The sequence below is a fragment of the Ambystoma mexicanum genome, chromosome 3p (assembly GCF_040938575.1).
Source record: "Ambystoma mexicanum isolate Mex_15411 chromosome 3p, UKY_AmexF1_1, whole genome shotgun sequence".
Lineage (NCBI taxonomy): Eukaryota > Metazoa > Chordata > Amphibia > Caudata > Ambystomatidae > Ambystoma > Ambystoma mexicanum.
In genome coordinates, this window is record NC_090925.1 from 470,193,451 (window position 1) to 470,265,539 (window position 72,089).

Here is a 72,089-nt window from a genome sequence, read left to right on the forward strand (position 1 = left end):
AACACACAAAGTAAATGTCACATAGGTACGCGTGTATGGAATTGTTTGGTGTGGGGAACCCAAAGTAGCTCCTGGTAGGAATTGGTAGCAAGCTACCCATGCTCTCCTGGATTTCAAGCAGGAGTGAAATACACCCAGGTGCCAGTAATTTCAAACCCTGGCGTGCCTGGTGTTAATTGCTTCTTATCCTGCCTGGTATGATCATTGACTATAATTGTGATGAGTTATTTCATTTATGTGAGAGAGTTGCATGCAAGAGTGTGAATTGATTTTATAGTATTTAACAAGATAATTAAAAGTATAAGGTATGTGTAAATACTTCACATGTTATGTGCAACCAGGCCAAGCATGTGAAGTTGTGGAACACATTTGGAGCAGGATGGTCAAGGTAAGGGGAGCTCCTTCTGCCTAGGGCAGGAAAAATGCTTGCACTGCCCTGTGCTTCTGAAGGTTTCCTGTCTGAATTTGCATATAGTCCTTATACGTTTAGTTTAGTTGAGTTGGCCTACAGATGCCCCTGGTGGCTCTTTTGCAAACTGCCTGTTCTATGCCTTTTTAGCATGTGACACATAGACTTGCTGCCAAGAGGGTTTGGGGACAGCACGTTGGATAATGCCTACAGAGATTTGGATAGACTACAGTGGCAGGGAGAAGCTCTGTGAAGTCCTTCCGATGCCTGCATCTCTGGCGGGTGGGTGGTGGGATCTGAACCCCAGGGTCACCCAAGTCTCATCACTAGTCTCAAATATGCCACTTTGTCAGAGGCCCCATGCTTGCATTGTAGCAAAAATTTGTGTGCACCTTTTCAACCACTTTTTCACTGAAGGTGCAGAAAACGAGAATTGGAGATGAGCCTAAACTTGCAGTGAAGCATATCTGACAGTTTTCTAAAGTTCATGAAACAAATGTGAGCTCATTGCATGGAAGTTAGTATTGTGAAGATAGGGCTTTGTGAAGTTTTACTTATAAAACCAGTAATTTACTTGTTTGCAAAATGTTCCTGTTGCCATTAACATTACATACCGCGTGACTTCAACATGTTACACATGCATCAATAAAAAACAATGCGCCTCATTACACGGATGGTTACACGGTTTTTAACGCCTGCTTTTTGCAGGCGTTAAAAACCAACCCGCAAAGGGACCAGGGAGCTAATTACGGTACCGCAATTTGCGGTACCGTAATTAGCGCCTTCCCCATTCCCATAGAGCCCTATGGGGCAAAAATGGGAATGGGGAAGGGCAATGGTGGAAGGGGGAATTACCGCCCCCCCCCAACCTTGGAATAGGGCGGTAATTCCCCTTTCCACCAAGGCGGTGCCGGTATTTTACCGGCATGAACCATGGCGCTAATAGCGCCATGGTTCACCGCCATCCGTGTAATGAGGCCCACTGTTTATGTGTATTCACTATAAGAACAGAATGGTTTGCAATTTTGCTTTACTGGAACAACACTGATTCCATTTTTGTAAGCACTGGAAAAACACCAGAATGTAAAAAAAATAAGAAAAAATATCAGTAAGGCGGGATGAAAACCCTCTGAAGATATCGCTTTCCTTCCTTGGGTCAGGATGAGGCAAAGTGGAGGGGAGGAAGAGCTCAACTAAGATGTGTTACCCTTTGTCAAACCTCCATTTGGCTCAGAAAGCCCTACTTCCATAAGAGCAAGATTGCCCCAGTTACGAGACGAAAACGAATGGTCCGGAGGGCCCAGGTCACAATGGGAGGAATCAGCCGTGGGAGTACCGATTGTGGTGCAGCACGTGTGGTATTAAAGTAGACTCTTCCGCCATCTCAGAATGCTTGAATGTATGCTTCAGCAGTTATTCCTACCTTACATTATCAAGAGGCGTGTCAATGGCTTTTTGAGGCTACATCTAATAGTGAAAGTCCCACACCCTTCTTGGGACTTGAATGTGGTGAGCTTGGTCATCTCCAAAACATCTTTTGAAGTGCTGGTATTATCGGATATTAGTCTAGAAATCATGGAAATGGCCCTTTCCTGTGGCAGTTAACTCTACACATTGAGTCCACGACTTACAGGCACTATGTTCTACAGAACCTTTATTGAATTTCCTCAACAATGTGGTAATGCACACACACCACCACTTTATGCCCATAGTGGTTTTGTCATTCCGTATTAATCTGGAATTTTCCCTTGCCCACCTTCTTTCTGGAACCCCAGTTATACAAATAAAGTAAACTACACAACCTGTACATGTCCAGAACATATTAAGGCCTGTGGGCCTCATTATGAGTGTGCCAGTCCAGTAAAGCGGCCGATAATACCGGATCCAGTATTTCTTTTACAAACCGGCACACTCCGAGTTTGGCAGTAGGGGCAGTGAACTACCGGCAGGTCTGACCTGCCTGGAGTACAGGCCCTTACCGGCAAAGAGACCCAATCACCCTATGGGACTCAATGGAATGGGAACTTACCGCCACCCATAGTATCCCGGTAACACCAGGATATCGGGTACCAGTAACAGTAAGGCGAGTTACCGGCAATCTCGAAATGAGGCGTCTTCGGATTATCATTTTCTTAGCTACAGAGATCATTACCTCAGGCTTAAGGCCTCCGTTGCCAAGTGGATGGTGGCCTGCATCCTGGAATCCTTTAAGTGGAGTAAGCTGCCAACCCATGGCGTGCTTTCTTTTTTTGGGAAGGGCTAAAGTGGAGTTCATGGCCTACCACAGGCATGCCCCCTTGGAAGTTATTCACAAAATGGCGGCGTGGGACACTATTCACACATTCTGGCAACAGTATTAGCTTGATACCGGCCCTCTTTCACCCGGCAGTCCTTAGACATCTGTTTATATGATATGATATAATAAGTTATGGCATTTATAATGCGCCTATACACAAGTGTTTCAAGGCGTGACAAGGCAAGAGAGGGGGAACAAGGGGAAGACAGACAACGATCCTACTAGGCCAGGTGTCATTCAGATCGCGCAAGTGCATGGGAAGGGGAAGGAGGAGGAGCAGTGTGGGGGGGAGGGGGATGAGGACAGTGCAGTACATGGGATAAGAACAATAAATAAATAAACAATAAATAGAAGGACGGCCAGCAGGTGGCAAGTGAAAGGGTAAGTGCAGACATCCGGTGGTAAGTGCAGGAAGTGGGACCGTAGGGAGTGCCGGGGTTGCTAGGAAGGCAGTGCAGGAGTGCGACTGGCGGGAGAGTGGAGCTGGACCTGAGATGAGAGAGCGGCCCCGTAACCAGTGGAGTTTCCGTGTCAGCCAGGAAAGCAGCAAGGGAGAGGAGGAGAAAAAGCGGACGTGAAGAGAAAGGTTTTGAGGTTTTTACGGAACCGAAGATGGTTCTCCTCAAGTTTTAGGGAGGCAGGTAGCGCCTGACCCTGAGGGAATTGGAAGCAGATGAGCGAAGAGCTCGAGAAGGAAGGTATTTAGGAAGAGAGAGTTGAAGGTACTGAGGCCCCAAGCTGCAGAAGGCCTTGTGGACGATGCAGAGGGTTTTGAACTTAATCCTTGCAGCCACTGGGAACCAGTGCAGCGATTTCAGTCCTGGAGAGATATGATCCCTGGGCTTGAGGCCAAGGACAAGTCTCGCAGTTCTGTTCTGGATAAGTTGCAGAGGGCGGAGAGTAGAAGCAGGCAGATTTAGAAAGAGGCTGTTGCAATAGTCCAGCATGGAAAGAACCAGAGCTCTGGAGACAGTGAGCTTCTGGGGGAAGGAGAAGAAAGGAAGAATACCTCTGAGAAGGTGCAGCTGGTAGTATGACTTCTTAGAGATGTCAGAGATGTGAGGAGAGAAGGAGAGTGTAGAGTCAAAGATGACCCCAAGATTTTTAACCTTGCAGGTGGGAGCAGGAAGGGGGCCAGGAGAGGCCAGCTAGAGAGATACTGGAAAGGAGGGAGCGGGTGTGCCGATGAGGAGAATCTCAGTCTTACTGGCATTAAGGCAGAGGTCATTGGCAGCACACCACTCCCGGATAGCAGACAGACATTCAGAGATGAGGGAAGTAGAGGAGGAGGCCGAGGGTAGCCTGAAGATGAGATGAGTGTCATCCGCGTAGCTCTGAAAGTTGGGGCAGAGAGCAGCTATGCGGTGGGCCAGTAGTGCCAGGTATTGGTTGAACAGCCAGGGGGAGAGGTTAGACCCCTGGGGGACACCACAAGTAGAGAAAAAGATAGCAGAGAGGAAAGACCCAAGTTGAACCTGGGAAGGTCGGTTGGAGAGGAAAGACGTCAGCCACGCCAGAGCCGGACTAGTGATGCCCAGGTTATCATGGAGACGGTTGAGCAGGATGGAATGGTTGACAGTATCAAAGGCAGAGGAAAGATCAAGCAGGATGAGGACGCAAGGGGTGTTAGAGTCAAGGTTGGAGAGCAGGTCTTCATGGATGTTCAGGAGAGCAGTTTCAATGTTTCTGGCAACTCTGAAGCCAGACTGATGGTCATGAAGACAGCCAACAGATTCAGTGTGGAGATTAAGCTGGGAGATGGCCAGTTTCTCCAGGAGCTTGCCCAGGAAGGGAGTGATGGAGTGTGGGCGATAGTTTGCCGGGCAGGAGGGGTCGGCAGAGGGTTTCTTAAGAAGGGGGTGCACAAGGGAGTGCTTCAGGGTGGATGGGAAGACTCCAGTGGTGAAGGAGTAATTGCAGAAATCAGCCAGGGCAGGGGCCGGGTAGTCAATGTGGTCCTTTATGGTTTTGGAGGAACAGGGGTGAACCTGTTTTGACAAGACTTTCATAGATCAGACTTGTCTAGAAACCTCATCTGCGGAGAACAGGGGAAAGGCAGAGAAGGAGGGAGGAGAGGTGGCTGCAGAAAGGCCATAGGTAGAGCAGGGAGTAGGGGAGGGAGGGGATAGAAGGAGAGTGAGGACAGGATGTTCTGGGTTTTAGAGATAAAGTGAGAGGCCAGTGCCGTGCAGAGGGCCTGGGAAGGGACAGGAGAGGTAGAGACTGCGGCGGGATTGACCAGTTCCTTGCAGATTTTAAAGAGTTCAGCCAAGTTGTTAGATGCCGCAGAGACGTGGGCTTGGATATGAGCTCTCTTCTTGGTTAGGACAGAGAGCCTTTAATGCCACTGGAGCAGGCGGCAGGCCAGTTTGTCAGAGGATGTATATGATAAATCATAAAAAGAGAAGTGTTGCTGTGCCAGGGGTTTGTAGAGCAATGGGTTCGTGCAGTTTTGGGACCTCTTCCTGCTACCCCTCTATTTTTGCAAAAAATATATTAATGCATATCACGTCTATTTCTTTGACAAAGAAAACTGAAACAACGGAAAGACGGAAAAAATACTGAAATGGTTCTGTATTTTGTTGTAACACAAGCATAAAACAGCTACAATTAGTGGTATTCAAACAAAACATACAATCAATTGATAACAACTGACAACTGAGTCGTGAGCAAGAATGCAAAACGCCAAATAGGTAATGTTTACAAATATTTCGAGAATCAAAGCAAAAACAACTCAAAATGTGAGTCCAACAGACACAAGGATCAGAGCGTTGACCAGGGTACTAAACAAGAAAAGAAAAGAAAAGAAGGGTAAATAAATAGAAAGGAAGTGGAACAGAAAAGTAGCAAGGATGTGGAAAACACTGAATGACGGTAGACTAAAACAAAAGTGGACATAAACATTCCTATCCTAACATTATATTAGAGACACATCATTGCATTGAGCGTTACTTATGCCGCAAACATTTTAAATCATCTCTTTGGTGAACATAATTCAAATCTGAAAATAACTTCAAAAAATGCAAACTGTAAAATGGTGGTGCATCCCGGAAATAGCTTATTTTTCTGGAATCAAATTTTGCCAACGCGGTGGGGGTACTAGGTTCAAAGCAGGATTTCTTATGTTGGAATAAAATGAAAACCTACACGCCCCTCACTTATATTGTGTTTCTGCGGTTAACATACAGGTAAACATAAAACGTAAAATATTCCGCCTTCATCAACGTGGTGGGGGGACTAGGTTCAAAGCAGGATTTCTTATTTTGGGATAAAATGAAAACATACACGCCCCTCACTTATATTGCGTTTCGCCTGTTAACATACAGATAAAAACAAAATGTGAAATATTCCGCCTTCATCAGGGCAGTAATGACAAGGTCCTGCAGAGCATGAAAAATAAAAAAAAGGGGAGAAAAGGGAAAGGGAGGCAATGAATGCCATAATAATCAAACATCTGCTGTGCTTCGTCAAAGATTAGATGTGGAAAGTTAAATATTAAAAGAAAATCAGAGAAAAACCTCCACATAGAGATATTTTTTGTGTGTAAATTTAAAATGCGCTCTACTGTGACCTCTACGTGGCCAGTGAGGAGGATTTTCTATCCTATAACCCATGCATCGGTTTCTCATGACCTGCACCATTTCACCCGGTCATGCACCAACCTGGGCGGTTTTTAGTATAAGGTTGGAGTAGGAAGTGTACATTGTGGGTACCTATAAGCTTTTGAGCCTCAACATTAGAGGTCATTGATGAGCAAAAGGAATTGCATCAAAAACGGGGGAGGGCGCCCGTCCAACCAGTTGAAGGAGCCGTGAGATGACTCAGGAGTGGCTGCTGGGTGTAGGCCACTTAGGTTTGGAGTAGCTGTGGAAAGAGGAGGGGTGGAAGGAAGAAAAAGGGAAGGGCAAGAGAGAAAAAGAAAAGGAAGTTTTAGACAAGCCACTTGAATGAAACACAGTATGTATTCAAACAACTGAACAAGGCCGTGTTAGTGTCCAAGATCAAGGGTAACAATATCAAGAATGAGTATTAAATACCTGTGATGGTAGGGTAATTGAGATGTTTGTTCTCACATCAAAGCGTGTGGGGGACCCAGGGGAACGTTATGGTAATATGAATGAAGCCGGAAGAATTACTCGGGCACAAGTAGGATGTCGTCAAACCTGGCAGTGTGCGAGCACAGTACACATCCTGTCCAAAAACAGAGAAGAGCCAGTCAAAACCGCATCCCGTCAGGATTTTGTCACATAATCTCAAAATGCATCGCGTGCACTTACCCATTCAAGCGGACGCTACCGCTCACATGTGGAGGCTGCTCCTGTCCGACGGCTGCGGGGAGGCTAGCTGCACGAATGAGCTGGCTCCGAACTGCATAAAGTTGCTCGATCGGGTCACAGAGGGGAGGGCGGGGCCTAAAAAGCCGCACATTCATAGATACCCAGTTTTGCTAATGCAGCGTCACTTAGAGCTGCCAGCCCTTCCTGCTGAGTTATTAACAGGACAGGGGGAGGTGGCAGAAATGCTGCGTCCCTATTGGTCCACATAGTATGCGAGTGGGCGTGGCCCCGGTGGTGCTCGAAGCCCATGAGGAGATACGTTATGCTGGTGACAGCTTCGAGTCCGTGCAGGATAAGGAAGCCGCATTTTCGGTGACACTGTTTAAATGACCAATAGGGGACAAATACAACACACGTACCGGCTTTGGGTCAGTGTGTGTTAAAAGTTCCCCGTTTGGTGGGAAACAATGTGAGAGTGAGCAAGAGTGGAAAAGGCAGGTGTGAGTGCGGGTGCTGCACTGGGAAGGTGGAGCAGAACTGGGAGGTGGGGGAAGAGGGGAAGAGAAAGGAAGGGAGGAAGGAAAGAGATTAGATCCCTCATTGAGACTGCACACTGGATGTATGTACACACAAATGTGTGCTAGCATCATGGTCCACAGGTTGCACTGGATCATAAAAGGGCCATGGTGTCTACCAAGTGGGTAAAAATGAGCCCTAAAATCCACAGGTAGCAAGGGATCAAAAAAGGGCCCGTGGTGTCTACAGAGTTGGGCAAAAATAAGCCCTCAACTGCTGGTAGAACACCCTTATCATAATGACCCAAAAAGCGCAGGTGAAGCGCCCAGTCAGAAGAGGGTGGAGAGATAAAATTGTCTGAGGAGTCGGCAGGGTCAAGCCAGATGGTCCATAGAAAAGAAGAAAGAAGAAGGGGGACCTGCTGGTGATCTTAAATGGGGGCCTGGCTCGGATGTGTATATGTGTATGTATGTAGAAATGTATTAGTACTGAGCACTATGGAGTTCATTAAGGCCATGCTCAAGGGTATCCAGTTTGTGGATCCACCTGCTTTCCAAACTAAGAAGTCTGCTCTGAATATTGGGACCAGTGTTGACTTTTTCTAAGACCCACCAGATAATATTGTTAGCTGTGTGGCGAGTCCTGGATCCATGTTCAGAGATCCTGGTTCCTGCCTTCCGCATCGTTTCACCGACATATCGGTAGCCACATGGACATTGGATGCAGTACACCACCTGGCTACTTTTGCAGTTCGAATGGTGTTTTAAAGTCCATTGCCTTCCATCTATGGGAAAGGTTTGGATTTTCTTTGTGAACCTGCAGACCGAACAGGATCCACACAGGTAATGTCCAGTCGTCTTACGTAAGTTCCAAAGTCCAGTGCTGGTAGTATCTCATATGAACATAAAATGAACTAGATGTTCCTTGACATTTCTAGCTCTTTTGAACGCAAATCTTGGTGGTGGTTCATCTGGCAACTGTAGCATGACTATCGGCCAATACATGTGAATCACCTTTTTTACTTGAAATGAATTGGGGCCATGTGTGGTCACACATGTGATCCTATCTGGTTGCTCCGAGTTCTGTAGTGTTCCTGGCTCCAAGAGAGGGTCCCGATTAGTGAATCTAGCTCTTTTCTTAGCAATCGAGATTAGCTTTTTGGGATAGCCTTGCAGTTTTAGTTTGTCTGCCAAAAGGTCAGAGTTAGAATAGAAGTGTGACACTGAGGTGCAGTTCCTGCGGGTGCGCAAGAATTGACCATATGGAAGATTTTGTTGAACATGGTGCGGGTGATCACTCTTGTAATGCACGAGAGTGTTGCGATCCATGGGTTTTCTATATAAATTGCATGTGAGGTTTCCTCCTGTACAGGATATTTGGAGATTCAAAAAGTGGATAGTATTTCTGTTGTATTCCATAGCAAATTGGATGTTGTCATTACAGATGTTAAGCCATACAAAAAATGTTTTGAGAGATGTTTCATCCCCGGACCACACAAAAATGACATCTTTGATGTACCTGTGCCATTCATGAATGTGCATTTGCCAGGGGTTGGCCTGGTTGTAAATATATTTGTCTTCAAACGTTGCCATAAACAGGATGGCCAGACCGGGGGCAACCTTAGCCCCCATTGCTGTTCCCTTTGTTTGCAAGAAAAACTGCTTATTGAAAGTAAAAATGTTTACGTAGGGCCAGAGTAGTATGTTCTATGATGAATTCTGGTGGAACCCAAGATTGCGTACTATTGTGAAAAAGGTGTTCATAGATGCAGGCTATTGCTGTTTCTTGTAGGATTGATGTATACAATGATTTTATGTCCATTGTTACTAAGTATTGAGAGACCGGGTCGAAGGGGAGTTCCTCAAATGTTTGAATTGTGTGTGTTGTGTCCCGTAAGTATGATCTAGTCTTGGTACTTATGGGTTTAAGGAAGAAATCAATGAACCTGCAAATAGTTTCTAGTATCGAACCACAGCCGACACTATAGGTCTCCCTGGTGGATTTTGTACATCTTTGTGGATCTTGGGAAGGGCGTATAGACATGGGGTGCGTTCTTGGGAGGTCGTCAAAAAAGCTGCTTCTTTTGCTGAGATCCAATCCTGTTCAACAGCAAAAGAGACCATTTTTGAGATTTCCCCTTTTGTTTCATTGGTGGGGTCCTTTTTAAGTGGGCGGTAGCTGGTCTGGTCATATAGGACGTCCATGACCATGCAGGAATATTGTTCGCTGGTCATAAAGACAATGCCACCTCCTTTGTCTGCTTGTTTAATTACCACATTCCGATTGTCAGCCAGTTGTTTAAGGGTGATTTTTTCTTTCTTCGTCAAATTCTGTCGGGTAGGAGTGTTCCTTTTACTCATTTGTTTAATGTCCCCAAGGACAGATTTCTCAAACTTAATTAGTTCCTGTGACGTTTGGCTATCAGTGGGAGTGAAGGATGAAGGTGGATGAAGGCCCGTGTCGGGTTCAACTTCTTGTTGACTATATTCCTTAAAGAAGGCACGTAAGTTCTAAAAAAGTGCCTCATTTCTATTTCCATTGTGTACCAATCAGTAGATGTGGTTGGTACAAAGGACAATCCCTTGGACAGAATGGAGCTTTGGCCTGGCGTTAGATTTATTCCTGCAAGATTGAAGATAGGTAACAAATTGTTGTTAGAAGTTAACGTTGGCATCTCCGTTGACGGAATCGCCTGCGCTGTCCCTGATATGATATGTTCCAAGGGGGAGGATACATTTGTGGCCCCCATCCTGTTCCTTGTCCTCCTCTGCCTAAAAAAAGGGAACTGGGGGGTGGGGGTACTTGGAACTGAGGTTGGCCAAATTGTGGTGCATATGGTTGGAAGTTTTAATTGGACCCACTACCTGACGAACTACTGTTAGACCTGAAAAAGTCACTCTTCTTCTGCCGCCTCTCCCTCTAGTACTGGGTATGCCTCCCTGCTGTTTGCACAAATTAATGTAGTCGTCAGTTGTGTATGGATAAATGACTTCAGTGTTGAAATCTTTAATATCTTTTTGAAGTTTATTAGTTTTCCTCGTGATGGTGTTAAGTCTAAACACCTCAAATTGTTTATTTATCTCATTCAATTGTTCCTGAGCGTTGGTTATGGCAGTATTAGTTTTGAATTTCGTCTCTTCTGTTTCTAAAGTTTTGAGTAATTCTGCACTAATGCGCTGAGCGGTGGTTAGGGTCAGGACCATCAAGTCTTGACTGCATTTTGTAGCAATAAAACTGAAATTAGTCGTATACTCCTTGTCCTCTAGAAAAAGTCACGGTTCGTTCCTCACAATCAGGCCCTCAGGAATGATATTGGATCTTAGGTACTCCTTGAGGAAATGCCTGTGCAGTTCAGTTCAAAAAGTTTTCTTTTTGAGTTTTAAGATATCTTCAGTAGTATTGATTGAAACACTGGGTTGATTGGGATCTGGTGGGTTAAAGAAGGAAGGGCCTTGGATCAGTTCAGAGATTTCCTCTTCAGACTAACTTAGAGTGGCACTTTCTGCCATATCGTTTCACTAGGCCGGGGAGAAAAATGTGCAGCTTTCTGCAACCGGTGCATGGGAATAAATACTTGGAGAGGGAGAGATATGTAATGTACCTTACAGTATTAAAGAGAGCGTTTAATAAATAGTCTCCAAAAAAGAAAGGGAAAGACTTATTATATCAGTAAGTTCCCTATAATTGAGTTCCCAGAACCGAAAAAACAACAAGTGTTGTCAAAAAGAGACAAGGGTTCATATCAATCCCCCCGGGGAAGGGGTTCGGTTTTGCCCTAAGGGTGACACCAGCAACACAGAGCATGTACAATATAAATCATAAAAAGAGAAGTGTTGCTGTGCCAGGGGTTTGTAGAGCAATGGGCTCGTGCAGTTTTGTGACTTCTTCCTGCTACCCCTCTATTTTTGCAAAAAATGTATTAATGCATTTCACATCTATTTCTTTGACAAAGAAAACTGAAACACCAGAACGACTGAAAAAATACTGAAATGCTTCTGTATTTTGTTGTAACACAAGCATAAAACAGCTACAATTAGTGGCATTCAAACAAAACATACAATCAATTGATAACAACTGACAAGTGAGTCGTGAGCAAGAATGCAAAACGCCAAATAGGTAATTTTTACAAAAAATTCGAGAATCAAAGCAAAAACAACTCAAAATGCGAGTCCAATAGACACAAGGATCAGAGTGTTGACCAGGGTACTAAACAAGAAAAGAAAAGAGGGGGAAATAAATGGAAAGGAAGTGGAACAGAAAAGTAGCAAGGATGTGGAAAAACACTGAATGACGGTAGACTAAAACAAAAGTGGACATAAACATTCCTATCCTAACATTATATTAGTGACACATCATTGCATTGAGCGTTACTTATGCCGCTCACATTTGAAATCATCACTTTGGTGAACATGATTCAAATACGAAAATAACTTCAAAAAATGCAAACAGTAAAATGGTGGTGCATCCCAGAAATAGCTTCTTTTTCCGGAATCAAATTTTGACAACGCGGTGGGGGAAATAGGTTCAAAGCAGGATTTCTTATGTTGGAATAAAATGAAAACCTACACGTCCCTCACTTGTATTGTGTTTCGGCGGTTAACATACAGATAAACATAAAACGTAAAATATTCCGCCTTCATCAACACGGGGGGGAACTAGGTTCAAAGCAGGATTTCTTATGTTGGAATAAAATGAAAACCTACACGCCCCTCACTTATATTGCATTTCGGCAGTTAACATACAGATAAACATAAAACGTAAAATATTCCACCTTCATCAGGGCAGAAATGACAAGGTCCTGGAGAGCATGAAAAATAATAAAAAGGGGAGAAAAAGGAAAGGGAGGTAATAAATGCCATAATAATCAAATATCTGATTTGCTTCGTCAAAGATTAGATGTGGATAGTTAAATATTAAAAGAAAATTGGAGAAAAACCTTCTCATAGAGATATTATTTGGTGTGTAAATTTAAAATGTGCTCTACTGTGACCTCTACGTCGCCAGTGAGGAGGATAGAGGAGGTGATGAAAGTTTTCTATCCTATAACCCATGCATCAGTGTCTCATGACCTGCACCATTTCACCCGGCCATGCACCAATTTAGGTGGTTTTTAGTATAAGGTTGGAGTTAGAAGTGTACATTGTGGGTACCTATAAGCTTTTGAGCCTCAACATTAGAGGTCATTGATGAGCAAAACATATTGCAGCAAAAACGGGAGGGGGTGCCCAACATGCAGTAAAAGGGGACTGTGAGATGACTCAGGAGTGGCTGCTGGGTGTAGGCCACTCAGGTTTGGAATAGCTGTGGGACGAGGAGGGGTGGAAGGAAGAAAAAGGGAAGGGCAAGAGAAAAAAAGAAAAGGAAGTTATAGGCAAGCCACTTGAATGAAACACAGTATGTATTCAAATAACTGAACAAGGCCGTGTGAGTGTCTAAGATCAAGGGTAACAATATCAAGAATGAGTATAAAATACCTGTGATGGTAGGGTAATTGAGACGTTTGTTCATGAAGCACGTCATTATCTCTCGTCCACCCTTCACTTGCGTTTTAGGGTGACGAGGTCTGAGTCATACCAGGAGTTGCACTTGGCTTTGGGCTTCAGGCAGATTCTCATGACAGGGGCAGGGATATCAAGAGTATCAGATATAGCAGAGTGGAGCATGGAGAGGGCTCTGTCAAGGTGAGAGTCAGCCAAAGGGGAGGAGGGAATGAGAAGGTGGCGGTGAAAGCCTCAGCTGACACGCGCTTCATGGGTCGGATGACCGAGAAGGTGGGTGGCAGTGATGGAAGTGATTGGCCTGAGGGGTAGGGAGGGTGAGGTGGGAGGAGAGGAGACGGTGATCACTCCAGGAGAGAGGAGTGGAGAGGGGAACACAGAGGGGAAGGTCTGAGGAGATCAGAACACCCAGAGTGTGTCCTGCAGAGTGAGCCGGGCCAGAGGGGAGAATAGTGAGTGAGAGAGAGTCGCAGAGGTCGCAAAAGAGTAGATGGAGGACAGGAGGCATCCAGGTGGATGTTGAAGTCTCCAAGAAGGAGGAATTGAGTGGTTGAGGCCAGGAGTGAGGAGGAGAGGTCTGCTCACTCAGAGAGGAAGGAGGAGATCTGACCGGGTGGCCGATAGATAGTAGCCACAATAAGGGAAGTGTGTATATGGAGTGCATGGAGTAATATGAGTCCTATACCTGTTTATTTTTACACTATGGAGTATGTTATCAAACCATGTATGGGGGGATGTAGAAAACTCCCATAAGTATGAAGGAGAGTTGATGAGATATAGGAGTAAGTGAATGTTCTCCAGCATTGGCTAGTTTATAGACTCACATACTCATTGAATATTCCCCAACTTTGAGGTGGGAATCTGACGGTTAGAAAATACATAATTCACATTGTAAACCATGTATAATGTTATCATTATGTGTTTGGTTACCAGGCTTTTTTCTCGTAGGCAGTGGGGCTTGTTTGGCCCTCCAGTGCTGCTGGTCTAACTGCTCCACCCACATCATCCCACACCTCAGAATTTTAATGCATGTGTTAAGTGCGGGGAGTCCACTTTGGGAGCCTAGCTCTTGAGCTTTTTATGAGGACAGATAAGGTTTGTTGTGGAGGAGTCTGGTTTACACTTCACGTGAAAAGAGTTTGATCCCTGGATTGAGATGGCAGAAAAAAAAAGGAAAAGGTTCTTTGAGCCTCCATGTAAATGTGGCCAGAAGGATGTAGCCTATGAAGATCCACACACTGGGCCTCATCACGAGTCTGGCGGTAACCATTAAAAGCGGCGGTAGCACTATTACCGCCGCATTTAAGGGTCCACCAGATCATGGCTTTGGCGGATTTCCCCCCCAGCTCTGAGCTGGGGGGAAATCCATGGCAAAATTGCCGATTCCCGGTGCGATTACCGCCGGCGGGAAATCCGCCAGCGATAATAGCACAAATTTTCCCCATTGGGCCCAATGGGGAATGAGGAATTCCCGAATGGGCCCAATGGCGAATGGGCAATAAACCCTCCGCCAAACCCGTGATCCGGCGCTAATAGCGCCGGGGGGTTTGGAGGTAGGGCTATTAGCGCCGGCGCTAATAGCGCCGGCGTTACCGCCCAACTCGTGATCAGGCCCACTGATTCCATATGGTTTTTATCCAGCTCATGATGTTGTTCGATGCATGATTTGCCAACCATTCTAAGTCAGGACTAAGAACGAAAAAGCCATGAGAGATCTAGATGTAGAGTCTGAGCAAGAAATGACAAGGCCAATTTAACCCCAGGAAAAGTAGCTGCAAAGTAAACAAAATTAGTTACAGTGCACACAGTTACTCACATTGACTAGAGAGAAGAGCAGAACTAGGTAAGTACCCCCAGAGTAACTTTAGGAGAGTTTGAGAGCATGTGAAAGTTTAAGTCAATGGCACAACGTCAGTGGGCCTCCTGATTGAATGGGGAAAGTGCAGGTAAGTCTGTTTTACCCCACTGATGTGGATTCCACAACAAACAGCCCCAGTAAGAACCAGAAAGAACCAGAGGAGACCCAAATAAGGAGATTCAGAGGTCTGTTGCAGAATCAGAACCTTAGAAGATATTGCAGCAGAGCAGGACGATTTGAAATGTGAGTCAAGGGAAATGTCCCCTCTAAAGAATCTCAACACCAGACCAGAGGAGCAGAAATCACAAACTTGGAAATGGCCAAACTATTTCACTCGGCCAGTACAGCAAAGTGAGAGTTTAGAAAGAGCAGGAATCGGCATGTGAGCTCTTTTCAGCAGGTCTTCATACCTGCTTCTTCCAAGTTCCAGAACAAAGCAGCAAGAGAAAGCGCAGGGATCAGGCAGTGCCTAAAGTACAACTGCATCAAAGGCCATCTCACAGTAACAGCAAATCAGTACATAAGACGATTTCTGCATCATAACATGTGTATCCCTCTTGCTACATAATCCCCATAGCACCCAACACTCTGCCTTCTTTGCCTCTTACGGTCCCTCCCTCCGGTGACTGAGCCACCATCTCAGCTTAATAAGCGCCCCCTATACCCTTCTGTCTGCCCTGCCCACAGAACGCTTCCTACCATTTGCTCAATATTTTACAATAGGGACAGCCCCTATCTCTATACACTCTATAATCAAGCTTGCAAAAAAATTCCATTCCTTCTCGCCATGTTGCAGTCCTCTGGCTTTCCTGACCACCGCATCCTGCAGCCACGTCCTTTTTGGCCGCCAACAGTGCTGCTTTGACGAGGCCCTGTTCCATGAGGGTGACATTGGTGTCACCCTAAATTTGTAGAAGGCCTAATTTGGAATTTTCCCGTATCAGTCTTCCCAAGACCCCGGACATGGCATCTCTGACAGACCGCCAGTAGGAATGTGGTAGTCCTATATAGTGTGCTGAAAAGTACCCTCCATGTTCCTGCACCTCAGACATTTCGGATCCACGACTCTACCCATGCCATGCAACCGCGACCTAATAAAGTAGACCCTATGGAATATTTTGTATTTGATGAGTCCCAGTCTGCTGGGTATATTGGACTCCCTAGGAGACCTCAAGGAATCCAACTAGTCCTTCTCCATAGCTCCCCGGTCCCCTTCCCATTTGTCCAGCAACTATTGGAGAGGTGATGTAGGGTATTAATCGCCTGATATAGTGTAGTAATCGCTTTCCCCGTGACCCATTCTTCTAGCAGATTGGCTTCCAAGGGAGAGTATTATCGTATATCCCACTCGTCCCTACCTTCATGTCTCATTGCATGTTGCAAGTGCATATACGTGTAGCACTCGTTTTCATGCAGACCGTGGGTGTTGTGAAGATGCTGGAAGGTGGCTAACTGCTTGTGTTTCATTTTCCATATACCTGCATCTACCCATGTAGCTTGATATCCTACCTCCCCCACCTCAGGGAGGTCCCCATTGTCTCAAATAGGTGCCTCCATTGTCACAACCCCGCCCCATCTCAGCTTCCTGAAAGCAGCGGACCATGCTTCAAACGTGGATTGCCCTGGAGGTGTCAGCAAGACTCTATGGGGTTTTGGTATAGAACTCGTACAGAGGGATTTCCCCATTATGTGTTTTTCCAACCTAACATGAGAGGCCCCGCTATCATTGAACAACCACTTATTGACTGCAACCAATTGGGAAACACAGTAATATTTCATGACATCAGGTCCCACCAGACCCCCTCCCACCCGACCTGACCAATGTGCAAGTGTGATTCTTGGATTTCTCTTCCCACATATTGCTTTCCATTGTATGCTTTCTATTGTTGCAAAATACCTTAGGGGGGGGATAATGACCACGGTTTTCTTAAGGGCATAAAGTAACCTTGGGAGAGTCAGCATCTTGAATAGACTGGCCCTTTCGAGCAGCGAGATCGGCAGGGTGGCCCATTGTCTTACATCCCCCTGGCTCTTACAAGGATGGGGTCAAGATTATTTTGAAGGAAGCTGTGTTCATCCATCCCAATATCACTCCCCTGGCACGGCAAGGGGGCATTCCTCTTGGACCTCCTCAACCCCCCATCACTGGTAACAGCCCTGACTTCTTCCAGGTGAAGTGCAGGCCGCTGTGCTCCCCGAATTCTCATGTCACATCCATCACCACTGGGTAAGAGTTCTTAGGGTCCCCCAGATATATCAGATATATCAGGATATCATCCCTGTAGAGGCATACCCGGTCCTCCTGCCCACCCGGCCACCCAAAGCCCTTAATGTAGGAATATGTCCTTACTGTAACAGCCAGTGGATCCAGTGGTTACACAGCCAGTAGAAACTAGAGGGAGTGACAGCAGGCAATCCTACCTAGTTCCCCTTTGCAGCAGAAACTCTCTGGATCTCACCCCATTTTCTCTCACTCTCGCTGTTGGGTTGGCATAGAGTAACTTCACCCAGCTCTGAAATCTAGGGCCGAATCCCATCCTAGTCATGACTGTCCAAAGATACTCTCAATGCACTGAGTTGACAATTTTCTCCGAGTGGAGGCTATGAGGGCGTGTGGCCCGTCTATACCAGCAACCCTACCCAGGGCAATATGCACCCTCCTGAGATTCATACCTGTGTCCCTACCTGGTAGGAGTGATCTGGAGCATAGACACAATTAAATGAAGACATTTAGATTACGCGATAGATTACAGCATTTCTCCTTTAAATGGCCTAACATACACTTGCAAGGTAACAATCACATGACATGAGCTGATCACATGACCGCTCATTGATGTCATGTGATCTCCACAATTTAAGGCGACTGCGGGGCAGGAGGCTGCTTGTCTGCTGTCTCTCACGCCCGCAGTTCGACATTGCGATAATTTTCCACACGAGTCTAAATTAAGCCAAGTCTCTTCTGTCAAGATCAGCTTATTTAGAGCCCAATATAATTGTACGATGAGTTTGATAGGTTACCCTTTCCATTTATCTTTCAGGCAAAGAGAGGGAACACTGTAAATCAAGTAAATGCCACCAAACAAAGCTTATGTGTGGCATTACTATAACACTGAATACATTAATGCGAATTTTGAGACAAAATTCATTCACATTTTTCTGCATTTACTCCCAGGTAGGAATTTATATTCCAAATTATTGAGCTCTTAAGTGGCTATCCCACAACAAGGGACACAACCATTCCCAATGATATGATATGATATGATATTTTATTTATATCGCACTCATACACACGTGTTTCAGAGCACAACCAAGCAAAGGGAGGGGAACAAAGGATAATAAAAAAAAACAATCTTACTAGGCCCAGTGACATTAAGAATGTGCAAGTGCATGGAAAAGGGAAAAGGGGGAAAGTGCGAGGAAGGAGGAGAAATGGAAAGTGCAGCACAAAGGAGAAAACAGAATGAATAATAAGTGCAATAAAAATCAATAAATGCAATAAATAAATAATAAATGCAGGCAAATGCAAGTGCGTGATTTGTCAGATAGGGTACATCTGATAAGTGCAAGAGAAGAATGGGGAACTGTATGGGTACAGATACAGATCCCAGTGCAAGGGGTGTCTCGGAGGCAGTTCAGGAGGGTGAGAAAGTACCTGGGCCTGAAGGACAAAGGGTGGCCAGGAGCATGGTTCTGTGAGAAGGAACAGATCAGCAGGAGAGAAGAGGGGCAAATGCAGAAACAAAGAGGAAGGTCTTGAGGTGCTTCCGGAACTGGAGATGGTTCTCCTCAAGTTTCAAGGAGGCCGGGAGGCTGTTCCAAAGGGAGGCACACACCAGAGACAAAGATCTGCCCCCAGCGCGTTTCTTTGAAAAACGACTGACCCTGAGGGATTTAGAAGTAGAGGAGCGAAGGGCTCGAGAGGGGAGGGATAGTTGAGGTATTTTGGACCCAGGCTCTAGAAAGCCTTGTGGACAATGCAGAGGGTTTTAAATGTAATCCTTGCGTCCACTGGGAGCCAATGAAGGAATTTCAAAGCTGGAGAGATACGATCCCAGGGCTTAAAGCCAAGGACAAGTCTCGCACTGCTGTTCTGGATTAGTTGTAAATGGCGGAGTGGAGGCAGGAAGACTTAGAAAGAGGCTGTTACAGTAGTCCAACCTAGAGAGAACCAGAGCTTGAAAGACAGTGAGCTTCTGGGGGAAGGAGAGGAAAGGAAGAGTGCTTCTAAAGGGGTGCAGTAGGAAGTTTGACTTTTTTTAGACGTCAGAGATGTGTGCGGAGAAACAAAGAGTGGAGTCAAAGATGACCTTGAGATTCTTAGCCACGCAGGTAGGGGTAGGAGGAGGGCCAAGGGAGGCCGGCCAAAGGGTGAGGGGCAAGGATGGTGAAGGCGTACCGATGTGGAGGATCTCAGTCTTGTTGGCATTTAGACAAAGATCGTTGGTGGCACACCAATTTTGAATGGCGGCTAAGCAATCAGAGGTGAGGGATGGAGAGGAGGTGTCTGAGGGAAGCCTGAAAAGGAGTTGGGTGTCATCAGCATAGCACTGGCAGTTTGAGCAGAAAATGGAGATGCAGTAAGTGAGAGTAGCTAGGTATTGGTTGAAAAGCCATGATGAGAGGTTAGACCCCTGGGGAACACCGCAGGTAGAGAGGGAGATGGAGGAAAGGAAGGACCCACGTTGTACCTAGGAAGGTCAATCAGAAAGGAAAGAGTTCAGCCAGGCCAGAGCCTGATCAGTGATACCCAGGTTGTCACGCAGACGATTGAGCAGGATGGTATGGTTGACCGTGTCAAAAGCAGATTAGAGATCAAGTAGGATGAGGACAGAATGAGAGTTAGAGTCAAGGTTGGAGAGCAGGTCTTCACGGATGATCAGGAAAACAGTTTCCGTGCTTTTGGAAGCTCTGAACCCAGATTGGTGGTCGTGGAGAGAGCCAACAGAGTCAAAATGAAGATTAAGCTGAAGTTCATGGCGTTTCCATTACCACAAGGTAGTAATGAACTCCTATGTAGATATCTATTTTTGCCAACTGATTGACAAGAGAATATTGAGTATTATATTCCGTTAGTTGTAGAAATATATTTGAGTCTCCCACACCTGGAGAAGAGTCATAGACATGAAACGCGTAGTGTCAGCGTACCTTTCACCAGAACTGCACACAGTTCAGAATCTATCTTGAAAGAAAATGCATTTTTGTACTCAAATTAACTCTTTATAATTTGTTTGACCTTCAATGGAATGTTTTGATGTAGTCTTTTGTAAGAATCTTATTTGAGAAATGTGGGTCGAATACAATTTGTTTTTGAATGTCACATGTATCATGCAGCCCTAAATCCACAGTCCATGTCGGATGTATACTTTGCTCATTTAAAGAATGTAATCTTCTTTTGTCTTTCTGTTGAATGAATACACTTACTTATTAAATATTCTACACTTACTATTACCAATGGAGTAAGGATTATTTTATTTAATTATCCATTGAGGGATATTTTTCCCCTTCCTGATTGTTTTTAGGCAACCTTTCTTGTATTCTTTTCTTTTTGCTTTGCCCTTTTAGCCAAGGACAATATTGGCAGTTGCACCTGAAATCAGTTTGAATGACTTAAATTGACTTGAGGAACCCAGGAATCTCTGTGCGCTCCTCCAACCCTTTTGTTGCCTCCCTCGTAGGAACCCACATTGATCACTATGAATCAGCCTATCAATGACATTGAGCGCTCTATTGGCCCACACCTTTGACAGTATTTTGAATGACCCATTCATCAAAGAGATGGGCCTATAGGCACTGCAGTTCTGTGGGGGTTTCTCTTATTTGTGGGTGACCACTATAGTGGCCTGCTGAAGATCTACCAGCAATGCTGCCTGCTCCAGGATCTCGAGAAACATACTCCCTGCCTGCTTCCAGAGCTCAATTTGAAAGCCATTGGGGCTGGGGGTTTTCCCTGCCTGTAGCTGCCTCAACACCTCCTGAATCTCTTCCTTGGGGGGATCAGTGTCCAGTGATTGACTCTCCATCTCATCCAAGATAGGCACGTCTATGGCGGACAGGTAGTTCTCTGTCTCTCCCTCCCCCCTCTCTCCCTACACAGCTCCTTATAGCATTGTGCAAAAGCCTCTGTGATATCCACGTTTTTTTGTAATTGTGACTGGTCTCCATTTGTAATTCCCTTACCCACCTTTTCCCCTCATCCCTCCTTTCCAACCACGCAAACATTCCCCCATACTTATCACCCATCTCGTAAAGCCTAGCCATATTGTCCCAGTGAGCTGCTTTGGCCTCATCCCTCGCTAAAGATTGAAACCAGGCCGTGCATCTGCGCAGTTCCCGCCTGCTGTCCTTTGATTGGTGTTCGATATGACACGCTTCTGCCATCTCAACCTCCCCCTCTCCCTCCACCAGCAGGGACCATCTTGCCTGCTATGGGTGCTCTATCACTGCTGACAACTCACCCCTCAAAATCGTTTTATAAATCTCCCACAACACTTAGCAACTCTCTAAGGACCCCTCATTATGTTAGAGGTATTCCTAAATTGCCTGCAATATCTGATCTGCTATCTCTGGCTTACAGAGATAGTATGCGTTCAGTCTCCATTCCCTGGTTTGCCTACACCCCTTTTCCATTAGTGTAATGTTCAGGGGGCCGTGACCAGATATTCCCCCTGGCAGAAACATTGCCATTGTCACCTTAGCTATGATTGTGGCTGGGACACAAAGAAAGTCAATCCTTGAGAAGGGAATGTGCGCATTGGAGTAGAAGGTGAAGCTTTTTTTCGCAGGGTGCAATTACCGCCATGCATCCCTCAGACCCATTGCATTTATGAAGTGAACAGTTTTGTGTGCAACTGACCCCACACCCCTATGTGTGAGGAGGATCTATCATGCTCAGGTGCCACCATATCATTGAAGTATCCCTGTAACAATTGTCACCGTTGTGTGTGGCCAGTAGGGATTGTATTCTTGTGTAAGAGCTAGCCTGGAGGTAGGGCAGTGCATAGATAGTAATAATACAAATTGAATCCCCCCACACTGAGCCCTTAAGCATTAGATATCTCCCATCCGCATCCCTTTCCACAGTTGCACAATCAGAGGGAGAGACTTCCTGATCAGAATAGCGACCCCCCTTGAACACCTGGAGAATCCTGCATGCGTTACCCCAGAGAATTTGGCTCTCCACAGGAATGTGCAAACCAACACCAGCAAGTGTGTTTCTTGTAGTAGCACTATATCGGTTTTATGTGCATTAAGGAAGTGGGAGACCACGCCCCTCTTTATTTTGTCTAAGAGCCCATTCACTTTCCAAGACATGCATGTGACAAAGGTTGCCCTGCCCGGATCTGGCCACCCTTAGATATCAGCCATTTGTGATCATCACTAGAGAGGAATTTCAGGGAAGCCCCTGAATCTCTTGTTGCAAGAACCTATTACTTACCCGGGATGCACCTTGAACTCGTAACTTCCAACCACAAAACCTCTAACCAAACACCCCTCTCCAACGCTTCCCCCCAACATGAAGCAGTTGTCAATCCAAGCTAATTTAAGTACCAACAACTACCAATGTGCAAAAATACCAAGGGTGCACATTCAGGTGGTGTGCCCTGAAACCCTGAATCGCTGGAGTGACAGCACCCAATGAGTTCTCTCGGCAATGGTACTCACGCCTTCACAGCTACAATTTTCTTGGTGAGGGAGGCCTCAACTGCATGGGATGTCCTTTTCTTTACGGCGAGCCACCTCCAACGGATGACCCTCTCCATTTAGCCAGTCCGATACCTCTGTCGGGTCCTGAAAAAACAGTGCCCCACTGGGCTCTATCACCCAGAGGGTCATTAGTATCAGCATGGCATACTTATACTCTCCTGCTCTTAGCTGTCTTTTCACTGCCTCAAATGACTGTCTCACTCTCTCGATGGCCCAGGTGAAATCTAGGAATATCGCCACCTTCGCCCCGTAAACCTGGGTGGATCCTTTCTCCGGGAGACCTGCAGTATAATGTCCTGGTGTCTATAATTGAGGAGTTTGGCAATTACCGGTCTCAGCTGGGTGCCCAGGAGGGCCCCCTGCTGGGTGCTATGGGCCCTTTCCACTGAGAAGAAACTGGAGATCCCGTTAGGTTCCATCCATTCCTTTACCAATTCCCCAAATAAACTTCCATAGAGGGGCTCTTTATTTTTCAGGAAGACCCAGAATGTGTATATTGTTTCTGATGGCCCTGCCTTTCGCATCCTCGACCCTTGCCTCCAGGGTTTTGGTTCTGTCCCTGAGCTCGACAATTTCTTTATTTACGGGACCCAGCATAACCTCTGTGTCCCAAATTTGCTGCTCCGCTTCTCAAATTCACGATGACATTTTGCACAGGTCCTGCCCCAAGAGTCCCATATCCTCGCCTATAGCACCTATCTTTTGTTCCAGCAAGGCTTTGGAGTCTCTTACAGCCAGTAGGATGTCCTGGGCCGAACAGCTTGCTTGACCCACCTCCGGTGTCATGCTCTTCCTCCTCCCTGCTACCCACCAGACGTGCATGAGTCAATGTTAGCCTGCAGTCATGACTTCTTGTTCTTCTCTTTGTCATGGCCCTTATTATTCGACGGCTCAGCCTTCTGCCCTTCCCTGATTTCTGATACAGTGGGGACCCTGTTTTCCTGTGTGCCATTGTGGGTATTTTATACCGGGCTGACCACCAGAGCCGACCTGCCCTGTCTGCACTGCTCAACTGAGAGAAGGGGGAATCGTCAACATTTCCCTGCTATCTTCTACATGGGAGGAAGTCTCTCATGGTTATCTCTAATCCTCCTTTCCACTATCAGTCAAACACACCACTGCTTCCCGCGTTCAGCCTGATCCCAGTCCAGCCTTCTCCTATTCGCTTGCTCTTCTCACCTTCACCCCTGTGGGCAGCATCAGTGGACCTCAGCCTCCTATGGCCACTGCACGCTTCACCAGTCCTGTGCCACTCCAGGTAGTGTGACAGGCTGGCCCTCGCTGCCTCCGCTGCCTGCTAATTGCCTGCTGACTGAGGTGTGGGCTCCGAGACCGCTCTCAGAGCCACTTCATCAGTTGTTGTGTCCCCCCATTTCGAAAAAAAAAAGTCATAAAAATAAAGTGACTTTTTTTTCCGCCCTTTTTGTTTTCGATTATATCACTATAAACCATCAGCAGGGCTCAAACACTTCCCAAGGTGGTGCGACAACCTTCTGTCACTTTTGCCGAGAATCATAGCAGTTTGGGGGCTCAGGAATGCCCCGCCATAGTCCCGCCAGAGCGAAGCAAAGACGTGACTATCCCATAGCACTGACAACAGTGCCCCTCTGAAAGAGGAGACACATGGGTTGTTGACCTTGTACGTCAAGGCCACCTCTTGGTGTTTTATGAAAAGCATCTCTCAAGCAGTACATCTAAATTTACTCAGGAAAGAAGTGTGCATTATGAAAATGAAACAAGTGATAGAGAGCATAGTGTTGCCAGATGAAGGAAACAAAGTCTTCTTGCTACTTTTTAGTAAAGAAGCTGGCCAAGGGCTTCAGGCCAATGTTGGACCTAAGATATCTATAGAATTTCATAACAACCATACTCTTCAGAATGTTAACCTTCGGTCAACATAGTGCCTCAGTTGGAAGTAGGAGACTTAAGGGCCTCATCACGAGTTGGGCTGTATTCCCGGCTGTAAAACCACCGACTGTAATAGCCCTAGCACCGACCGGTCCGGTGGTATTACCACCGGATCATGGGTTGGGCCTTAACGGTAAATCCCCATTCCTGATTGGGTCCATTGGATCCAATGGGGAATTTTCGGTGCTAATACTGCGGGCTAATACAGTCGGCTGTAAGACAGCCGAAAACAGGGATTTTCACCTCCAGAAAAAAGCTGGAGGTAAAACAGCCGATTTAGCACCCAACTCGCGATAGGGCTAGCCCTTAAATGTGGCGGTAATACCGTTACCACCGCATTTAAGGGCTACAGCCCAACTCGTGATGAGGCCCTTTGTATGTTTTCTGGCTCTTCAAGGTGCATATTTGCATGTCCCAATGCAGGAAAGTAATCAAATGTATCTCAGGTTTCTTGTTGAGGTGCAGCATTGCCAATTTCAGGTACTATCTTTAGGCTTGAGATCATTTAACGGGGTGTTTACAAAAATGTTATCTCCTGTTGTGGCTAAACTAGAGGGTGAGTATGTTTGGTATCCGTAGAAATTATTGCGGAAAAAAAAACGGCAGAAAATGTCGAACAAGGGGGCGGGGGTTGCATGGGTGTCCATGTACCCCTTGATTGACATTCCGGGACTTCAGGGTTTCCAGGAGTGTCCCCTGCTTCCATAAAAAGGAAAGCAGGGGACAAGCAAAGTAAAAAAATAAAAAAAGGAAAGGACCCTGCGGCGCTGGTTCCCTTCCATGTGCGTGAAGGGAACCAGCATCACAGGGTGATTGCGAAGGCGGCTCCACACTTCGTGTGTGCCCCCAGAAGGTAAGTAAGGGGTGGGTGGTGGGGGAGTGGGTTGTCAGACGGTGGGAGACAAAACCAAAAGATATTTTCGAAAAATGTACTGGTTTTTTCTCTGTCAGTTATTTCAGATTTGATAATTTCACTGTAATCCTCATGTTTACCCACACCTTGACAATTGGTTCCTGCGAGATTGCAGTAGAGTAGCGGTAGAGCAAACACTTCAATTGTTTCAGGATCTCGGATTGACAGTGAGTAACGAGAAATCAATGTTTCAACTGAAAAAAATAAACAAATTGAGGTTCTAGTAGCAATGTTAGATGCAAGATGCAACCTGGCAGTAACTGTATGGCACACAGTGGTGGTGCTGATGGAAATATCAGACTGGATAAATAACAAACCAAGAATTTGAGTCAAAGTACAAGCGCTACTGTGCCTAAGGTCATCATGTATTATAATAATCACGTTTTGCAGGCTAAATATGAAGGTACTTCAGGAAGAGTTGTGCCTGCAACACGTGTCAGGAGAATGGGACAACCTCAATCAAGTAATGCCTTTATGAAGACTAGGGGTGGTTGTTTCCCTAGTGACAAATGCCTCTCTGGAAGGATGGGATGCACATCAGAAAAACCTGCAAACCAGAGGTCTGTGTTGAAGTGAGGAAAAAGTACTGATCAATGTGTTGGAGTTGAGATCCGTGAAACTGACATTAACAGCTTTTGAGACACAGGTGTTGATAAAAACTGCTGAGATCAGTGAGATTGACATTAACAGCTTTTGATACACAGGTGTTGGTAAAAACAGACAGCACGACCAGTATGTAATACATAAACAAACAAGGCAGTACAAGGTGGCACAGTATTTCCAGAGAATTACAATCGGTGTGGAAGTGGGCTGCCAAACAGCCACTGTACTGACAGACTATCTTTCCTGAGTCCAAAACCCTCTCACTGACCACCTCAGCAGGTTAACTTTGCAGACTCCCGTGTGGAAGTTGCTTCAGGTGACAGTGAATGTTTTGTTCTAACAGTGGGGGAAACTGGAAACTGACAATTTCTTCAATAGGATAAAACTGCAAATGCAGGATGTTTGCATCCTGATTTCCTCCGAATGGCACAACACATTTGTGACAGGCGGGACTAACACTTATGTTTTCCCCTCATTATCTGTGATAGCCGGGTGGTTCACAAACTGGAGGAGCCTTGCAATAGGATTCTGATCACGACAGTTTGGGCTTGTCAACTGCGGTTTTCAGACTTGGTGGCAATATTGGTAGAAAAGCACATACATCTGAAAGTTCATCTGTGCTTGTTATCCAGGCAGGAGGGAGAAGATATTATATCACAAACCGACCTTCCTCAACCCCGCAGCATGGCGCCTGATATCCTAGTTTATGGCCATTTCAAAACAGCTCAAGAATGTCTGAAGATATTGGCTCGTTCCAGGCAACATTATTTAGGCAGTGGAACAAATTCTGCATTTGGTTTTCAGAAATAAATAAAAATTCTGCAATGTGCAGGCTAGATAAAGTCTCACCTTATCTGCCACACTCTGGAGCACAACACTTAAGCAATGAGACCCTGCTGGGGGTGGGCGGGGGCATTACCGAGTCCGGTAATGCTCCCCCCAGCAAGGCGTTTATTGCTATTAGTACCCCAGCATGTTGCACTGGGGTAATAATAGAGTATTTTTCTCAAGTTGAAAAACAGCGTATTAACCGTTTCTGAACTCGAGAAAAAAGTACCAAAAAAAAGTACAAAAAAAGATGCCCGTCATGGATTGGGGAATAGGGAACTACAGGTGATCCCTTCTCCCTTTCCATGGTGGCCAATCGGGAGTCGGAGATGCGCTGGGAACACTACTGGTCCCAGCATTGGCCAGGGACAAGGAAGCACAAAGTGAAGGGCCTAAATATGTGGAAAAAGGGTGTGGGGGAAGGGGATGTGGCGAGACAGGGGAGCGCACTTACCTGATTTCGGTGGGGGAAGATGGCAGCCTCCCGCTCTGAAGAGACTTGCAACCGGGTCTATACCATGTGATAAAGACCCAGTTTTGAACCTCCTCATTTGCTGGAACGCCACCATCCCCCCTAGCTGGGTACTAATGATCTATAAAAGTGTATTTAGCTGCAATATGACAATACAAAAAGGTGATGATGAGGATGCTCATTTTGCCAATCCTCTTATTATGGACTGTGAGAGATGTGGTAAGGGAGTTTCCTCCTGTGGAGGCTGCTTGTAGTTAACGGAGACCTAAGAAAAATCATTTCATTCTCATGTACCCTCCACTTGAGTTTATGTACTGAGCGTATTTAAAGTATGTAGCATAGAAAACTGCATTCTCGGGCCCTCATCACGAGTTGGGCGGTATCCCGGCGGTATTACTGCCGCGATAGTGCCCTGGTTAATAGCATTACCGCCACCCGGTCTGGCGTTGTTTGATCCGGATCAAGGGTTTTGCGGTAATGGGTATTCCCCATTGGGTCCATTGGACCCAATGGGCCATTTTCGGCGCAATTAGTGCGTGCTAATAGCGCCACGCTAATTGTACCCGAAAATGGGCGTTAAGTCGGTGCATTTACTGCTGCCAGACTCGTGATTGGGGGACCGTTAAATGCAGTGGTAATACCATGACCACCGCTTTTAAGGGCTACCACCCAACTCGTGATGAGGCCCTTAGTCTCAATTACCTCGGAGTCAGTGAAACCCAAGCTTTGCTTGTTGTCGAGACTTGCCATACAAGGTGAACTTAAGAACATATCCAAGATTCCTTCCTAAGATAATGTTGGATTATCACTTGAATGAAGAAGTTTCTCTTCTTTTTACATATGAGGAGAAGGAATCTAAAGCAGAGATGTTTCCTCATTCTCTGGATGTTAAGCGCTGCTTAATTTGTAATATTGGCAGGACCAAGAATATTAGAGCCTCATCTCAGTTGTTTGTAGGTTTTGGAACAGCTATGAACCGTCAGGCAGTAAGGCCAACATTCCAGGTTAAGAAGACACTGTGAGATTTCTGGCCAATACTCCAGTGAAGTTCATTTTCAGGGCGGCTATGTGGAAGTCCCCGGGCATTTTCTGCAAACATTACTGCTTGAAGAAAGACACACAAGCACATAGAGTGGTGGGTCAGGTTGTGCTGAGGAATCGATTTAAATGATGACAAATAATGGACTCACCTTCCCAATTATTCACTGCTTGCTATTCAGTATGAATTTTCAATAATCAGTTGCATCCATACAATATCTTATACTGGTAAAATCAAATGTACCCACCTGTATAGTTATAGCTCTGCATCATTAGGTATTTTATAGATTCCCATATGGCCCAACCTGCCTCCCTGCAGATTGTCTGATGGTGAGGACCACGTATTATGAGATGTGAGGTTATTTCTCCCCTGGAATTCTCTGGTGATTGTGGGGTACATTTACCAGCCCTAACAGAAATCCCCTTCACCACAAACCGCATTTCAACATTTAACCCAAAAATGGCTGTGTTGTGTTGTCCTTGGCACATGTGTGACGAGCTTTGAACACTGCCACCCTACTGAATGGCTGCATTTGTTTTGCTTCAAATCAAGCACAATAAAAATTATCTGCATTCAAGACGGCATTGCAAAATGTTCATCCTTTCACTTTAAACCCCACAAACACAGCCCTGTTGTGTATTTCATCTGACTACCATGAAGTAAGGCAATACAGTCCAGAACGGCATTGTTTTCACTGAGAAAGTACATTTAGAGCAAGAATTCTGTTTTCAAGTCAACACGGCTATGATTTCCTTTTGAAATAGACCACCACACTTAAATTACTGCAAAGGAAAGAAATAGTGTGGCTCTCTCTCTGGTCTCAAGTCAATTACAAAGATACTCTTGGCAGCATCTCTTTGTGTCCATGGGGGTTTTGCTATAAAAGGTGCATGATATTTATTCCCCAAAAGACTTTCTGTTGATAGAAAGAAAAAAAAAACTTGGAAACTAGCAGAACAGGTTTGGCCCAGGCATTTACTTCAAAGGTGACTTGCCTCCCATGGGAAAAGAATTACCTCCACAAGTGAACCAGCCGCCATGGGCATATGAAAGAATCAAAGTGTGGAAGTTCGTGGCCTTATCAGACTGTCCAGCATCACTACAGAAAGGAGGAACTAGCATTTCACCAAGAGGTGTGATTTTCCTTTACACCAATTCCCTGCCCCAACTGCATGGCTTCAAAGGACATCATGGAAACCCTTTGTTCAGGCTGACCCAGGGGAAGACAATTTGGTTGTGGTGGTGGCAGGACCGTGCACATAGTGGCTAATTCAGCCCATTGAATTCAAAAGAACTGTTGTACATTAATACATTTGTTTCAGCACCCTAAATAAGCAATACTTTGATATTATGCCAGTATTTCATGTAATATTTAAACAAGCAAAATGAGACCCAGTGCATGTTGCTAGCACCTGGGGAGCTGGAATGGCAGGATAAATGCATTACTGGGTGAAGTATAAATGACACAGAAACACAACTTGGTGAACATTTGTAGAGGGCATATGTGTAGTTAATGACAGAATTTTAAGTATTATACTTTTCTTGAAAATTGTGATATTGTGCTGAAGGGTGATGCAACATCACACAGAGTTGGCGATCGGACTGTCCAATTCCCTGTGAAATATGGAATCTGCATGTCTGTTTCTTATGATGGGGATTTGTATAGATTTGAAAGTTTTGCTCCATAAACTTATTTTTGTAAGTAACTTTGGGGAAACAAAGGAAGTCATAAACGCACACACATACAATTATGTAATTTCCCCTGAACCAATTAGCTCAGGGGGAGGAGGGAACACCAGTAGCCTGGGCTATCCTAGGATAGGAGTAACTCCAGAGTACTTCCCCCCAGATTGTAAAATTCTATGATGTAACTCTGGCGATATAAGCAGGAGACAGAGAAACACAAGGTATTCAAAAACTCAAAAAAACAGATCCAGAGGCAGCTGATTCCATCCAGACAGAACCACCCATCCAGGTCCAGGCATACCCAATAATCCAGGGAGAAAAGAGGAAAGACAGCTGATCCCATCTAGGAGAGCCCAGTGACCAGACCTTGCCCTGCTGATCCCATTCAGGAGAGACCAGTTGATCCCATCCAGGAGAGCCCAGCTGTCCCAGCGACCAGATCACTTGACCCCGTTGTCCCAGTGACCAGATCCTTGGCACCACTGTCCAGAGACCTCGCTGGCTGTCCAAATTCCCAAACTCAAGCTTATCTTGTAAGTATCATATCACCCCGTACCCAAAACTGCATATCCCGCTCTTTTACCCTTGCATCGTATTCAAATCCTATTAAAATCCCATACTGTAAGTGATTTCAATCTGGCACACACCCAAGTCTCACCCAGCAGGTAGTGCACAAATGAAACCCTTATTTATTTTTATCTATAAGTTCAATATTCTGAATGATATACACTCATATCACACCCTTCTCCTGAGACCCCCCAGTCCCGGTCACACTGAACCAGGAATCAGGCTAGTTTGCAAAGGTAAATATTTATTTATGTATGTATAATTTAAATCACAATATATTTTAATAGGTAACAACAATCACCAATGGGGTGACAGAACACTGAATAATATCTTTAATGCACTAGGAATCAAATAATGAGCACAAAAACAAATGCAGCAAAGAAAAGGATACTTTTAGGTTGGTTTGGAACAGATAGCACTATGGTTAGGGTTCCCCCTGCAACACTCCTCAACCCACCAATAGGCAATTTAAATAGGTATGAGGAGAGAGCAGTTACTCAGGAATAAAACAGATTAAACAGAATATCACTCCCACCTTCCCCCTTTAAACACAAGAGAAAAACAGAATTGACTTTTCAACTGTCAGAATGGCTTTGAAATTGGCTGAGCAAAACATCAAATGTGGTAAAAAATGCTTAAATTATTATAAATGTCTACGCGAGCCACTTTGAAAAGATGCAAGCAAACAAAAGCAATGATTTAATCAAAAGGAAACAATAGGAATCTCAAAGTCAAAGTGGGAAATAATTTAAAGCTATTCACACGTGTAAACATTTCAAACTGTAAATTCACGGCAAACCTTTCCTTAGATTATTTTTGATATAACGGGTGAATCACACTGTGCTGCACTTCCAGAGATAGCTAAGGATGTTAGGTATAAATGAGATGTGAAATCTCGTTTCTATCCTTAAAACTGAAGGAGTTATAGAGGTTTTCATGAGAGGTGTTTTTGCAAAATAGGCGCGAAAATGGAAAACAGAAATTCTGGTTTAAATATGACAGATAGGTTTCCTTATACTATATTAAGGACTACGAAAAAGAGAATGCCACACAGGAATCAGTTATTCACGCCGATCATAACTCTTCATGCGTGATACTCTAGTTTCCGTTTGGTTTGGGAATTACTTTTCTTAATCAAATCAATAAGGAGTTATGGTTTAGTAACACAGATGAGAGAAAAGTCAGCACAAGGACAGTCCTAATAATACTATGGTTCTGGATTAAAGATGGGATGGGTTTGAGATTGGGATCATACAATGCAGATATATTATGGGTCACTGTTCTCCCATTCATACTTACAGTCCTTTGTAATTAAATTGGACCGTTAGTGCTGGTCCTTGTATTGGGCTGGTCTACCGGCAAACAGGCACCTCAGGAGGGATTTGGATCAGCAGCGCCGTTCTGGTTAAGTTTGGACTGCACCTCAGACTGGGTTTGGAAGGGCCCCTTCTTGTTACTGAACACGGTAGATAACCGGATGCAAGTTTTCAGCGGGCAAGCCTAATGGTAGCCAGCCAAGCTAAATTAAAATTAAGTCCCTTCAAGTTTGGGATTTTTGCAATGAGGTCAGGCTAGCATAATTTTGCAATGCCAGAATCTGGATTCTGCAAAGAAATCTGGATCTTTTAATGAATTCTGGACTCAGCTACAAGTTGAAAAGTTCTGCAATAAGGTGCTGCGCGGACATCTGGATGGGTTCTGGAAGCAGTGTGTTCTGGAAGCAGTGTCCTTATGTATAGTGCCCTTCCTATATTTATCCATTACAAATTTTATGGCGTGGGCAGAACTTCAAAACACACCCCCATGTCTGTGAGTGGCTACAGGCGTGCGCTTTGTTTTGGTCGGCAGCCTAAACAGAGCTGTCATCTTATGACAGGATTTAGGAACTCCCACCTGGATTTTTACCTAAGCATAAAAACATACTTTTGTACAAATGTACATTTCTACCATTATGCACCCTCATAAAATTAGACACATATTTTTTCACATTTGATTGTCTACATTTACATTCAATTTCCATCTTTGTGAGAGCTGTATTGGTAATTCTATGGATTTTTATCAATTTTACCCATAACACTTTGGAATAATCATTTCTAATTCAATACACCTCTGGGCGCTGATCAGCGGATCGTGTACATACAATTTTATGCTTTCAACATTAATAGTTTTGCCACAATCAGTGCTTTAGTGTATCTTTGGCTCCTTATGTAGTAAGAACTATTACCACATCTTCAACTGTCTTACATGAGTTCAGATTTATAAGTTTGTATTTTTCACTTGTCTACTTCTTTTTGCTGTCATGTTAAATGTCATAAAGTTCTCAGGCCAAAACAAGTAATTTCCATTCAAAATCCAGTCCAGGTGTTTCTTCTTGCTTCCAACATGAGCAGATGGCCAGTCCTTTGAAGTACACTGAGAAACTTCCCCCATATCCTGATCCTCCTTGCAGAGGCCAATTCTCAGCATGTTCTTTGTTCTTTGGTCAGCCAGCAGGCGAATGTCTAATGTAGCCCCATTGAGTGGCTTGCTGGAATTATGTGTCAACTATTAACAGCCATTAACCTTCCTGTTCTCAAGGGATTGTCAAAAGGAGATGTCAGTTTTCCCAGGCCAGGCACTGTCAGATCAGAATTCACTTGTGGCTTGGCCCCAGAATGGGCTCTTGGACATTAAAGTATTTTCATTTCAAATATAAAATATAAGCACAGTGTATGAAGGATGTAAACATCTTAAAAGAATTAGCCCTTCACCGACACGCTTGAAATAGTGGATTTTGCAATTTTTCAGGACAAAGAAAATACATTTAAGCTGAGTTTTACAGCCAATTTCTTTATACAGCTGCCAAAACAGCACTTTGAAGATTGCCACTGATTAGGAAATTGTATTTAGGGGCATTTTCGGATTTTAGCCATTCTGAGGGCTTGTTTCCAGTGACAGATGACAGATGACAGCAGTGATGACAGAGGACAGATGTCAGCAGTTATTCCTGCTTTTACACCACTTTGCCGGTGTATGTGGCAGGGCGTGCAGCTCTTTTGGTGGGTTATGAACTCTGTGCAAATTTGCAGACTTAGTACGCACTGGAGTTATTGCCTCCATTCTTGGCAATTTCTTTTCCCCATTGGCAAAGGGGTGCAGAGTGGCGCATTGGTGTGGATAAAAATACTCCACAATACAGAATCCCAAATTGCAAGTATCATCTGTTCACCTTTGCTTAGAAGAATTTGTGTTAGTCCATATCTGTTAGCATATTCCTTTTATAATGATTTCAGTTATCTGTATAAGTACCATTTTGAAATAAATTAATGAATTCCCCTATAAGGAGATACGCAGTGCGAGCTGGTTAAAATTCAAAATTAACCCCCTTGCACGCAGTGTCTTCTTTAGTAATACACTTATTAAACTATAGCCTCAGTAAAACCTGTCATTGTGCAACAAAAACCAAATTTGACCATGTATTGTGCTTTTTCTCTAAATTCCGATTTTCACTTTCCCATAGAAAAACCCGAACATCATCCCATTAAGAATATTCCCTTTCCCTCAGAATCCTGTCAGATATGTGCCTTTGTTTCTCATCCAAAAACCGAGTTCCGATTTTGATAGCTAAGCCCCTTTTCTTAGCTGCTTGTCACTTGATAAAGTCTGTGTGAAAAACGAATTGCAATTCTGCTGCGTGTGTTTTCATCTGCATTGTTTCCTTCCCAACATCGATTTCTTACCTGTGTCCACGTTGCATTGGTGCCCCGTTCAGTAGTAGTAAGCTTCCTTGTCTTTTCAGTGCAGCCACACGCATTTCTGTCATAGATATCCTACCGCAACTGTTACCGATATACAAGCAACAAGTAAAATCTGACTATGCCATTTTGCTGCTTTTAAGGTTTTCATTTTGTTTCTGGCCTCCCATCTTGGGGTGGTGGCCTGAATTTTAAATCTGATTTTTCCTCTTCTTTCTGACTCCTTGCCACTGCTTTCCATCCACAAAGAATTTACTCAGCAGGTGTTTGGGGGAAGTGTTGCAGGGGGAGTGCTTAACCTGTGTGCTATCTGGTATTGGAAGAAAAGTGATTTTGTTTGCGTTCCATTAAAGGTTTATGTATCTTATGTTAGGGGTGTGAAATAACTGTATTGTGGTGTATTTTACACCACTTTGCCGGTGTATGTGGCACGGCGTGCAGCTCTTTTGGTGGGTTATGAACTCTGTGCAAATTTGCAGACTTAGTAAGCACTGGAGTTATTGCCTCCATTCTTGGCAATTTCCTTTCCCCATTGGCAAAGGGGTGCAGAGTGGCGCATTGGTGTGGATAAAAATACTCCACAATACAGAATCCCAAATTGCAAGTATCATCTGTTCACCTTTGCTTAGAAGAATTTGTGTTAGTCCATATCTGTTAGCATATTCCTTTTATAATGATTTCAGTTATCTGTATAAGTACCATTTTGAAATAAATTAATGAATTCCCCTATAAGGAGGTACGCAGTGCGAGCTGGTTAAAATTCAAAATTAACCCCCTTGCACGCAGTGTCTTCTTTAGTAATACACTTATTAAACTATAGCCTCAGTAAAACCTGTCATTGTGCAACAAAAACCAAATTTGACCATGTATTGTGCTTTTTCTCTAAATTCCGATTTTCACTTTTCCATAGAAAAACCTGAACATCATCCCATTAAGAATATTCCCTTTCCCTCAGAATCCTGTCAGATATGTGCCTTTGTTTCTCATCCAAAAACCGAGTTCCGATTTTGATAGCTAAGCCCCTTTTCTTAGCTGCTTGTCACTTGATAAAGTCTGTGTGAAAAACGAATTGCAATTCTGCTGCGTGTGTTTTCATCTGCATTGTTTCCTTCCCAACATCGATTTCTTACCTGTGTCCACGTTGCATTGGTGCCCCGTTCAGTAGTAGTAAGCTTCCTTGTCTTTTCAGTGCAGCCACACGCATTTCTGTCATAGATATCCTACCACAACTGTTACCGATATACAAGTAACAAGTAAAATCTGACTATGCCATTTTGCTGCTTTTAAGGTTTTCATTTTGTTTCTGGCCTCCCATCTTGGGGTGGTGGCCTGAATTTTAAATCTGATTTTTCCTCTTCTTTCTGACTCCTTGCCACTGCTTTCCATCCACAAAGAATTTACTCAGCAGGTGTTTGGGGGAAGTGTTGCAGGGGGAGTGCTTAACCTGTGTGCTATCTGGTATTGGAAGAAAAGTGATTTTGTTTGCGTTCCATTAAAGGTTTATGTATCTTATGTTAGGGGTGTGAAATAACTGTATTGTGGAATGTTTGCATGTATACTGCCACACAGTCGTGGCTGCTGCCCTAATTCTGATTTGCTTGATTTTCTTTGAATTCTAAATATTAATAAATATTTCATTGTTACACACCAGCCTGGTTCATACTCCATTGCGACACAGGGTATTTCTTAAGGTAGGTGTGAGACGGGTTGGGTGCCTTCTCAAAGTAGAATCCGAGAATCAATAAAGATAAGTCCCGTGAAGTCCCGCTTTGCCCGCTGCTCTGTTTCGTCCTCCATTTGAATTTGGACTATTTTGACTACTACCTTGACCATAAGGTGAAGACTGCGGCTACATTGACCTGCTATATATGAACTTGGGGTTTTTTATATTTATATATATATATACGTGAGCTAACTGTGTTTCTCACTTACTCATAGGCATTTTGTCTGACTACTATTGTGGGCGTGCCTATAAAATAGAACTCGTGCGCGCACCGCGCGCGCGCACCGGCGAAGTCCCGTGAAGTCCCGTTTTGCCGCTTCGCCGCTGCGGCGCGAGCAAAGCGAGGGGCTTCTCAGAGAAGTGAGTAAGATTATTGTGATCAAAATTGCCAGGCACTATATATATTACGGAACTTCTTCGATCTATACATTTTGTAATTTTGGTGGTTCCTTAGTAATTTGGCAGTGAAGCTTTGAAGTAACGTCATGAATCGTAATATTTATACCTTACGCACTGGAATGCCGCCACTTCCATTGCCGAAATTGTTTGCTAAAACAAGTGGCGTGAACCCGAATTCCAATCCCAATACTATCACTGGTATTAATAGCACGTGTGCGAATGAATTGAGGTTAAAAAAAGCATTGCCCCAAGTGGCGGCTGGACCATCGCTTGTGAACAAATTACATGTCCAGGCCGCCCCCTGTGTCTCGACTCCGCGAGCTACAGGGGCCGGGCCTGTAGTAAAAAAAGTAAAAAACGAGTATCTGCTCGTGACACTTTATCATCAAGACATACTAAAAAAAATGTTGCAAATTCGAAAGATATTAGATCCTTTTATTCAGACTGTGCTAATTCTGAATCCCTTCTACATCCCTTACAAAGTGATAAGCAAGTGGGCCTCAATACCTCCAACCAAATACAAGAAGTGTGTGGTTCTACTGTGCATGTCTCACTGTCTGACAGCACAGTGCTAAGAAGTGAATCTGTGGCTCACTACCCACCCTCGAAATATAATCTTGAGGTTACGAAATGTCCAGAGGAAATGGTGCTTATCGATCTGTCTCCCCCTGATTCTGACTTTTTGTTAAATCAAACATTGGGAGGTTTGTCCTTTTCACCCAAACTATTTTCGGATGGGGGGTGTACTAGATCAAATTTAACCTCTTCTTTTATTTATCCCACTCCACGGAAATTTTCACCAGTGAACCAAATTCCTCCTTGTTCAAACATCTCTAAAGTGCTAGAACTTACATTGGGTGCTATGAATCTGACAATGCAAACTCTGACAACGCTATTTAACACTTTGAACTCCAAACTGGATGTACAAAGTACACAATTACTTTCAGTGTTGGCTTGGCAAACCAAACAAGAAATAATTTGGGCCAATCAAGGTGTGAATCCAAAGGTGAACCCTTGGAACCCAGGGCTGACAGTTGACCAGTGTTTATCACCTATTATGCTTCCACCGGTGGTGGACCTAACCTCAGCTCCTATGATTGCGGCGGGTCCGCCGGTGGTGGACCTAACTTCGGGCCCTAACCTTGTAGTTGATTTAACCGCTGTTCCTTTCTCTGTACTGCCAATATTGTCACAAAACACAGTAGCTAGTGTGAGCATGGACCAACAAGTAGCTGACCCTTTGTCCCCAATCACCGTGGACAACTCTGGAATTTTGTGCTCGCTTCCTTATATTGGTCAGATTTTCAGAGAGGCTACTACAGAGGCTACTGAAGACGTTGAAGACATGACGTCAACCGAAACACCCCAAGCCCAATTCAAAATATTTACCAAAAAATCTTCTATCTCAGGTCCAAAGACTTGTCTGTCCAATAAGGAACCAGCCAAAAAAACGAAAATGATGCAACCTACATTATCTAAAAAAGCTAAAAATATTAAAAATACAGAAATACCCAATTCAGCAAGTTCTAAATCATTTTTTAATATGCTTACATTACCGAAAAAACAGGCCCAGAAAACCTCATGTGTCATTACAAAAAAATATGCACATTTGAATCAGCTGCGTAAACTCAAGCTTGATTGTGCCAATAAAAATTTGGTTGCAGCTGAACCCTATGCGCCATTAGATCACCTAGTGCAAGCTGTTCAAAATTATGAACTTACTGGAAAACAGCAAGCTCTTTTTGAAATCCAACCATCACAATCTAAACAGCCAGCTGGTTCTAATCTCGAGCTTTCCTCTAATACAATAAATTCTAAAGCTGCGATAGCTCAAGGCGTGTTTAAAGAAATTCCTAATAGCTGCTCCACGACTCAGCCTTCTACATTTCCATTGCCCTCCTTGGCTAGCTGTGAGCAACAGATGCTAGCAAGAAGACGATTAGAAATCAGAAATGAAGTTGATGCCTATATGAGTGCTTTTTCAACGTCAACAACTTTCAAAGCCCCCATACTTAAATCTGCAATATCAACCACTTCTGCTCCTCAGGTATCTGAACGTACGGTTACGTTTCAAAGTGGTGATGATGAAACAACTTGCCCAGTGGATCCATCGTTTTCAAGTCAGGAAGCAGAAATTGCTTCTCTAATAAATTCTTTACGATCTAAAACAAAACAATTTGGCCCTATTAATTTAATATCCGCTCCTAACATTCCTCAGACAAAATCTATATTGAAAACCAAAACAGTTAAAGAATCTAATGTTGCACTAGTGCTGGGCTGTCGGCCAGCCCCCTTTCCGCAATATGTACTTAATAGACATAGCATCTTACAGGTGTTTTCTGATATTCCCATATTGCAGGATATTGGATCGGCCGACATTGCTCTGGTAGAGTTTTTCAATGACAATGTAGTGAGTACAGCTTGTATCTGGCTGACGTCCCACGTTATTAGGAATCTGATATGGGATGCCAAAGCCCAATTATTAGATCTTGGATTCATATTATTACTAGGTCCCGTGACGTCCACCAATGGCTCCCCTTGTGCGGAATCCTGGGTAAAGACGGCGTCAAATGAAATTAATAAGGCACAAAGTTTTACTGAGTCTAACACTGCTGTAGTCGTCTCGAACCAATGCCGTTGTAATTGTGATTCCAGAAGCTAACTTCCTTGCAAGGTCAATAAAGCGCGAACCATAACCTTAGGGTCTTGGAACACTCGCGGCCATCGTCATCTAATTAATAATACACAAGACCCTCTCACAAAGTTTGATGTGTATTATCCTGGTTCTTATCTGCCCCTTTATGGGATAACCATGGTTTACATTTTTTACCTGCAATTAAAGGTGTTTTGGGTCGGCCGATGTCTGGCCTTGTGACTGCCGCCAAAATATCTTCAGAAATCAGAATTATCTTCACATTTGCTCCAAATTCCTTCCTACAACTGACAATTATATCCGTTGCAAAGACCTTGTATGCGATTATTAACTTGTACTGGAACCCCAAAGGCATTGAGATGCAAAATGTTTTACTTGATATATCTTCCATGTTAGACTTCATCACATTAATACCTAACATCAAGCACACCATTGTTGCTGGAGATCTAAATTTGCATTGTTTACATGGCGATAAATTGCAAGAAAATAGCAGGCAAAGGTTGTGGGAGAACCTAATGTGCTCTAGAGGGCTTTGTATGTTGAATGGAAGTAAATATGATACTGGTGAAATAGCCTATACGTGGCAGCAGGGCCGGAAAAAAGCCACTATTGATTATATCTATGTTGACGATAGGTTGTTTTCCAAAATCAAATTTTTCAAAATTCAGCAGAACTTGAATAGTGATCATTGCATTCTCTCTTTTGAATGGGCAGTTGATGGTACTCCTTTAAAGATTCCTTCCAAAATCGATCAGGGGCACTTAATGGTATCAAACTCTTTAAATCGCCTTAATTGGAATGAAACCAGTCTTGGGAAATTTGATGACGCTTTGCGTACTTCTTTGTGTCACTCACGAAACAGCTCCAAAGCTAACTGTGTCCCCTATTATGACCTTATGCAATATTACACCAACACTAAATTGTGCAAACCAAAAGCATCTAAGCATATACATATGTTTGACTTGGAAATCAGAAATAATAAAACTGAATATCGTCGTCAAACTAGAGAGGCACTAAAACTACCTTTGGACAGGAGATTAGAAGCGCTAAAAAAAGTAAAGACTACATATAGAAATTGGCGGTGACAGCATCGTAGTAAATTATATCAGCGTGATGGCGAGCAAATGCTAATGCTGACTCGTAACAGTAATGTGTCGGAAATTTGGAAAGTAATGGCTAACACCTTATTTCCGATTCAAACATATTCACAAACTCAGTGTGTGCCGGAGGTAATCTGGCTTAGTTATTTTTCCCAAATGTATGCACTTCCGCTTAATTCCGTGAAATTGGACACACTCCCTTATCAATCCTTTCATATCAATATTTCGAAAGCCGATATATTTTATTTTATTAATAAAATTAGCCAATCTAGAGCTCCTGGACCTGATGGGTTATCGAACAAAACTTTCAAGCAACACCCAGTTTTGTGGACATCGATTTTATATCAGATATTCGTGAACATTAATGTCACTCAGGAAATCCCTTTGTCATGGAAACACTCTCTTATTGTACCGATACATAAGAAAGGTGATCGCTCTCTACCTGAGAACTATAGACCAATTGCATTGTTAGATGCGCCTGGTAAATTATACAGCCGCATTATTTTACAAGAATTAAACAGATGGTCAGCGATCTCCTTTAAAAGAGATCCCTTTCAAACTGGGTTTGTGGCAGGCCTAGGAACCTCGGTAAATTTGATAATGTTGAACATGATCAAATCTAAATATGCCCACTTAAATCAACCATTATATATGGCCTTTGTGGATTTTCGGTCTGCCTTTGACTCGGTAGACAGAGCACTGTTATTCCAAAAGCTGCAAAACTATGGCTGCCCGTCGTCTGTGCTAACAGTAATTAAGATGTTACATTCAAATACATCCATGCAAGTGAGGTTGTCTATCGAGGGCTTCCTGTCTGCAAATATTGACACCTTAAGGGGCCTTAAGCAAGGGTGCATTTTGGCATCTACCTTATTTAACCTCTTCCTGCTAGATATCGGTGGTGCTTTTGAAGAAACAGTCTCTGATGCTCCTAAACTAGGCATGCAAAAAATCACATGGCTGCTTTATGCCGACGATCTGGTTCTAATATCGCGAACACCGCGAGGGCTTCAGAATTTGTTAATTAAGCTGGAGACGTATGTTGACAAGAATAATCTCATAATCAATGTCAACAAAACACAAATAGTGATCTGCCAAAAAAGTAAAGACAACAAAATGGCCAAGTACAAATGGATTCTGAAGAATTTGCCCCTAAAACTTGTCCACAGTTATAAATATCTGGGTTTACCCTTTTCTGGTACCGTGAAAAATCAAATCTATCTTGACACATTAAGAACAAAAATCCTGATGCTAACATCGCAGGCAAGAATAATTCTGCACAGATATGGCAAATTCACTACAACTCACATAGTTACATTTTATAATCAGAAAGTTGTGCCGATTGTTTCCTATGGAGCTGAAACTTTTCAGCCAAGGCGTAGGGACATTTGGGATTTATTAGAGGGCAAATTTTGGAAAGCTATCTTTTCTTTGCCCAAGTGCACTCCGATGTGCCTCTTAAGGTACGAGTTGGGCTTAATTTCATTGTCTGCAGTGGTGGCGTGGAAAATGTGTAACTTTTATCGAAAATGCCTTCTTGGTTTTGACAATACAAATATCTTGTGTACGCTAGCAATTTATATGCGTTCATCGCATGATGCCTTTCCGAAGGAGTGGGTAAAGAGCATTTTGGGATGGCTGGTAGAAGCTGACGTCTCAATTGAGTTGTTGTTAAATAACCCTGACAAAGCTAAGAAAAAAATCTATTGGCATGACTGGATCATAACTTATCAATTATGCTCTAAATATATGGATTATGATGCGAGCCTTTTTCCACCAAAAAAGTATAAGCAAATGGCTTGTTATCTTTTGAAGTGTCCATCAAACATCGTTCGCGTCGAAATGCTACGAACACGTTTAAATTTGCATTTAACAAATCAAATCCTTGTTAGACGAGGCATAATCGCTAAAGAACACCGGCATTGTCGATTTTGCCTAAACAAAAAACAAACAGAAACCCTGATGCATTTAGTAGTAAGTTGTCCAGCCTTAAATGGATTGCGTGAATGCTATTTTAGCAATGTATTGCAATTGACTTGTAACTATCTTGAATCTGAAATTTGGACTATTTTAGTCACGAGTAATCGAACTGCAATCCACATTGCACTCACACAGTTTATAAAAACAATTTTGCCATGTAACTTGGCAGTCTGTTGTTAGATGTTAAATGTGGATTGGCTCTGTTTTACTTGTTTTTATTCATTTATTTTTATGATTATGATGACTTCTTGCCGTCTTATGTTTGTTAACTGGTTATGTAATTAGTGAATGAAATTTTCATTCTTCCTGTCCTTTGATGTGAATATTCGTAAGTTAGTAAATGTAAGTGTAATCCAACTAATTGTTTTATTATATAACTGTTATATGTTAAGAATTGTTATGTAATCTAAGAGCTTCCTTTTGAAAGGTTGATTAAATCAGCCAACCAAAATAAAAAATAAAAAAAAAATAAAAAAAATAAAGATAAAAAGTGTTTTTATTGCCTGCCACAATCATTGTCAGTGGAAAGAGTCCCTGGCTGGAGTGTGCCATGTTCTGAAACCGTTATATGGTGATTACCAAATTATGGGGCTCTATCAAAACATAATTTGATTGTGTGCAACTGTTACATATGCAGTGTTACGTAATCGGTCCCTGCCACCAATTTTCATTATTTGCACTGCTGTTTGCAAATGTAAAGGGCAAAAAGCGACATACGTGTGCGTACTCTGCCTTTTGCCCTTCACATTTTCGCCCTGCATTGCAAAGTGAGCAAACGCTGCCTGGCATGCTGGCAGGGATGTAATTTCACCAAAATGCCAGGGCTAGCGGAAGCGCCATCACACAACCCTTGACCTCAAATGACATCACAGGAAGTGATGTAAGTTGACCTCACCCCGAAGTGACATCATGGGACGCAATGAAACACAACCTTTCACCCCTTGACAAAACAAGAAGTGGCATCACATACCATTGTTCCTAAGTACACTACGAAACATATGGTTACGATATCACTGTAATGTGATATACTTTTCAAACAAAAATTAATCACCATATGTATCGTTAATATTAGTGTGTATAAGCCCATATTAACTAATTATTGTGAATGCAAGCAGACGTCCAACGCCAAATGATAATAATCTGTTATTATACAGTACTTGCACTTAAGTGCTTTAGATAGAACAAATATACATACATTTCGGTGCTGGACTGCACAAATGATGTGCAAATGGATATTCTTCCTTTGTGAAAGGTACAGTGAGCTAAAACATGTGGCTGCAGACTCTGAGTGGGCACATTCCCACAGAACAGGTTATCATGCCGTGTCCTTTCTTACAGAGGAGCGCCCTGACCACTTTTTGTATGTGCAAGGAACTTGGGGTTGGTCACCCTACGTTACCCAGGGTTATCCAGACGTGAACCCCTTGCTCACTGTAGCAAGGGAGACCTCAGGGGTTGCAGGTGTGACCCTGGTGACTCCCCAGTGACGTCCCTGCATGCATGCTCACAATTGAAATGAAACCCTCCACGACATGCTCGCATTTGAGGGAGGGGGGGAGAATTTCAATTGGGTACACTGTTTACCATGCCATACATGCATGGTAAGCAGTCTTCCCAGTTGAAATGAAATCCTCCCATGCGAGCATGTCAGGGAGGGCTTAATTTCAATTGTACAGGGAGCGTGTACAATGGATCCCTATTGGGTCTGCCTGATTTTTGCTGGACCCCATGAAAATCCATACCGGTGCAAATGCTAGACCATTTGCAGTTCAGAGAGTAAGGGAGCAGAGGAAAGGCAATTTTCTCGCCCATACAAGTGAATGAAAATGAGCCATGGTGAGAATGCAAGGCATCACAGCCTTGCTCAAGTTTTTTATGTATTGCATTCATGTTACGGCTCTATGGAAATGAGCCCCTATATGATTTTAAGGTGTGAGGTTATGGTGGTAGAACAATTAGGTCAGCCCACGGGCTGGAGGTCAACTCTTTATATAAGAAAAAAGCCTTTGCGTCATATATGTGTTGCAATGTGAATTATGTATTTTCTATTGTAATCTTTTTTTTTGACAAATCATTTTATCAGAAGTTTTAATCGTATAACAGATGACATGACCATTTGGCCCAAACAGAGAAGGGCCCTTATAGCAAGCGACGTAAAACGTGCCGTATGAAGTCACGTCTCCCCCCGCCCCTACCTCTCTGACCCTCCCCAACATTTCCCACCCCACCCACATATGTATGCAAATTTCCTTATAGCCTTCATATGAATGGTGATACCAAAGGTAGGAGCAATGTAAACATCATGCCCAAATCCAGAGAAAGCATGTACAACATCAGTGGGCCTCATTACAAGTGTGCTGGTCCGGAAACAATGATACCGGTATGCCTACCAGCACTGTTGTTTCCGGACTGACACACTACTGGTTTGCCTGCCGGAGTCACTGTGCCCTACAGGGCTGACCCTGTCAAGCACAGCATCCACGGTAGGCAAGCCGTCACAGAATCACTGGCACCGTTAACAAAGGTGCCAGCGTTTCCGTGGTCCCCATTTCCATAGATTCCCATGGATTCCCATAGGACTCTACAGGAATGGGGACTTACAAATTACCGGCACCTGACTTCCTGGGCCGCTGGGGTTGTAATCCCCCAGTGTTACCGGGAAGTCAGGCATCAGTAATTCTTTTCAGATCTGGCGGCAACCCGCCGGTATCACCGGCACAGTTACCGCCAGACCCGTAATGAGGGCAAGTGTCTTGCTTGGGGAGCCATCAGCCCTCACATATTAACCCCCACCTCATGATAATTGTGATTATAGCCCCAGTGACCCTTGGGGGAGAGCGCCCCCATTGAAATTCACAATTCCCCATACTGGGAGCACATCCCACCCCATGTATACTCCCCACCTGTGGATCAGTTATCCGCTTCTGCTAATTCCCCAAAGCGATCTGCTAGTGCATATTTGGCTTGGAGCTTGAGGACTGAGCATTCTAGTGAGCACATCCTAATCGGTAGGGACTGCCAGACCTGCCTGATGGGCATCAAGTCCGCCTTCCAGTGAAGGACAAGAAGCTTACGGGTCGCAAAGAGCAGGGTGTGGACAAACCACCGAATCACAGGGGTGTCAAATAGCATTGGACCCGGCTCCAGACCCAGTGTGATCCTGTGAGCGTGTGTGATATGTGAGTGTACCATTGTCCAATATGCCACGACCTTCAGACTGCCCCATATGATGTGACCCAGTGTGCCCAGCCCCCCACAGTGCCGTCAGCATGAGCATGTCAGAGTGAGGCCTATTCTAAACAGTTTGCTGGGCGTGTAATACAGAGTTTGGAGGACCTTGTATTGTAGTTCTCTGTTACGGATGTTGTGTGACGTCTCTGGGATGACATCGAAAAGACGCCTATATCTTCCCCACTGATTTGGATGTCTGGACCATTGCGACGCAAGAGCATGCTTACATTTGGTGTTCTTGGGAATGCATTTATTGTAAAATGATCTTAATGTGGGTAGTCACAATTTGTTCTAACTCTCTTTCTCCAGCTTTGGCGTCGGCACGATGAATGTGCTCAGTTGTGTGCGATCAAATCACCGCCAGAAGTGTGTGGTAGCACAGCCATTCGGCCCCCTGCAGATGAAGTGTCAAATCAGGGTATTTCGGTGGGTATACCGGATATGTTCTAAGCCAATTGCCAGGACGGCCCGCACGCTGATCCATGCTGGCACGTCAGCGTCCTGAAGTTCCCTCATTCCAATTGGGCCTCTCCGAACAACTTTATTCAAATGGTAAAGGTTTCAAGAGCTTCCAATTTTGTAGCCGTGATCAACTTGTATCGCAACCCCATGGGCATATCAGATAACAACTTCTTTAAAGACCTACCTGCTGTTATAGAATTAGCGTTGCAGGCCCCAAATATTCTGGGCATCATTATGGCAGGCGACCTCAATTTGGATTGTCGGGGGGGTGGTAAATCCACTCGCACCCGAAATACGGAGAGGTGGCGCAATTTTGTTAAAGATCGTAATTTTCATATAACAAATGGTGCCCTTGTAGGAGATATTCCTGCCCATTACACTTGGAAAATCTATCATAGATTATTTCTATCTCTCTAGCTCTCTCTTTCAAAGTGCACTTGGGTTTGAAATCATCCCACAAACCGCCAGTGATCACAATATTCTCTCCTTACATTGGCAATGGGATCAGGAGCCGTCAGGTAACACACAACAGTGGTACACTCATAAATTGATCATTAATAATGCCAAGACTCGCTTTAGATGGTCCGCAAATTCGCTTCTTGCATTAAATAAGGCTATTCTTGATAATCAGATGGGGCATGACTACGCTTCATATGTAGATGTGCTATCATTCTTCCAAAACATCTACATAGACAAACCCAATTCTCGAACCGGCCACATTCATAGGTTTGATTTTTTTACCCAACAAATGAAAACAGCCTATAAAAAAGCACTGAGAACTAATTTGAAACTTCCTTTAAGTGAACGTACTCAAGCTCGCAAAGCAATCAAGTACAAATATAGGAACTGGTCACGTGCCAGAAAAGCTTTATTGTTCCAACTTGATAGTGAGGCCTTCATGTCTGCAATTAAGAATAGAAACTCGGCGCAAGTATGGACCCTGTTAGGGTCTAGCTCACAACAATCACAAGCTAGTACTCAACTGAATGGGGTTTCTGAAGCCCAATGATTGGCTCACTTTGCTCAGTCATATGCGGATCCAAGCTTTATTGAACATAAATATGAAAGTCAATCTTTGACAGGCTGGCAAGTAGAATGTTCTGAAGATATTATTGAGGACCTCATACGCAAATCATCAGCTTCTCGTGCGGCTGGACCTGACGGTCTGTCAAACTTTATGTTTAAGGCAAATTGGGCTTCCATTTTAAATAATGTCTTCAAGCAGATCTTATTGTCTAGACAACTACCCGACTCTTGGCGAACATCCTTGATTGTGCCAATTTTCAAAAAAGGTGATCGGGGACTTCCCACCAGCTGTCGCCCAATCGCCTTGCTGGATGCACCTGGCAAAATATTCTCAAGATTAGTCCTGAGAGATTTCAGCTTGTGGACACAAACATGTGAGCAACGCGATCCAAACCAGACTGGCTTTGTGGCGGGTCTTGGGACAGCAGTTAATCTTCTTACCCTGAATGCTCTCAAGGACCACGCACAATCATCTAAACAACCCTTGTTCTTTGCATTTGTGGACCTGCATTCAGCTTTCGATTCAGTGTTGAGAGGTAAACTGATGTCAAAATTGATGAATGAGGGTTGTTCAGCCACCTTGTGTGATATCATCTACGCCTTGCACTCAAACACCAGCATGAAGGTCAGGCTATCATTGGTAGGGTTGTTTTCTGCTGCCATAGCAACCTATAGAGGGCTGAAGCAAGGATGTGTACTTGCTTCCGCCCTCTTTAATTTTTTCATCGATGATGTAATGTTTGCCTTTTCCAAAATATGTTCAGACTCCCCCAAGCTTAAGGGTTTGGTGGTTCAGGCTTGTATGCAAATGACCTGGTCCTCATCTCAAAAACGCTGGTTGGCTTGCAAACTCTTTTATCGACCTTGCATGCTTATCTGGATGAGAATGAATTGATCATTAACTTAACAAAAATCCAAGTTGTGATGTATGCCCCAAAACTTAACCACAGATTGAAAATGGATTGGAAAATCAAAAATGTAAATATTGAAATTGTGCCCAATTTCCTATATTTGGGGCTCTTATTTGATAGGTCTTCACATGCTGAATCACATTTAAACAGGTTAACAATAAGCTTGACTTAGCCATCTCACAGACACGGCTCATTTTATTCAAATATGGTAAATTTTCCATTGATCCTGCAGTAACATACTGGTGACAGAAGGTGATCCCTACCATCTTATATGGGTTGGAGACCAAAAACTTTATTCCATCGGCGCTGTTGAACAAATTAGAGGCAAAATATTGGAGGTCTGTCCTCTGAATTCCGACATGTATATCTGGTCCGTGGCTATGGCATGAGTTGGGTTTGACCTCATTGTTATCAGTGTATGAATGGTGCCTGTGTGCCCTCTTTTGAAAATGTCTACTATATCACAGTAATGACACCCTATTGGCATGCCTGGCTCACTACATGCTCTCTTCATCTCATGTCTTTGTACGTAAGTGGTCAACTTGCATATTTAAAACAATGGCAAGGGCTGATGTATCAGTTGACACTTTATTGAACAATCCGAATCGTGCAAAAGACAAAGGCCCTCATTACGACCCTGGCGGAAAGTGACTGACCTGACCGCCATAGCGTAAATAGCGTTTCCGCCATCGCACGACGGAGCAAAGTGCGGCCAATTCCGACCCATCGGGCACGAGCACTACGCCATGGAGGAAGTGCAAAGTCCGCGATGGCGGAAATGTCCCCAAAACGCGCCTCACCGCCGTCGTATGGCGCCCTAGGTGCAATTCCGCCACCCATCTTAGCGGTCACCGTAATGAGCGGCAACCGGAAAGTACGGTGACCGTAAACATACGGAAACGGAAGTAAAAACATGGGCCCGGAACGGGAAACAGCACGCCGTACACCTAGAAAATCAGAATTCCCACACAACCATTAAAAATACTACCCTGAGACACATCCCAACCCGCCATCCACCCCAGTGAAAGCAATAGAAATGGGAAAAGTAGCGAAAAAAGCGTGCGACCGCAAGCGGCAGGTCCACTTCTCCCGTGAGGAACTCACCGTGCTTACAGAGACCCTCCAGGAGAATGCTGCCGTCGTCTTCTCCACGCAAATGACCAGGACGGCACTTGCGAACAAGAAGGCCATATGGGCCCTGGTGGCACAGCGGGTAAGTGCGGTGGGGACCGCACCCCGCAACCCACTGCAATGCAGAAAGCGATGGGACGACCTGCGGATACGCGTACGGAGCATACTATCCGCCAATCGCAACATTGCCACAGCTACCGGGGGAGGATCGGAATCACCCATCAAGTTGACCCCCTGGGAAGAAATCTGTGCCTCCACCATTGGAATGGAGAGTATAGAGGGAGTCGGAGGGATGGAGAAAGGAGTGCAGACATCCGAAGAATCCGGTAGGTGGGCCAACTAATACTATGCCAAATCCACAATGTCCAATCATGTGAAGTACCATGTGTCCACATAGTGCAACAGTAACACATGTCCAGGAGAACGTCCACATACATTGGCCTGACAGCGCACTTTAAAACTCACATTAAATACATAAATAATTAAAAACCCTAAAAACACCCTCTACACGTGCAGCAGGCACACCCTAACTGCAGGCTGCAAAACAACTGCATCCTCAATCCACACAAAAATGAAACCACCTCCAAGGCCCCGACCCAAATCACCCTCAGGTACCACCCCAATGCATGTGATACATTGCCATTCCAATTTCCACAGACCCATAAATAACGCTCGCCCTCCTTTACTCCACCACAGGGTCCGATTCAAACGACGAGCTTCAGGACACCCCTACCAGCACACCTGCAAAGAGGGCCAAGACCAACGGCCAAAGACCCTCCACCTCAGCTGCACGCATCAAGACACGGCAGCAGCACAAATCAAGTGGCAGCACACAGGAGGGAACATCAACAGGCACCCCAGCAGCCAGCATGCCCACAACAGCACCACCACAGGTCCCCCCAATGGATGCCACAGAAGGCACTGCCTCGGGTGGCAGCAGCACCATAGGTGACACCCCATTAATGGCAGCATGCTCCGACACAGAAGACGGGGATGTCGAAGTAAGATCCATCCATGACCTGTCTCAATCCCCCTGTTTGTTTCATCCCGTACACCATGAGGATACCACGCAGGGGCACCCACAAGACGACGACTGGCCATCCCCCACAAGCCCTGTGGCAAGGCAACATGAGGTGACCAGCCCCTCTGTGACACCACCGCAAATGGCCATGGCACAGCAGAGGCAACAGTCCCTCGACCAGGTGATCGTGCAACAGCAGCAACTGGCCACGCTCCTCAAGGACCATGCTGATGAATGTGGGGGTACTAAGGCAGCCATAGAAACATCAACTGAGACGCTTAGGGCAGAAATGGAGAGAAGCACCGAGAGCCTGAGAGTACAAATGGAGAGAAGCACCGAGAGCCTGAGGGGGGAACTGCATGCGACGTCCAAAGACGTATGTGCTGAACTTGCCGCTGTGCGCCGTGTGCTCACTGAGCTCTCACAAACCCTTAGGGACATGCATGGACGTGAGCAGGCAGAGACATCATCCGTTGCAAGTTCCGTCCAGGGCAGCCCCCAACGTAGATCTGGGAGGAACCTGCGCTCCACAGGCAGGGGTGCCCCTGATACCCGGAGAGGGGGCTTGCAATAGCGTCTGCCCACTGACAATGAGCATCTGCGGACACTGGTGATCGGGGGGGAGGTAGGAGGGTGGAGGGGGTGTGTTGGGCTTACTTGGGTGGCGGGTCGATGGGGTGTGTAACATAATTTCACATATGCTATAAACATTTCACATTCATCCAATGAGATGTGTGGACATTGATCTTTGTGTACGAGGCCTTTATAGGCGTACAGTCCATATTGTGCATGTTCCAGACACACACAGTGCCACAAGTCCCGTGTCCATGTATCAGCCACCAGGCGTGAGTACTAGAAGCATGAATCTATGATACTCTGACGAATTTCACGGCCCTCCTGTGCCTCGCGGACTCCTTGAGGTGCTGCCACATCCCCACCCTCATCATGACCATCTTCAGGTGCTTGCAGTTCTGCGTCAGGGGGCATGGGCACATTTCTACGTACGCACATGTTGTGTAGCATGACACATGCCATGACCATCTTTGCAACCTTCTCATGGCGGTACAGGAGTGCCCCGCCAGACCTGCTGAGGCAGCGGAAACGAGTCTTCAGTAGGCCGAATGCCTGTTCTATGACTACACGGGTACGTGAGTGGGCATGGTTGTAGTCCTCCTCAGGCTGGTTCTGTGGGTTCCGGAGTTGTGTAAGGAGCCATCTCTTCAGTGGATACCCGGCATCACCTGTATGTGGACAATAAAGGACGTTTGTGGAATGACATTGCTACGTACGCACCCCCCCCTTCCTGCCAGGTCATTGCCGCATCACATACCCCACATTATCATGCATGAAATGAGACTCACTGAGTAGCCAGGATCTGTTCCCTGCGTGTCGCTCCATGTAGCGTGGTATTGTAGAGTTCCTCAAGACCATAGAATCATGGGTTGATCCAGGAAATCGGGCACAACAATGTGTAATGATCCTGTTGGAGTCAGACACCATTTGTACATTAAGAGAATGAAATTGTTTTCGGTTGCGGTACTGGGCCTCCATGGCATGTGGGACAACCAATTCCACATGGGTGCAGTCGATGGCACCAATGCAACCCGGTATGCCGCCAAGTGCATGGAATCCCACTTTTGTGTTCGTAATTTCCTGCTCCGAGCGTGGTAGAGAGATGTAGTCGTCTGCGTGCTTCAGGAGGGCATCGAGCACTTGCAATAGTGTCCGTGAGAACAGTGGCTGTGAAATGCCATGCAATTGTCCGACTGTGTGCTGGTAGGTGCCTGTGGCCAGGAAGTGGAGTACAGACACCACCTTCAGTAGGGGTGGGATGGCGGTTGGGCTATCTATCATGCTGACAAGGTCAGCCTGTGTCATGTCCACAATGGCGGTTATGGTGTCCCGGTCCAAACGGTAGAGGGTGTGGATCTGCTCAGCAGTGAGGTTGAACGGATGAGCTCGGAGGCGTGGGATTGCGGGCTGCCTGCGTGGTGGTAGTGGCTGTGCTGGTGGGCCTTGCTGGCCCTGCCTTGCCCTCCTCCTCTTCCTGCGTCTCCTCTGTGCGGCCGGTTGTTGTAGTAGTTGGTGTTCGTCTTCTTCTTGAAGTTGGAGTACTTGCAGTGCTATCAGGTCCCCCAGGGCCAACATCGCTAGTCCTGCCGGTAGCATTTTGGAGCGGGTGTGGTTGTGGGAGGGGGTTGGGTGTGCAATTTATGTGTTTTCAGGCTGTATAGCCTCCACCTGTGGTGATTCATTCCACCTGTGCCAGCTGCAATCCCCTTTGGGCGAGCACCGTACCGAGGTTCACCGACGGGCGGGGCGTCCCATTTGTGAGTGAAGCCAGTTGCCATTTACACACACTGCCGCACTACATGGATGGATTTGTGATTTCATGCGGTCACAGATGCCTTTTCGACGTGATGTTGCAAATGAGGAATTCGAAGGACAGCGCTTTCGGTTTTCAGCTAGCGGCGAGGAGACGCCCACAGGTCTGACTGCAAGTATAACGTTCTATTGTTTAATGTCCTTGGGACAGGGGCCATGGCGAGTGTGCTATGATTGATATGAATAGTATGGGATGCGCAATAGCGTAGTGGACAAAAAGGCAGGACGTTCCCAAATACATGTTACTTCACAACACTAGAATTCCGGGCTGGAGAACAGTGGATTTTGCAGACTGCATTACGCACAGACTCAATGGAAGTTTCAAATGTGATGTGAGTAAATAATCAGGCGTTTTCATACCGGGATGAGGGAATGATGTATGGATGCATGGACAGATGATTTGATGGAGAGTTTGCCATGTACAGGGCTTTTTGGAATCTATCCACCTCCCCTGCGCTATGTCATGCAGAGCTGCCATAGTGGGACCATCGTCTTTCTGCCCTTGTTGAACCCTCCCTGTCTCGACGCGCCTTCAGGCACTTGTGTCTATGCACGTTACTAATCCCATCTGATGGATTCTGTCTTCACAGACGCATGCACACAAACACTCGTTTGTAATGCTGTTTTCACCTCGATTTTTATGGTTGTGATTCGCAAGTGATTTTTGGGTGGGTATATTCCTTTTGAGTGGGCTAGCATGCATATGGTTGTAGATTTAGTGTGATCATTGAAGTGAGTTATACAATTGTAGTTCTGATGCCCATACTATTCTTTTTCATTTCATTTGGGTGACAGGTATCTCCTCCCCTTTTGCCGCTGCCATCTGTACGCCACTCCTGCAGATGGCTTTTACTCCCGACACCTGCTGCTTCGTGTCAATCAGTGGAGCACCATTACGATCTTATGGGACGATCGCCAATGGGCCACATGCCCTTACGCAGTGCTAGTGGCTAGGAGCAACATATCGTCCTTTCTGCTGGACTAGTGCCTACCTGATGGGACGGCCCTGCGGTTCTAGGCGCTTCCGTGTTGCCTTTTTGGACGTGAGTGTAGCCCCTGTGTACCATGATGGAACAGGGCGTCACACAAGCAGAAGCTGGTCATTTCTTGCGGATGCAGCCCACAATACTGGAATGTATTTAGGAGTTCATGACCTAATGGCTGTATGGCCCTTGGTGGTTTTGTGGTGCATTAAATGTCTATTCTGTTTTTGTTTGTCTCATTTTTCTGGTCATGTTGCTGTACTTGGACCTTCAAATGCCTGTGCTGCATCAGTGCGGCAATGGTGCCATGGCAGATATGGATGCCCACTCACAAGGCACTTGGAGCCCCTGGATTCATTTGTTTGTTGGCATGCATGGGTGACTTGTTCATTTCACTGGTTGCATAGTGTGACTTCATTGCACCTACGAGGAGTTGTGCAATGTGGCCAGGGAGTGGTGTACAGGCACTCAGTAGGGCCGTTTACGGTTGATTCGCGATGCCGTACTTCTCACCATGGCAGAATGGTACTTTCCGCCATGCTTGATGGCGTTAGGTACATGTCCGCTAGGGTCGGAATTCGCGTACCGTTGCGCCATGGTGGTAATTACGGTTTGGCATGGCGCGCGTGCGCGTACTTGGTGCAGTTAGCGTTGGCGTTCGCTACGGTGTCGCTAATGGCATCGTACTTTACGGTGACGGGTCGTAATTGCACCGAGCGCTATTCGATGGCGGTATTGCATTTCCGCCACCGTTTTTCGATTTCCGCCAGGGTCGTAATGAGGGCCAAAATCTATAGAGCAGATTGGATAGAGACCAGATCTAAATGTCTTACATACAAAGATTTGAAGTCCTTTGGATTTGAACAAAAAGGGCTTAACGTGATGGAAGCATATTTGTGAAGAGCCGCATCTCCATTATTGAGATCAGTGATCTTACGCTTTCGCCTTAATTTGTATCCAACGCGTGAGATTTTGGCCAGAAGAAAACTTATTGATCCAATTGAGATCCATTGTAGATTCTGCTTTGATACTGTTGCTAAAGAGACGATAAAACATCTTATTGTAGATTGTCCGGCTGTTACAGAGCTGAGACTAAGATCATTTAGTCGTCATTTATTGTAGTTTGGCATAATGTCTTCTGAAAATCGATGGGCAGCCATACTAGAGACTAAAATCATGAGCATAAGGATAGCCACGTTCAATTTTTTGAATGCACAGAATTTGAGTATAGTTAACGATATCGAGCTTGAGTAGAGACTACAAAGCTAAAACTTGTTTATGTTGTATTATCACAGATAAACGCAACACGATAAGAGGACATTGCTAATCCTTAATTAATGCATTATTTGAGTTTAGACCTGCAGGTTTCCACATAAATTATAATGGTACTTTAGGCAGTTGTTTTTAGGTTATGCCAATTAATGCTTTTGTAGTGTTTTGTAGTGTTTTCCCTCTGGTGTCCTTCTCTCATTGTTTTATCGTTTTATTATAATTCATTTTTATTACTACTTCAAATGAAAGTATTATTGTCTAAGTATATTTGTTGATTTTTAATGATGTAATGTAAGAATTTGTTTTTGAAAAAGTTGAGTTTACTCATCTGTATTCAATAAAAAAGAAAAAAAAGAAAGTGCCCTCACTCTGTGCCACTGGACCAATGTGAGGCCTAACACAGGGTGTGAGCAGATCGACATGGGAGGTTTGGTCAGCAGGATGGTCAGGATTTCTATATCCCTCAAACTTGTGATGTAAGTTGCATCGAGCCATTGTTTGGCCAAACACACTTGCGCAGCTAGGTAATACATCCACCACACCGGCACCGCCAGTCCCCCATCTCCCTTGTTGGCTAGCAGCACGTCAAGCCGGATCCACGCATTTTTCCCTCGCCAAATGAATTTAGTTCTCTCAGAATCTAGCTCCTTGTACATTTGAGGTGCTGTAGCACATGGCAGCATCATCGCCAAGTGGATGAGTTTAGGGAGCAAAATCATTTTAAAGTTGTTGATTCGGCCTGTAAGAGATAGAAGCAGTTTGCTCCACTTGGCCAAATCAGTTGTGAACTTTTGGAGGGTAGAGGGATAATTCAGCTCTGTAATTTTGTCCAGCAAGATATTTTATGGAGCGTAGCTGGAGGCAGAACAGGGCTATCCCACCAAGGTCCCACGGTATGTCGGTCCTAAGCGGGAGGATCTCAGACTTTGACTTATTAACTTTGCACCCGGACATGGGACCAAAGTCGTGAAGTAGCCGCTGCAGCCGAGGGAGTGAAGTCGCATAACCACTCTTATAGATCAACAGGTCATTGGCATATGATGATACCCAGTGTTCCTTCCCCCTCGCAACATCCCCGACCACCCAGAATCGCTGCCGAGCTTCTCCGCAAGAGGTTCAATGGAAAGCGCATACAGAAGAGAGGAGAGTGGACATCCCTGTGTGGTGCCTGAGTAGAGTGGGAACGGAGTGGAAGTGACCCCCGTTAGTTGTCACCGAGGCTGGAGGGCCCTTGTATAGTACCCTAATTAGCCTGAGGAACGCCATGGGGAAGCCATATGCGGCCAGAACCCAAAACATAAAGTCCCAGTTGACTTTATCTTATGATGTTTCAGTGTCGATAGTCAGAATTACTTCCCTGGATCTCCTTTCCCGGCAATGACATGGAGCAGCCGCTGCAAATTGTCCGCTGAGTGTCGGCCTTGTATGAACCCCGTCTGATCCTTGTGTATCAGCTATGGCAGAACCTTCTTGACTCTCCACGCCAGCCATTAAGCCCAAAAGTTGGGGTCTGCATTAATCAAGGAGATTGGCCCATAGGAACTGCAGTCTTTGGGTTCTCAACCCTTTTTATGGAAAATTACAATGTTTGCCACGAGCATTGACTGTGGTAGCCGGCCCTCGGCTTGTGCCTCTGTGTACACCTTTTCAAGGAATGGGGCCAGGCGATCAACCAGTGATTTATATAGATCTATGGGCAATCCATCTGGTACGGATGCCTTACCCGCCGAGAGCAAGCCAATGGCCCGGGCTATCTCGTCTGCTGTGATCGGATGACCAAGGTCAGCCCTGTGAGTAGCATTGAGCCTCTGTAGGTGGGTCTCAGTGAGGAATTTGTCAATCTGGTGTGGAGGGAGTGGTTCCAGCTCAGCATAAAGCTTTCCATAGAATTACACAAACCGATTGTTTAGCAGAGTTGGTGGTCCACATCTCGGTATTATGTCTGTGACCAGCTGGTAAACGATTTTTGGCCCTGTTGGTTAGCAGTGTGCTTCAGTTCGGCCCAAAGTTCGAGGAGATGGGCATAAGGTCGGGGGTCATGGGTGCGCAATGTCGGCGCCTAGCCAAGTCTCATGCTCCGACAATCTTTTCAGCTTATGGGCCCATCTAGAGATGCACTGCCCTCTGAGGCAAAGCTTTGAAAGCATACCAGCAGGCTGCAATAGGGTAGTCCGGGGCCAGATTGACTTTCCATAAGCCATCTATGTTCATCCTCAAGTGCTCCATGAAGTCGGGATATCGCAGTGCCCTTAGGTTAAGGCGCCACGCTGAACTGTTACGATGGGCCTCCTGGAGTGCGATGCAGAGAAGCACTGACGCATGATCTGACGCTACTGTTGGTAGTATCTCACTTTTATGCACTAGAGATAGTGAGGTAGCAGGAGCCAACCAAACATCTAGCCTGGAGTACGACCCATGAGCGTTCAAAAAGAAAGTATAGTGCGGGTGCATGGAGCGACACACGTCTGCCAATCGCAGGTCAGCTATTAGAGTTTTGGAGAGAAGCTCACTTGCGCTGGGTATGTCTCTGAGCCAGCCGTGGGCCTTGGCGATCTAATGCCGGGTCAATTATCACATTACAATACCCCGAATAAAGGTGAGGTTTCCCAGGAGGTGTGCACAGCTAGGAAACATGTGAGGAGAAAAGGAAGGGGCATCCGCAGTGGGCGCATACACATTCAGGAATGTTACCAGCTATTGTGTAATGTGGCCACGGAGCAAGATGTACCTCCCTCCCTGTCTGTGATTGTGTGGATAGTATGGAACGGGAACGCTTGTGTATGAGAATTGATACCCCTCTCTTTCCTATATATGGTGAGTGCGCAGCCACCCCCACCCACGGCTTAGTTTTCCTAGCTCGACCATATCCAGGTGTGTCTCCTGCAAGAACATGACATCACTTTGCAGGTCCTACAGATGGTTATGTACGCACTTTCACTTTTTTGGGTGGCCAAGCCCCTGCACATTTAGAGTAAACAGTCTTAGGTCATATGCCATAGCACTCTTGAGGGGAGTAGGCCAAAGCGGGGCGGCGTTCCTGTGCGCATGCACCATGAAATCGTACCCATCGAATGCTGGATGCATAAACCAATTCTCCAACATTTCATCCTCAAAACCAACCAATGGGAATGTAATAAAAACATCGGGATGTATGAACAAAATCACAATACTAAGCTGGGTAATCCCATATATGGGAGAGGACACAGGGGCAACCATGTAAGCCACCTGCCTTTCCAGCTTGCCAGTGCACCTTAACAGGAGCCGCGGCAATCAACCCAGAACAACCAAACTCAACCAAACCCCAACCAACCATGGGGGGAACCCCAGGAAAACTAGGGCAGCGAGCCAGGCAGGGTCAGCAGACACCCTTGGATATGGTTTGTGGCGACCACTGGTTCCCCGCACCCATACTGCAACCCAAGACATAGACAGTTATGTGAGCGCGCACCATTTGGTCGGGAGCAGGGGTGTACCATTTAAACCATCAGTGCAGCAGGAGATTTGGCAGGCTGACAGTCTAATGGGTGTCAGATGGGGGGCCTCGCAGTCTTGTGGTCTGGGCCCAATGCCTGTCTGCACACATGCTTCAATTTTTCTTTTGCCCACTGCTGCTGGTGCCACTGCATCAGTTCCGTTAGGCTTGGTCGGGCCTCAGCGGCTGTGGCAGCAGGAAAGTCAGAGAAGACCATGGGCCTCATTACGAGTCACCTGGTGTGGAAATACCGGGGGATCTCGAGTCCTGCAGGCGGAGGTGTCATTCCCGCCAAGTCTGACCTGGCGGGTTTAACACCACCCACCTGCAGGCTGACGTGGAAACACCGGCACCATCACGAGATGGTGCCGGTGTTTCCACTTCCCCATTCCCATTGAGTCCTATACTCAATGGGAATGGGGATTTACCGAATTCCGCCTCTGGAATTCCCAGGTCACCGGGGTCATAATGCCCCGGTACTTCCAGGAATCACGGAGTCGGAATGGTAATACAAGTCTGGCGGTAACCTGCCGGAATTTCAGACACGGTTACCGCCGGACTCGTAATGAGGGCCCATGTCTTGCTGCTGAAGGAAGCGCCATGCTTCGCCCAGGTCGTCGAAGCAGTGCCACCTCTCGCCGAGCTGAATACACCACATGGCTGGGAATATTACATAGAATTTATAGCCTGAGCACTTTAGCGCCTCAAATAGAGGATTGAACCCCTTCCTCTGCCGCAAGACCTCAGCAGAGTAATCGTTGAAGAGCCTGATGTCTACTCTTTCAGCCCGCACTGTGCCTGTGGCTGAATAGGCGCTTAAAATGGTCACCTCGTGCTGAAAATGGATGAGGCGCATGGTAATGGGACGTGGGCGCTCACCTGCAGCAGGTCTTGGGATAGGGGCTCTGTGTATCCGCTCAATCACATAGGATCTCGGTTCAGAGATATGCAGTTTCTCCTGAAAGAATTTGCATATATATGCCTCAAGGTCCAGACCCTCAACTTGCTCAGGGAGGCCCACCAGGTGAAGGTTATTGCGGCGGGCCCTGATCTTCTGCCTTTGCCCCCAGATGTTGTACCTCTCTTATCAGCCCCTCCAATTCCATGGTGGCCGTTGCACAATTGTCTTCCAGTGCACTTATGTGTTGTTCATTGTCTGTTGTGCGGTCTGCCTGTGCATTGAGTCGGGTCTGGACATCTTGAAGATTCCTTTTGATGGCTTATACTGTACTATTTGTCTCCAGTGTCCGCTGGCTGATAACCCTAATTTCCAAGAGTATCTCTTGGAGTTGTTTTTGTAGCTCAATTTTGGGTTGTTGGCATGCAGAGCGATGCAGCAGGCCCTCAGTAGGACCTAGCCCAACACTTGCATCTGTACAGAGGTCAGGCGCAGATTTGGCCATGCCCAGTCACCAAGCACATGGTGGGAGGGAACGGTTCACCTTGCTTGAGCGTTCAGTTTATACCACCAGGTGCCTCCCAGCCTTAATCCTGCGTGCCAGGACGGTATCCCGGATGAGGTGCCTCTGTGTGGTCTCCCGCCCGTTTCCCCCAGGGCCATTTGACAATGGGGAGTGTTGGTCAGATCCTTGCAAACTGTTTGGGGCATGTAGTGGCAATCACCCACTTGGGGTTGCATCGGTGCCCCCATCTCGGCATCCCCTGTCCCACGGTGGTCTGCATGGAGTCCCTAACCAGTAAGGCGGCCCCCCTATCTCCCCGCTGGGCAGATTATTCAAATTCTGGGCTGTTTTGATGCACGGTTATGTTCAGACCAGTGCCGTGGTGCAGAGACTATAGGGCGTCCTCATATTATCCCGGCAGGGCTGGAGCATGAAGTTATGGGAAATATTTTCTGGATATTTGAGTCACTCACTGCGTGGGACGCTCCCATCAGCAGGGGCTTCCACGTGCCCCACCATGCATCCCTGTCCGCCAACACACCGCCAAAGCAGGTTGCAGCTCACTGCTGATAGTTGGGCGCACTATGCCCCCATTGTGTAGCACCATTGTCGGGGCCTCTTTGCACTTCATGCAATATGACAGCAATTTCAGGAGAGGACCCACACCCGGCACAGCCAGCCACTGCCTCCTCACTTTACTGCAATGGAGCAATGTCATTTATGCCCAGCGGGGCAGTTCAACGTCTGCCGACCAAGGCTGCACCTTCGGCGTCATTGGGCACCGGAGCTGATAGGATTCTTGCTATGACAACCAGAGGTGGACTGGGAACCAAAAGAGGCCCTGGAAATAATTTTCAAAGCGGCCCCATATTACACATTTTCAGCATGCCCAACCCTTTTACCATGGTAAAATTTGGAAAGACCACACAAAAGAGGCCCAGGGTTCAGAGGCCTACCGGGAAATCTCCAGAGTTGGCCACAGGCCAGTCCACCCATGACATCCACAGGCTCCCTCTATCGTGTCAGTGACTGTCCTTCACGGGCCGGGGGCATACTCAGCCTCACCGGAGGGATAGCGGCTAGACCTACTTAACGCCCTGACAGGGGGCCGCCATTCATCCGGGTTGTGGCTCTATGCCAATGCTACTTTCATGCCGAGAACCACAACGGCTTTGTGCCCGGCACTCTCCCGCAGGGCCCTACTGAGCACGCTTTGCATGGGCTGTCACTGCAGTGGCAGCCATCCATCTCCTCCGGTGGGCTAGCTCGGTCACCATTACAGCGTCAGACTCCGTGCGAAACCCACGACCTTCAATGTTTCATCGATCTAGGCGGGCTATGCGGTCCAGTTTGTCAGTATAATGCTCGCCTTTCCCGGAGCTCTTCTATCCTGCAGCCATTTTGTTGGAGAACGAGAGTGCCCCCGTGCCTACTGTAATCTTTATCCATGTGCAAGACGGTGGACAGGAGACCCCACTGACTCAAAGATCCCAGAAAGATGGGGAAGGGCGAAGCGTCCATCCCCTATAACATAGGCTGAGTGAGTTAATGTCAAGGGCACTCTTCAGGTTCTCAGCCTCCTGCAGACATCACAACTAGAAATGCCCACTGTAGAGGTGAAACACACTTTGTCCTGCCTACTAGGAGTGATTTACAGTCCAGGGCAGAGTTGGAGATTTCCTCCTTCAATAAGGCATATTCTGGTCTCTTTCCTTTAATATTCTTACTCTATTCAGTCTTATACTCTCAGACCCATTTCACTCCTTTCCTTCGGCCACTCTGCCAGTCTTCACTCAAGCTTTGCCTTTGGGGCCAAAACGCCCTGTACCAAGGCTAGGCACCCGCACGGACTTCAGGGAGATTCTGTAATGATCTCATAGCTACTAGAACTCTCCCACAATAAGAACCTTTTGTAAAGATATAAAGGAGGTCATGTTGGAGCATTCTGCCCCCTGTTCCTTCACTGTCACTGGCTCCTCCAAGCTTTCCTGTGCAGCTGACTCGGCGCTTCCTCTTCCTGCTGCACCCTCAGTGCCTATACTGGTGGAGTGATTCAGATCAATCTGCTTGGCAGCCATTGCACCAGCCATCTCAGGATGATGAGAGTGACTGACGTCTATCAGGGCTATCCCTTAAAGGGTTCTGGGTGTGATGGGTTTTTGGCACTTCAAGTTTCATCTCCAGCACGTCAAGGGACAGGTGGTTTGGCAGCAGAGTTGTCTGAAAAACCGGAATGGACGTGAACGCTCATGCAGCAGGATTTGTTCTGATTGTCAAAAAAGGTCTGTGAGGGGCCCCAGTCCAGTCCTTGGCCCGAGTGCTTAGTGCTAATTTGCATACATCATCCAGATGGAAAACTGTCTGTATTCTCATACACCTGAGCAGAGTATGGTAGTCTCAAATGTGTTAGCACAATATAGAGCTCCTTCCTCTTCTGCTTCCCAACCCTCTTATATACCTTCAGGTAGAGAAGAGAAATTATAAAACCACTGGGGTAAAATGTTTGCTCTTACGAATGCTCTCCACAATTAATGGTGGAACGAGTTTGCAGACAGCGCCAACCATTTTGCTGGATTGAAAGCAAAGGTTGCTGAAAAGGTTGTCAGAAACCCAGAAAGTAAATCATGCCTAGTGGCCCGCACTGTGTTGGAAGCAGTAGGAGGACATGTTGAAATACCATCTCTAGCGATATATCTGGTGGCTAGATGCTCAATGATGTGTTTGGCTGACCATCACAAAGCTTAACCAGGAGGCACAGCGTGATGTATTTTTGCAAGGAGAAAACGAGAGAACAGTCCATTTCATGCTGCTCTTTGGTCCTGTGGGGCTCCATCCATGTGGCCACCCAGGGTGCTTCAAGTCTCTTTCAGTTTAGGAAATGCTGAAAACCTGGCTCTGCCAATAACACCTCAGTGTAAACTAAATTCTGGCTATCTTGTGCACACCCATAACATATGCTGTACTGTGGTAATTTTATAACATATGCTGTACTGTGGTAATTTTAACTAATATTTACTTGATGATTTGTCCAATTCTTTCTATCAATGTTTTACTATTTGATCTGTACAGTTCTCCTTTCCTTTTCTATGTATTCCTATTATTTGTTTTTAAAGCACACATCTAGCTCAGGAAGCAAGGTTTATGCTACAAATGTATATTATAATACTGTGGGCCTCATCACGACCCAGGCGGTAAGTTACCGCCTGGGCCGTGACTTTACCACCATGGCGTAAACTATGTTTACGCCATGGTGGTTGGCGGACTTACCGCCCCATTCCGACCTTGGCGGGGCGGTAAGTCCCCAATCCCCATTTACCCTTCCCCATTCCCATTTTTGCCCCATAGGGCATAATGGGAGTGGGGAAGGCGTTAATTACGGTGGCGTAATTAACTCCATGGTCCCTTAGCGCCATGGATTTTAACACCTGCTAAAAGCAGGTGTTAAAGTCGCCATGGCGCTAAGGGACCTCGTACTCAGGCGGTAAGGGTCGGCGCTGTTTACGGCGCCGTAAACCCCTTACCGCCTGGGTCGTAATGAGGCCCTGTGTTTTAGCATTGCCATTTGCAAGCCTTTTTATTCCACCTACTAACGACGAGTTATCTATCGAGGTGCATGCTAACATCTTTATGGGTAATTCGCTGCTGTACATCACAAAGCCCTCCTAGAACTTTCTTTGTTTTACCATGAAGTCAGATCTTTCAATTCAAGGACCTGTTGTAGGTCTGAGCTTTGATCCCATAATCGACTCCAAGGCCATGATGGTTGTGACAGTATTCCAGAGGCAGTAGGAGATACATATTACCCCTACCTGATTACAGATTCCTTTGAGTAGCAAAAAGGGAGGGTCTATTCAGCTTCTTCAAACTAAGCTAGACATAGTTGTTGTCCTGTGCAAATCAGTCGATTGGAAGAAATCAACTTTATATCACTCTGAACATTCGGTATGTTAGACTCATTTGGCACATTAACCTAGGCAGTGCGTTTGCTCCTAAAGATGATTCAGGATATTCAATTTGTCTGTGTGTCGATTTGTAGTTCTTAGTAAGTTCTGGTTTGACGCTTTAAGAGGTTTTTGAGCCTGGTAGCCTTCTGCATCACAGAAGCAACATTTGTGATACAGCATTTGAAGGCAAGTCCCTTTTTACGCACACTGTAGAGTGAATAAAACCCTCTAGGGACATAAGCCAGGAGATAGCTTTTCAAGGATAACACGGTTTAATATTACAGAATACAAATATCAGCAAAGTACTCTGCTGCATGAGAACATTCTGGTTCCAAAAGCCATGACAGTGCATTATAAGGGTCCAACTCATCAATGATGACATTTCGTATAGGGTCTAAGTTTGCACTTTTCATTGGGTGGGCAGTATACATAAACCTGCTCCATATGGGATGCCAGGCTACAATTGGTTGGTTCTTCCACAGTCAGTCAGGCTCCACATGCATCAGCTGCGTTAATCTTGTAGTCTGGTGAAGGTCGGGTCGCTCATAGAATACAGTGTTGCTTCTAAACTAGCACGTTAAGCCTACTTACTATATCACTGTGGCAATCACCTGGGTGGCACAGGGAGTGGTGCCAGGGGGAAGGGAGAATGAAATACAGTCACACTGACCCACACATTCTTGGCTTCATTGATACCGCACCTTTCGCACTCAAGGTGTCCACCCTGATCTTTAATGTATCGCTCCCTGTACCTTGTGCGACAAAGGATGTATTTTATGCTGGGTAATGAAACAGCCACACATGCTTAGTTCTTTTATGGACACTTGATTTGTACTAGGACGGGGGGTTGCTTGCTTATCATGGAATGCAGGAGTGTGGGGGACGGATCAGTGGTGTGGGGTTGGCTTTCGGCTGGCTGGGTGGGGGTAGAGGCCTGTTGGCAGCTTAGTGGTGATGAATGGGTGCTGCACGGAGCCTGGTGTTGTCTCACGCTCTTGCAGGGGATATCTCATAGGGGATTCGCTTCACCTGAAAGCGCTTAGGGGGTGCGATATACTAATTTCCATCCCAACACATGGATCTGGTGAGTCATTGGCCTTAGGACGCTCAGCCTCGGCAGTCTTGGATCCAGGATCAGATCTTTGCTGGTGGATGATGCAAAGCAACCCAGTAGCAGTTGCCCACTCCTATAGGCTGTCCCTGGCTGTGTATCTCCAATGTATCACTCGCTGGTGGTGCACAGCCCTATGAGCCCACGTCATAAATGTTCTCCCCTCTCGAGCTCTTCGCTCCTCTAACTCTAACTCCCTCAGGGTCAGTCAGTTTTCAAAGAAATGAGCTGGGGGTAGATCTCTGTCTTTGGCTGGGGCCTCCCTCTGGAACAGCCTCCCTGCCTCTCTGAAACTTGAGTAGAACCATATCCGGACCGTCCTCTTTGCTTCTGCCTTCGCCCCACCTCTCCCCTGCTGATCTTCTCCCTATCGGCACCGTGCACCTGGCCTACCCTCTGACTTCCGGGTCCAGTTACCTGCACACCCTGTCACCCACCCGCATTGCCTCTGGGCAATCCCTTGCACTGGGGTCTGTATCTGTAACTAACAGCCCCTCCCCCCTTTTTACTGCACTTATCTGGCATACCCTGTCTGCTGCCTTCAACCCAGCACTTACTGACTGGACTACCACTGTTTGTTTGCCTTTTATTATATATTTATTTATTATTTATCTGTTTTTCCTTTGCTCCGCACTTTCCACTTCTCCCCCTTCCATGCACTTTTCCCCTTTCCCTCTCCCATGCACTTGCACGTTCTCACTGTCACTGGGCCTAGTAAGATCGTTGTTTTTGTTCTCCCTTGTTCTCCTCTCTTGCCTCGTCACCCTCTGAAACACTTGTGTACGAGCGTGATAGAAATAAAATATAAATTTAATTCAATTCTGTAGCTCCAGAGCAATTGAATGACTTTGAAAGCAGATAATATGACTTTTCATATGCTACAGTACTGTTTTACTTGAGCAAATGGGGGTAGGTGTTCTCCGTTTTTTTGTTGGCTATATACATCTGAAACTGGTGCATCTGACAGAGGAGTTGAATGTACAAGTGAACATATTCAGCAGGAAGAGCCAAGCATTCATGTGTTGGAGATATCTACCTTTGTGCTTCAATAGGTATTCGGTTGTGGGGCAAGCCCTTAGTCTATCTCTTGAGCACTCCATTCAACAAGAAGGGTCACCTTTATACATAATACATGGGCCAGGGAATACTTTCTCTGGAAGAAGCTTTTCTTCTTTCATGGGACGGTCGGTTCCGGTATGCCTTCTCTCCTCCACTGCTGAGCTCCACAAATGAATGTGGTTGCTGGGCTGTCACCTCATTCGGATTGCCCCTTATTGACACATTTTATGAGTCAACCCTGCTTAATGCTTCCGAAAGGGTGGTCCTGCTTTCTCATCAGAGAGAAGTGACACTTCATCCATCCCCTTAAATTGCAATCCTTAGCTTGTTGACATCTGAGGACTTGATTTTCACGACAATCTGACTTTCAGAGTGACATCTTGTTCTCAAGACGGGAATGATTCAGTCTGTCGTATCGCTGTAGATAAGTATATAGAGACAATTCATATATTGACAAAATGCTTGATCACATCCCAGCAGGGATGATACCAAGCAGTTCAGGCTGGACTGCTCTTTTTGGGTGGGACCAAGCCTGATTTGCATATGGTCTTTCCGCTTTTGTAATGGATTGACAAGTAAAGAACGATGGTCTGGAGGGTTGCCCAGAGAAATGTCAGAGGTTAAGATTAATTCTAAACCTTCTAGCCATCACCTCTTTTGTTTTGCTGTAGTCACGCTGAGTGGGATGGGTATGCCCAGACATGGGTCCCTTGCCTGCTTCGCCTAGAGACCTACGCTACTTCTCGATGATGAGGCCCAAAGATGTCTATGGATGCTTGTGGCCTTGTACAGAAGGGATGTGACCAAGCAGTTCGGGCTGAACTGCCCCTTGTGGAGTGGGACCAAGCATAATTTGCATATGGCCTTTCTCCTTTTGTAATGGCTTGGCAGGTGAAGAACTGTGGTCTGGAGGGTTGCACAGAGCAATGCCAGAGGTTAAGATTCATTCTAAACCTTCCAGCTATCACCTCTTTTGTTTTGCTGTAGTCAACCTGAGTGGACGGATATGCCCAGACGTGAGTCCTGTGCCTGCTGGACCTAGAGACACAACATACTCCTCACCGATGAGGCCCAATGAGGCCAAAACTTGTCTGGGGATGCCTATGGTCTTGTGCAGAAGGGATGTGACCAAGGCATTTGGATGGACTGCCCCTTTTGGGGTGGGACCAGCCTGATTTGCATATGGTCATTCCCCTTTTGTAATAGCTTGGCAGGTGAAGAACGATGGTCTGGAGGGTTGTCCAGAGCAATGGCAGAGGTTAAGATTAATTCTAAACCTTCCAGCCATCACCTCATTTGTTTCTGTGGCCAAAATGGGAGACTGCATGAAGGCAAAATGTGGAACTTCCCAAGAGCAAGACTATGTCAGTGACTCTAGGTCTGGCCCCATGTCTTCTGCACTTGGGGTATACTTAGAGGACTACAGTAGTTTCTGATTCACATTACAATTGCTCATAGCAGGACCTTGCACCTTCAACATAGGAACAACCTATGTAACTAAGTTGCTCAAAGCTCCCTTCCATTCCTCTTGACTTCCAGTTGCTTTGTATGATTGTTGCCACGTGAAAGGGGGACATGGTGACTTGTGCAACGTTAATTTCAGCATTCTATAAGACAATGATAGATTGCATGTTCATTACAAATCGTCTAATACATTGGGTTACATCTGTTGATAAACCTGCACTTCATATTAGATTACCATTACAAGATAAAAGAGCATTTTATTTGCACATGTAACATTGGCATTGTCAGCTTAGTTGAACTATGAAAGGTGTGTTTGTGTAGAAACCAGCTCTTTTCAAGCAGGAATGCAGAGACCCCCATTATTGAGTCATGTTTTTAAATGCCTATAGGGGCTAATTGCACATCAGTATTTACTTAAGACAAAGCTCTGTTTCGAAATTACAAAAATACATCTAAATATGAGATTTATATTGGGGATTCAGGTCAGTCCCATGGGCTGTATTTTTGACCTAATTGGAGATGCACAGGGCAGATTACCGAGCCCAGACTTGGCATTAGGCTTCATGAAGAATGTGTCTGTTCCACTAAAAAATCCTATTATAATGGTCCTTTGTTTATAATACCAGGTGGTCTATTGATTAAGCCTACACACAAATGCCAATCAGCCAGAACGTATCACACAAGATCAGATTAAAAAGAAATGCATTTGAAGGGGCCATGTTTAGTTATAACTTTAGAACTCTCGGAAAAACACAGGTCACCACATTTAAAAATGTATGATTTATTAATAACTTTGCATATTTCAATAACTCCATTTTACATTCAGCGACACAACCATAAATGATGTCTCTGGATTTAGAAAATATTCTTGAAATTAATATATAATTCTCATTAATATCACATGTCCAGAAGGGGAATGTAAAAGAATGCATATTCCAGTTCAAGTTGGTTCAAGTTAATTCCTCATTCCTGAGAGGAGGGCTAGCACATAGCTAATCCATTCCCTTATGACACATCAAAATAGATTGGGCAACTCAAAGTCAGGTCAAAAGGAGGGCCCCAGCGGGTGTGAGAAAATTAAGGGGGCATATGAAAGGCATTTGTGGAGTTCGCTGGTTATTTAAATGCAAAACATGGGCAGAAGGGAGTGTTTTGGGAAAAGCAGAAACACTACTGAGCCTTTGTGACAGGAGCAAAGCATATTTGGATTCTAACTGGAAACAGATGATGTCCTTAAGAAGGACTTTTCCAAATGCAATTGGATGCAGAGTGCTCAGATTATCTGGGCTTTTGGGAACAGGTGGTCAGACAGGGGTTCTGTTTCCAAATTCCCAGAGCGTAAATAAAAGGGCTAAAGAAAGTATAAAGGTGTACCACCTGCCTTAACACATTTATTTATTCTGTAGAGCATTTTTTAAACATGTTTTTATTAAGCATGTTCTTAATATTACACAGCCAACAAGCCACCCCTTTTCTTTCCCCCTGACTCTACCCCCACCGCCCCCTCACCTTCCGACAGCAGTACCATTCCTTTTGGCCATGTTGATTTAGCGTTTACACCACCGAGCCCTGCCATCACATCAAGTTCAAAATACAGATTCTTTGGGACACCAGTTAATACGGAAGTACCTTTCCAAGAAACCCAGTACCACATCCCAGTTGTCTTTGAACCTTCCCTGGTCTCCTTGGAACACATAAGTGACCCATTCCAAGGACACATAATGCCATAATTTTGCACTCCAGTCATTTTCGGAGAGGGTGATTTTGCTGCTTCCATTTCTGTGCCACTAGGGTGAGGGTCGCCATACTAAGAATCGCATATGCCTTGAGCTGTGTTTTTGTAGGTAACTCCAGCAAATCCCCCACCCCTAGCATAACCTCCACATAGTGCCGTCAAATTTGCTGCACAAAAATACTTTTCATCGCTTCATTGACCTTAGCCCAGAACGGAGCCAGGGCTGAACACGTCCACGAGTTGTGCTCCCAGGTATCCTCTTCCCCACAGCCCTGCCAACATTCCCCTGGCACCCCCGGATAGAATCTATGCAATTTCTCTGGCATCTCTGGAGGATAGCTCAGTGGCAGCGTGCTTGCCATGGAAGCAAGATGACATGGCGCACCACAGGTTTGATCCCCGGGTCCACGCTTAGAAACCTCTGGGTATTAAGCGCATTATAAATAATCTATCATATCATATGCCACAACACCCTTATCTTCACCCACATCTCCCTGATTTGTAGAGCCAGAGTCCTCATGAGTGACAGAATGCTCTTCCATATGCCCTGCCACTGCTCCTCAGATATAGGACCCCCAGAAACACCCTTTCATCGCTTCATGTATGCCCATACGGGACCAGTTTGGATCTCTGGGAATATCTTTTAGAGTGTTGCGACCATATGTCTATCCCCTGTGTTGGTCATCACATACTTTTCGAAGGGGATAAGCATCCTGAGTGCAGCTTGCATATTTCCCGGGGCACTTAGGCAATGTCTCAGGTGTGCATAGTGAAAACTGCCATCTTCTCCCATCCCAAACTGCTCCTTATACTGAAGGGCCCTCATTACGATCCTGGCGGAGGACCATGGTGCAATTTGCACCATGGTCCATGGCGCAAAGCTGCCAACTCCGCCATGGGGGTTGGCGGATTTACCGCCCCATTCCGACCTTGGCGGGGCGGTAAGTCCCCAATCCCCATTTACCCTTCCCCATTCCCATTTTTGCCCCATAGGGTATAATGGGAGTGGGGAAGGCGTTAATTACCCCACCGTAAATTACAGTGGCGTAATTAACGACAAGTCCCGTAGCGCCATGGATTTTTCCGCCTGCAAAAAGCAGGCGTAAAAATCACCATGGCGCTACGGGAACTCGTAGTAGGGCGGAAAGGTACGCCATGGTTTACGCTGGCGTAAACCCCTTTCCGCCAGGGTCGTAATGAGACCCAAGGAAAGACTTCACCTCCTGGGCTTCTACCATGTCTCTCAGTTTCTGACAGCCTGTGTCCTCCCAATGCATATAGGCTCTCCGCTCTTCTCCCAGGCTAAATTGTGGGTTACGGAATAGTGGAGTCAGAGATGAGGGGTATGTTGTAAGGCCCACCTAATGCACCAATGAGTCCCAGGTGTCTCCCACCAGGGTTGTTATCTTGCTATGGTACATATTGCCCAGTCTGCTCCCTTTGGGCACCACAGGACTTCCTGCAGAGGCCTGCCCACCACCACCCCATCCATCCTTGGCCATACCTTGTCTTGATTACCCAAGAACCAATCCCTTATTACCCTTAACTGGGCCGCCAGGTAGTATATCTGAAAGTTTGGGGCTCCCAGGCCCCCCTTTCTCACTGGTGCCATCAGCACTCCCCAGGCCACCCTCGACTTCTTCCCTTTCCAAATGAAGACCCTGACTATCCCATTTAACACCTTGAAGAATCTCTGTGGGAGTGCAACTGGCAGGGCTTCGAAATAATGTAAAACCCAGGGGAGAATCACCATTTTGATAACATGTATCATTCCTAGCCAGGAGGTCGAAAAAGACCCATGCTCCTCTAGCCATCGCCTGACCGATTCAAGTAGTGCAGGATAGTTGGCCTGGTATAGGGAATCCAAAGAGCCTTTGATCTGCACCCCAGATAGCGAAGGCCCTTGTCCACCATTTTAAAATGGTGAACTATCGCGGCCCCTGTCGATTGTACCAGTATACTCCCCATCGCTATGTGCAGCAGCTCTGATTTGTGGGTATTGATTTTCAGGCCAGCATCCCTCCCGAACTCCTTGAGGAACTCAGTCAGAGCCAAGAGTGATTTACTCAGGTCTGTAAGTGTGAGCAGCATATCATCCGCAAATGCAGCCACCTTGTGCTCCTCACCCCAAAACTGAATTCCCTTAACGTTAGTGCTGTTCCTGATACATGCCAGCAGAGGCTCTAGATATATTGGGTACAATTACAGGGACAGCGGACAACCCTCTTTGGTGCACTGCAAGACCCTGTTTCTGTCAGATATTTGCCCGTTGATCACTAGTCTGAATGTGGGCGTGCAATAGTTTGCTTGGACCATTCACAGAAATTAAGGGCCTATCCCCATGGCTTTCATCGTGAGAAACCAAAAAGGCCACTGGACGCTGTAAAACACCTTCTCAGCATCCAGGGCCATCGCCATTGCAGATGTTCCTGTTAAGTTCACCTTTGACAAGAGATGGCAAACCTGCCTGATGTTATTAAAGGTTTGCTTCCCTTTAACAAAGTCTGATTGATCGTGTTGTACCAACTTGGGGAGAATCATGCCTAGTCTGGATGCTAAGAGTTTGGTGCATAATTTTGCGTCCAGATCAATCAGGGCCCACATAGCGTTCGGTCTTTCCCGGGCTTGGGAAATAGCACAACCGTAGCTTCTTCCATGGTTTGGGTTTTACGCCCTGATACCTCGAGGGAATTGAAAAGGGAAGTCAACACTCGAATAAGGGATTCGTTTTGTAAAAGCTCGCTGGGTACCCACCCGATCCCGGGGCTTTATCCACCAGTAAGGATAGAATTGCCCTGCAGACCTCCTCCTGCGCTATTTCCCCTTACAAAATCTCCCTCTCCCCTGGCGGGACTGACACCATCGGGCTCTCATGGAGATAAGCTTCCTGCTGCTCATCCTTCAGTGAATCAGTGGAGTACAGGGCCGAATAAAAGTCTGTGAAGGTCTGTACTATGTCCTCCGTCTGAGAGCTAAGGCCCCCATGTCCTGTTTTGATTTGGAAGATTACTCTTGAGACCTCCTTGATCTTGACTTGCCTTGCGAGGATGCAGTCTGCTTTATTCGCCTTCATATAGTAGCATTGCATACATAGAACCAATTTTTCTGATCGATTAGTCTGGAGCAAGTTTAATTGACCCCTGATGCCTCTATACTCCTTTCTCAGGGCTCTCTTATCCATCACCATTTTCTCCAGTTCCACCTGAAGGGTACCCAATTGTTTATCCCACAGGGCCTTCCTTGCAATGAATTCACCCCTCATGGTTGCCTTGAAAGCATCCCATACTACGTGCTCCTGCACTTCCTGCGACCTATT